General features: G+C 50.5%; 1 protein-coding gene across 1 annotated transcript; it reads left to right on the top strand.

Moving 5' to 3' along the window:
• The first annotated feature begins 48,793 nt into the window (after positions 1–48,793).
• On the top strand, positions 48,794–66,287 carry TMEM183A (transmembrane protein 183A). The gene is given in 9 exon segments (XM_077839340.1): positions 48,794–48,838; positions 48,840–48,924; positions 49,751–49,840; positions 52,923–53,078; positions 58,131–58,290; positions 59,521–59,701; positions 63,877–63,957; positions 64,942–65,097; positions 65,823–66,287. Coding segments are annotated over 9 exon segments (1,125 nt in total). The 5' UTR covers positions 48,794–48,808; the 3' UTR covers positions 66,009–66,287.
• The last annotated feature ends 5,397 nt before the right edge of the window (positions 66,288–71,684 follow it).

Below are 71,684 nucleotides of genomic sequence, written 5' to 3'. Positions count from 1 at the left end.
GGACTCTTTCCAATTTGTCCACATCCCTTCTAAAGTGTGGGGCCCAAAACTGGACGCAATACTCCAGGTGTGGCCTCACCAGTGCTGAATAGAGGGGAAGAATCACTTCCCTTGATCTGCTGGCAATGCTCCTACTAATACAGCCCAATATGCCATTGGCCTTCTTGGCAACTAGGGCACACTGTTGACTCTCATCCAGCTTCTCATCCACGGTAATCCCCAGGTCCTCTTCTGCAGAATTGCTTCTTAGCCAGTCGGTCCCCAGCCTGTAGCAGTGCATGGGATTCTTCCGTCCTAAGTGCAGGACTCTGCACTTGTCCTTGTTGAATCTCATCAGATTTCTTTTGGCCCAATCTTCCAATTTGTCTCGGTCACTCTGTATCCTATCCCTACCCTCCGACATATCTACCATGCTGACTGTTCCTGATCACCTTCCTCTCCTCCAAGTGCTTCAAAATGGATTCCTTGAGGACCTCCTCCATGATTTTGCTGGGGACTGAAGTGAGGCTGACCAGTCTGTAGTTCCCCAGGTTCTCCTTCTTCCCTTTTTTAAAGATGGGCACTGTATTTGCCTTTTTTGCCTCCCCCGATCGCCGCAAATTTTCAAAGATAATGGCCAATGGCTCTGCATCAGCCAGCTCCCTCAGCACCCTCGGATGCATTAGTTCTGGACCCATAGACTTGTGCATGTCCAGCTTTTCTAAATAGTCCTTAACCTGCTCTTTCACCACTGAGGGCTGCTCACCTACTCTGCATGCTGTGTTGCCCAGTGCACAAGCCGTGCTGGTTAGACACTATCATATCATCATCTTCCAGGTGTCTACTTTGTAATCATAATTTCTACCCATTTACCGGCATGGTTTCTGGATCAGAATCACACTAGCTCCACTGCCAGCCTCCTTCCATGGCTGTAGAGGCAAGGGCAGGATCTGCCCTTCGTGCCCATGCTCCCACAGAAGTCCAGAAGAGGCTGGGGTGTGGTAGGAAAGTAGGGTCAGGCCCAGTGTGACTTTGCTTGGTTATTTACAGAGTCTGTCCCTCCCCACTGTGGCTACATTCCTACAGATCACAGTGTTAGTAAGCTACACTCAAATCTATTCCATTTTAGCATGCTAGGTAGGGTGACCAGATAGAAAGTGTGAAAAATCGGGACGGGGGGCAGGGGGAAATAGGCACCTACATAAGTCCAAATATTGGGACTGTCCCTATAAAATCGGGACATCTGGTCACCCTAATGGTAGGTCTGCAAAGAGACTTGACTGATGGAACAGAGGTCATGCCAGGCCAGATCTTCAAGGGCTCAGCACACTGGTCTCAGAGCTCTCTGGAAGATCTGGCCTTTGAGGAGAGGGTGCTGGAAGAGTGGTTAGCTAGTGCTGTATGGTCTGGGCACAGAATATTGCGGGTGGGGAGTCAGAAACATTCAATTAAGAAGGGTACTGACTGAGTTAGAAGTAGGGAGTCACAGAGATGGGAAACGGGGATAGTGAGAAGGGAAATAGGGTGAGACCAGAACTGGAATGATCTTCCCCTTCCCTGTTTATGCTTATCTCCTTCCCTGTCAGCTGCCTGGCTGCTTCTGGAGGCTCCTCACCTGAAAATCCAGCAGGTTGGGTCATTCCTAGCAAGCAGGTGAACCAGGCCCACCTGGGAACCAAACCCACTGGCTTAGCCACTGCCGCAGAGGCAAAGGAAACAAGGCTTCCTTCCAGGGCTCAGCTTGGTGGAGGTGGTGCTGTCTCTCCCCCTCGCCCCAGGACAATACACCCCATAGCAATAATCCTATGCAAAGTGTGATGGCTAGATGGACGTATAAGAGGGGCTAATTGGCTAGAGAATACGAAGTGTGAGTGTCTGTTTGGGGTGGGTGGAGGTGTCCAGAAGAGGCAGAGAACCATGGGCCAGTGGCTAGAGCACTTGGAGACTGGGTTCAATACCCTGCTCTGCCACAGACTTCCTGTGTGACCTTGGGGAAATCCCTTAGTCTCTGTGCCTCAGTTTCCCAATGCGTACAAGGCGATAGCATGCCCTACTGCACTGGGGTATATGAGGATAAATCCAGCGTATGAAGCACTCTGCTATTACAGTAACAGTCCTAATGGTTATTACTCAGTACTTAAGACAGACAGGTACCATAGCACCCCCGTCTCCCTCTCTTTGGTAGATGCAGTGTCTGCTAGAATGTCAGGTCTGGGGACTGTCATTTTTAATGACTGTGCTTCTGCCAGAGGAGCTGGTCAGACAATGGAGCGAATACAGTCATGGAATATCCCCGCCCACCCACACACCCACACTTACTTTCCTGTGGATACTTTTTTCAAACCTGCTCTAGTTTCAGGACACAGCAGTAGTGGCAAGAGATACGACGACGATTCTGCATGGACGCCAAATTCAAGATTTGGACACCTCTCACTCCGGGGGGAAGCCAGCAGAGCTGGGTTTGCTCGGCAAAGTGACGATCCTGTGACTGGCAAGGTTTTCCTGACGTTTTCTAATTTAACAAACATTTTAAAAATTGGCTCTGTTTTTTTAAATCATTTCTCACGGAAACAGCTTTGACATTTCACAGTTTCAGAGATTAGTTTATCCTGAAATTGCAGGGGGCCTGGATTTCAGGGACGCAAAGTTACGCAGAACCAAATGATACAAAATGCAGACACACGCGTTCAGAGTACAGGCTGCCATAGCTAGACTGGCATAACCACATAACACAGATGCATTCACGGGGGGAGGGATAGCTCAGTGGTTTGAGCCTTGGCCTACTAAACTCAGGGTTGTGAGCTCAATCCTTGAGGGGGCCATTTAGGGGTCTGGGGCAAAAATTGGGGATTGGTCCTGCTTTGAGCAGGGGGTTGGACTAGATGACCTCCTGAGGTCCCCTCCAACCCTGATATTCTATGATTCTCAGCAACCGAAGGAGTTTTTCCATCACCCTAGGAACACCACCTTCCCCAGCAACAGTAGCTAGGTGGATAGAAGTATTCTTCCGGAAGCCCAGCTGTGTCTACGCCAGGGACTAGGTCGGCATATGGTGCTCAGGGCTGTGAAAAAAAGGTCCACGTTTTACGTGCACACCAGCCCCCTCGGGTTGCACATGTGCACTGCTAGGGGGAGCTGGAAAGGCCCCAGCCTCCCACCCTCTTGATTAGGGTGACCCGATGTCCCGTTTTTAAAGGCACAGTCCCGGTTTTGGGGACTTTTTCTTTTATAGGCACCTATTACACTCCACCCCCTGTCCTGTTTTTTCACAGTTGCTATCAGGTCACCCTACTCTTGATGCATCCCCCTCTCCACAAGTGGCCTGCTCTGGAGAGCGGGATGTGAATGCCCCACCCCTCCGGCGTTTTCATCTCAGCGTGCACCAGCCAGCTCACCCTTGCAGCCCCAGCACCTCTGTTGTCCAGTCCCACACACCGCAGCCCAAATGTCACTCTAAAGTCAAATTCTCATCCGGGCCCCTGCTGGACTGGGGACTGGCACAGCCTCGACGTGCTCTGCCACATGCAAATATCAGGAAATGGAAAGTCAGAGCAAACAGAATACGAGATACTACAAAGAACTAGACAGGGGTAAAGGAAACCATTGCAGTTGCTGTGGTTACCAGAGTTTAAGTGCACACAAGTCAGGAAATTGGAATCCGCTCCCGGAGCATTGTACTGACAGATGATGCGGAGCTAAAAGAGACCATGTAGCAGCATCGTGAGCCATTGTCTCACATCCATGGCGTTTCTGCCATTTATTATACCGACACTAGTCATATTAAAGCTCATCATGATCCACATGGCATTACATCACCTCATGGGGGTTACAGCCAGGCCGCTTCCCTGTCTATTCTCTACGCCCCTCCTCCTACCGAGGATCTGAGCACCTCACCATCAGATTTATCCACATCGCAAAGGGTGGGAGGAAAACTACCTGGGAACAGCCAACTCATCCTAGTCAGAAGGGAGACCAGCCAGCAGAGCGCTAGGCTTGTGTGTCAGCAAACTCCACCTCTCCAGAGCAGGCCTTGGGATAGAGCCAGGCTGCGGTATGAATCCTGCCCCGCTCGCTCGGCTGCATGGCACAAGCTTTTGGATGTACAGCAGGTACTTCCTTATTGGAAGTAAAAAGCCCTCAGGCCTGTGCTGCAAAGCTAAGTCCTGCTTTGCTTAGAGAGAGATCCAGGCCCTTTGATTTCTCTTGACACCTGACATCCGCTTTCCCTTCTAGGGGCACTGGAGAGATTCTCTGCTCTTTAAATAACTGCAACATGCAGAGGACACTGGGTGTTCTGATGGCCGTAGGCATGTTACTATTCCCGCTCCACATGGGAGAAAGCAGAGCGTTTCTAATCTTTAGAAAGCTGGGGTTATTGAGGCCAGCACCCTGCCCCACTGCTCTCCAATCTAAGACCTGCCACCAGGGCAAATTCCACAAGAGAGGAGCGATCCCCGGCCTGCTGGCTACTTCTCACTGGGGCAGCAGCTCTTACACAGGGCTAACTAATGACGTGGAAAAGGAGCAGAGAGATGCGGAGGTGGCAGGACAGCAGATGGGCTCGATGCGGCATGCTCCGCTTTCAGTGGGACAAGAGGAGAAGGGCCAGGAACCCCTCAGGCCTGTCTGCACCTAGCCCACGGTCCATGCTGCGTCGAGATCATGGGTCTTCGGTCTGCTCCCAGCAATGGGACTGCTCAGAGAGCACTGGAAACGAGCAGGGCACAAGCTGCCCCTCTCTCATGCCATTTATTTGAGACACTCATCAGAGCGGCGGTTGTCCAAGTGATGCAAAGGGTACACAATGGACTTGATACTTCCTTCACGTAGCAGAGAAATGGGGTTAAAGCAGAGGATTCAAAGAGTCACTGGAGTGAAGCGGTCCTGAGACACGCCTGTTAGCACCCACCCAGAGCTCACCTGGGAGAGCCCAAAGTGCATGCAGAACACCCATTCCTCGGCAGCTTGCTGCAGATTGATGCAGGGTATGAGCTGGAAATTAACCTTGAGATGCGTTCCCTTCATATGAAATTACACATGAGAGCCAGCCTGCGGCAGCATGTTGATCATGACATACTCTGCAAACAGATGTTAGTCTCGGGGGGGACACGTCATAGCTTGGGCAGGCCAAGCTCACTGCACTCACCCGGGGCTCCTTGCATCCCTCCATTCCATCCTACGAGTTTCCTGAATGCCACCCTCCCAGCCCGCTCCCTTTCAGGGGCTCCCGGCAACCCCTCCCCTATACTGGGGCTCTGTAACCCCCAGTTCCCCCTCCACTACATGCCAGTGGTTCTGTAGGTCCTTCATTCTCCTCCTCCATGACTGGGACTCTGGGTGCTCCCCTGTTCCCCCATACCAAGGTCCCCCCAACCAGGGGTTCTGGGTCCTCCTGCCCTTTCATGCTTGGGGCTCTATACGCTCCCCCTTCCTACTTCCCCCATACTAGAGTCCCCAAATCTCCCCCCACCAGGAGCTGTGTGCTCCCAATTCCTATCTAGGAGATCATTCTACCGGATGACAGCACAGGGGTGTTGTCCTGGAAGGTGTTAATGGCACCATTAGCTGGTTCTTTGATCTACAGACAATGACAGAGCCTAGACGCTTGGCTCTGCCCACCAAAGGAAAGGGGCTCTTTGGGTCCCCCATTTTTCCTGTTCCAATTTTCCATCTGTAACCAAAATCCACAGGGTTCTGCCTTTCGAGGCCGAGAGCATTCCCTGGAATCAATCGGATGCAGCATCTAAACATTATCGTGTTACAGACACACCGAGCAATGCCATCGAGCTGAATGCAGGGCTGTGCAAATGCAGGCAAAAAATTACTCACTTGGCTTCAGCAGCCCTAGCTCCCCCAGCCTTCAAGTACAGTAGAGGAATGGACCACAGCGTACATGTGCGAGGCTGGATTAAGGCGTAGATACTATAGGCCATGCCTAGAGCACCAGCTCTTAGAATCACGTGATCACAATCTCAATTTTAATGGAAGTGTCTGCAGCCTGAAGAAAAGCTAAAAAAAAGTGACTGGAGCAGCCAGCCTGGTCGGGTGTGCCGTGAGAGTGATGGCCCCCGTCATCTTAATGGGGTGTTCATCCTGAGGCCCACCATCCAGAGCAGTCCCAGCAGAGGGACTGCGTGCGGCAGGAAGAGAAACCTGCAGCAGACCCAGCCCGGCACCCAAGTTAATAACGTTGCCCCCCCAAGTACTTACACTGGCTTCTGGGGTGCCTGCCGCCACCCATGCTGGGGGAGAAGGACCCCTGCTAGTGTTCCTGAAGACCAGCACCGTCACTGCAAGCAGGGCCATGGTGAAGGCTGGAGCCATAGGGCCCTCAAGCCATAGTGTAGCTAGAGCCTGAGACACCGGCTTCGAAGAGGTGAGGAGAGACCTGGATTCATTCAGATGGGACATGTGTGGAAATCATCCCACGCATGGCTCTGGTGCAATGCTCATTCCTGAGGGTCTGTACCAATGCGAAGTCATAGCTCGTTAATACCACACTAACGAAGTTACCCCTAGGATCCTGCAGAACCTGAGCTGCTGCCGTCCTCGCTGCTCTGAAACAGCGGGCGACTGACAAACTTTCCAGCCTCTGTCGTAATGTTGGCCAAGGAGCCGAGGCAGCTGCCACTCAGGTGCCAGAGCAAAGCCCAGTGACTATCATAGAATCAGAGAATCTCAGGGTTGGAAGGGACCTCAGGAGGTCATCTAGTCCCACCCCCTGCTCAAAGCAGAACCAACCCCAACTAAATCATCCCAGCCAGGGCTTTTCAAGCTGGGCCTTAAAAACCTCTAAGGATGGAGATTCCACCACCTCCCTAGGGAACCCATTCCAGTGCTTCACCACCCTCCTAGTGAAACAGTGTTTCCTAATATCCAATCTAGACCTCCCCCACTGCAACTTGAGACCATTTTTCCTTGTTCTGTCATCTGCCACCACTGAGACCAGCCGAGCTCCATCCTCTTTGGAATCCCCTTCAGGTAGTTAAAGGCTGCTAGCCGCTCTTCTCTTTTTGAAGTCTAGTTTGAGGATTCCTTGGCAAACATTTGCCATTCGCCTACAAGACAGGAAGGCCTCTCATACCTTCCCAGTGCCACGCCAGGGACTTGTCTAAAGAGCAGCCAGTAATTCCCAGCCCGGTTCAGGGAAACTTGCCAACTCAGAGCCTGAGGCAGTCCCTGCTTTTTCTACTCGCTCTGACATAGACCGCTTCTGCTCTGCCTAAGTCAGACACTGACAACAAGACGCATGTGCTAATTTATTCAGTAAAATTGGAAGAGAGTTGCCAGCACCGAAGGGGGCTGCTGAAGTCTGTGCCAATGACACACTAAAGCCTTGACAAGAGAAATAATTATGCCTCCTCCCAACTGCTCGCTAGCTTCCGTGCCTCGCTCCCCCTGCCTTGGCACTTGAGTCACAATAAGCTACAATCTCACACAGGCAGAGAAACGAAGGAAGGAATCGGCCACCCAGCCATTCTGGCAAGTGGACAGTGGGGAGCGGAGATGCCCCCACACTGGCTCTGCATGGCCCCACAGCGATCCCAGCTGCACTGCCCTTAGACTCATAGCAGAGACGGTTATATTCCCAGTTGAACAGGGAAGAACAAAAACAGACAATAGATTACAAGGTGCAAAGCCTCGGTCCAGCAGCCAGCATTCTTAAATACAACTCTGCGCTCTCACTAGCTTCCATTGTCCGTAATCCCAATTCCCTGTGCCCACTGCCTCTCCCCTCCCCTGCAATTTGCCCCTCAGCACCTCCAGAACACAGCCCAAGGGCCAGGTTTTCAGGACCGCTCAGCGCACACTGGGTGCTGAGTATTCAGAACAGCCAGCCATGTGCCCACCACTGCCCCTGCACCTCCTCCTCTGCCATAAGCATCCACTACATCAAGAGGAGCAGGGAGCGTCCTCAGGCCATGGAGGGGAGATCAGCTAAGAGACACTCATGGCAGGTTTCTTGTGCATAGGGCCCATGGAGACAGAAGGGGCCACAGGCTGCAAGAAAACATCTTGGCAGGTCGCATGCTGATGGTGGACTGCACAACAAGGCTGCACGGTGAAGTGATTTTGCATAGCTAGGCTCCTACCCACGATTCGTGCCTTCTCTCATGCCATCCCCCATGCCTGGGACAGACTCACCTACCAAGTGCTCTCTCCCGCTGTCTTGGAGAAGAAACCTGCATACAATCCCTGCTCAGCATTAATAACCCACAGACTCTGCGGCACTTCTCTTGTCCGTATTGCAGGAGCGCCGATGCTCTAGGCCCTCATGCTCTGTAGCAAGCTGGACCTAAGGGAGGCAGCGTGGCCTAGTCAGTACAGCACTGGCCAGAGATGCAGGAGACGTGAGTTCTACTCCTGGCTCTGTCACTGGCCTGCAGGGCAACCTGGAGTAAGTGACTCTCCCCAGCAGTCAAATGATTCTTACTTCCTTTGTCAGGTGCTCCCCGAGATTGACTCATGTGAGAGGCTAGATAAGATCTAGGCCTGGGTTCTGAGCCACTCTGAGAAACAGGCTGGAAATCCCTCAAGCCTCATTTAAATTCAGAACTGGAAATTCTTCTATGAACTCGAGTCAAGTAACACCCGGTACAGCATCCCTCCCGGGGCATTTGTTTTGATATCTAGTTCCATTTAACTTTGGCCCCGTGACAGATATTGCAATCACAATATGGTCCCCAAAGATACTGCATGTATTAAATTTATGAACGCTTTCTGTAAGACTGTGTTCTACTCCATGCAGGAAGGGTTAGCACAGCTCCTCCAGGAACTACACACAGTGGGAGTGATTAAGGTGAGTCACTGAGACTAAACACCTCTGGAGAGGTGCCACCCCCGGGGTAGTTTGCATGTGCTGGTCCACGCCAAGCTCTCCAGAGATGAGGAGACAAAGAAAGAGCTGTTGGTACAATGGATGAGCTTGAAGGGAGACAGAACCTCCTATCTGATCCAGCAAATGGACAGAACTTTCTGTCCAGGGGCCCCACTCTTGTGGAAGAGTTGGAAAGACTGAACTGCTCAGGTCCCGTAAGACGGACGGGTGACTCCTGGTTTGTTTAGTGTGTTTCACTCTTCTTTATACGTTTTCACTGGAATGCCATTGCTTTACAAATAAAGGTGCTTGCTGCGGAAGAGCTGGGTAGTAACAACTGCTGGCAAGACACTGTTCATAGCCCTTGGAGAGAAAGCAACACAGGGCCATTAGGCAGACTGGCTTGCTGGGGATAACACAGTGTAAGGCTGGGAACTGTACAGCTGTAACCCCCCAAGTCAGAAGGGAGTGAGATGAGACTCCCAGCCCAGACACAGGTGATAGAAGGAGACCTGACTAGAAATCCTGGAGTGGACCACGGAGAAGGGAATACAGGTGCAGATACCCTGAAAACCTGTGAGAGCCCCACACAGGTTTAGTGGACCATAGATTTTCACATTGACAGTGAGTAACTGTACCACAGAAGGTGCCTGGAGCGGAAGCGGGGGAGTTGGGGGCTTTGGCAGCTGGGTAAGGGGCAATCAGGGCTTTTGGCACCAGATACCATTTGGAACTACTGGCTAAGAACTTTGAGTCTTTCTTTTAAAGTGAGCAGAAATGGAAGTGATCAACAATGTTGACATGTACAGTGTCATCATTAAGTTTCAGAGTTAACACTCCATTGAGATAAATGGGGTCATTCACACCTCTCAGAGGTGTAGTTTCAAGCTGTTTGCAGATTCAGGAAGACATTACATTACAGATTCAGGAAGACTTTCACTTTAAATAAGCAGTCCAGAAGCTCTAGAGCACAATTCCACAGCTGTGGACACCACAGGGCCCCAACTGTGCTCCTCAATGCAGAGAGCACATCTTACCCATCAGATTTTAAAGCACTGTGCATGCATCATTCTAATACTATGTGCAGCACCTATTTCCCAGCCCAAGGGTACCACTACACCTGCACAGGCTGAAGGCTGAGATAAATCCACTTTAATTAGGCAGACTGTGCTTTCAACATGAGGAGGAGGAGGAGATGCTGATGAAGAAGGTACAGTCAGTTTCCAGTCCTGGGAGCAGAAAGCCACCGCTGCCTCCCAAGGAGGATTTATTCAGATGCACAAAGAATTTAACGTCTCAATGTCATTGAAAGATTTCACAGCCAAGACGGATGGGGTCCCCTAGCAACAGAACTGTGATCACGTGAGCAGTGATAATAGGCCGTGGAGGCAGTTCGGAGCCTACGATGCACATACTGCCCTCAGTGTAAGGTCTGGCCCGCTCAGGGACTACCCCAGTTCCCAGGGCTCTTCCTGCCCAGAGCACAAAGCCTGGGCAGATATTTACTGAGATGTCAGCAGAAGGAAATTTCACAAATGCAGGAGGAGGACACAGGGAGGAAGCTAACTCTGAAAAGGAGAGACTACTTGCCCCAAAGAGATCACAGGAGGGGAATTGCCAGCCAAGTGCCAACAGCATCAGGAAATATCCCTGCCCTGTAGAGATTTTAATTGGGGATCACTTGTTGGCTGCTAAAAGCCTTCCAGCCCAGTGAGTCCTCCTGCCCTGCCGGCTAAGCATCATATAATCTAGTGAGTAACCAACAGCTGCATTTCTACAATGGAAGAAGGGAACTGGCATTCTACTGCATTTCCTTCTCTTAAAAAAAAAAAAATTGTTTTCTCAAAGAAGGAAATCAGGGTAGTGTGGCACAATCTACCTTTGGTACATTTAAGGATCTGTTGTACTGTTGGCCATATTCATAAATGATCTGGAAAAGGGGGTGAACAGTGGAGGTGGCAAAGTTTGCAGATACAAAATTACTCAAGATAGTCAAGTCCAAAGCTGAGTGCAAAGAGTTGCAAAGGGACCTCACTAAACTGGCAGATGAAATTCAACGTTGATAAGAGCAAAATAATTGACGTTGGAGAAAATAATCCTATGACGGGGGTCTAAATTAGCTGTTATCACTCAAGAGATCTTGGAGTTATTGTGGATAGTTCTCTGGAAACATCCACTCAATGTTCAACGGCCGTCAAACAAGCGAACAGAAAGTGAGAACCATTAGGAAAGGGATAGATAATAAGACCGAAAATATCATAATGCCTCTATATAAATCCATTGTCTGCCCACCCCTTGAATACTGCGTGCAGTTCTGGTCCCCCCATTTCAACAAAGAAATATTAGAATTGGAAAAGCTGCAGAGACAGGCCACAAAGACGATTAGGTGTATGGAACGGCTGCCGCATGAGGGAAGATTAGAAAGACCGGGACTGTTCAACTTAGAAAAGAGATGACTAAGTGGGGATATGATACGGGTCTATAAAATTGTGGATGGTGTGGAGAAAGTGACTAGGGAAGTGTTATGTGAAAGGGTAAACACAAGAATCAGGGGTCACCCAACGAAATGAATAGGCAGTATGTTGAAAACAAACATATGGAAGAACTTCACACAACGCACAGTCAACTGCGGGAAACTTGTTGCCAGAGGATGGCGTGAAAGCCAAAAGTATAACAGGGTTCAAAGAAGAATTAGACAAATTCACAGAGGACAGGTCCATCAATGGCTATTAGTCAAGGTGATCAGGGATGTAACCCCATGCTCTGGGTGTCCCTAAACCTTTGACTGCGGGGACTGAACAATGGGAGATGGATCACTTGACGATTGCCCTGTTCTGTTCATTCTCTCTGAAATATCTGGCACCGGCCACTGTCAGAAGACCGGATACTGAGCTAGATGGACCATTGGTCTGACCCAGTATGGCTGTTCTTACATTCTAAGAATGTGTATTATTGTGAGTAGGGATTGCATGTAATCTCTCTAGGGATGAGATGTGATGTGAAGCCTGGGAATGCAAAGGACTAGCCCAGTGGTCAGCAACCTGCGGCACGCGAGCCAATTTTTAATGGCACGCTGCTGGCAGCCGGGGTCCCAGCCGCCGGCCCCACTCAGCCCGCTGCCTGCCTGGGTGAACGGAACCCCTGGCCGGCAGCAGACTGAGCGGGGCTGGCAGCCAGGACCCCGGCTGGCACGAGCCGGTGGACGGAATCCCAGACCGGCAGCAGGCTGAGCCGCTCAGCCTGCCGCCGGTCTGGGGTTCTGTCCGCCTGCCCCACTCAGCCCGCCGACGGTCTGGAGTTCCGGCCGCCGGCCCCTTGCCAGCTGGGATCTCGGCCGCCAGCCCCCTGCCGGCCGGAGTAACGGAACCCCCGGCTGGCAGCAGGCTGAGGGGGGCCGGCGGCCAGGACCCCGGCTGGCAGGAGCCGGCAAAACCCCAGACTGGCAGCGGGTAAGCTGCTGCCGGTCTGGGGTTCTGTCTGCCACCCAGCTCAGCCCGCTCACAGTCTGGGGTTCCAGCCGCCGACCCCTTGCCAGCCAGGGTCCCAGCCATCTGATGAAAGAAAGTAGTTCTATTTATGTGCCTGTGCTTAATTTGTGTTTTCGATGATTTACCTTCTAAAAAAAATCTCGCATGTCTTGCACCCCCAGAAAGGGCATCTCGCACCCCCAGGGGGTGCGTGCACCCCAGGTTAAGAACCACTGCACTAAACTGATAAGATCTGCATTTTAATTTAATTTTAAATGAAGCTTCTTAAACATTTTAGAGACCTTGTTTACTTTACATACAACAATAGTTTAGTTCCATAATATAGACTTATAGAGAGAGACCCTCTAAAAACATTAAAATGTATTACCGGCACGCGAAACCTTAAATTAGGGTCAATAAATGAAGACTCGGCACACCACTTCTGAAAGGTTGCTGACCCCTGGACTCTACTGACAGTGTGCTAGACAAGAATGGACTTTTGGGACAATAAGCATGCGGTGGAAATCTTTTTAGCATGCTTGTAGGTTCTCTCATTGTTTTTAATTTTTTTTTTTTTTGCATTAAGAATAAACGTACTTGCTCAGAAAGAGCCGTGCGGCAACATATAGCTGCTGGCAATACACAGGGCATAGCCTCTGGAGAGAAAGCAAAGGGCAGAACCTAGCTGTTTAGGCAGCCTGGGGATATCACAGGGAGCTGTACAGCTTTAACACCCTAGTCGGGGGGGGGGGGGGGGAAAGGGATGCGGGTCTCTGCCCAAGAGAGGTGATGGCTGAGAAGCCTGGAGAGACCACGGGGCCAATAGAGGTGCTGATCTGCGACAGCAGGAGAAGAGCAGATACCTGGTCTCAGCGAGCGTAATGCTCTGCTGAAGAGGACAGAGAGTGGGGCCAGTATCACCACATGCCAAGCGGACAAAGGGCAATGATGGAGAGAAATACCAGGCATGACCCCAACTGCCCTGATAACCAAGCAGGAGCAATTCTGTGCTGTCGCTTCCTGCGAACGTCCAGCGGTGCCAGCAGGCTTATCAGACAGGGAGGAGATTCCAGTCAGCTGGGTGCCAGGTCTAGTTATCCCAGCTCAGCGGCTGATGACAAGTGGCACAGCGAGCGAGCAGCCATAAAGGGACTTCTTAGGAATGTGACATTTCAAGAGGTACCTGGGGGCAAGGAACAGACACTAGCTCTCCACACCAGAGTCACCCTGCGTGGCTCTACGGCCCCTCGGCCTTCAGCCCACTAGCCTGCCTCACTCGTGAGCCAGATTAGACTATTGACCCTGTCTGCTCTGGTACATTGCCTCAGCCAGCTACTATTTTGGCTGCTTCAAAAAAAGCTAGGAGATCACCACACTGCCCTCAGCCAGGTGTGCAACCCTGGGTATGGAGGAAAATGGCCCCCTGACTGACCCCCCTGGGGATCAGTGAATCAGGGAGCCCATTTCCCCAATTTTACAGGCAAATTCCCAGTTTGAGGGCTGTTTGTGGCCATTTGGCAGAATTCATAGACTCCAAGACCAGAAGGGGCCATTATGATCATCTAGTCTGACCTTCTGTATAAAACAGGCCAGAGAACTGCCCCCAAGTAATCCCCAGAGCCCACCTTTGAGGAAAAATAACATCCCATCTGGATTCTAAAATGGCCAGTGATGGAGAATCCGCCACAAGCCTTGGTAAACTGTTCCAATGGCTAATTACTGTCACCGTTAAAGATGTTCGCTTTATTTCCAGTCTGAACTTGTCTGGCTTCAACTTCCAGCCACTGGGTCATGTTATACTTTTGTTAGACTGAAGAGCCCATTATTGAATATTCATTCCCCATGTAGGTACTCACAGGCGAATCAAGCCACCCCTTAACCGTCTCTTTGTTAAGCTAAATAGATTGAGCTACTTGAGTCTATCACTAAAAGGCCGGTTTTCTAATAGCAATAGACTCAAAGAGCTGATCTCACACTTGCACAAGATGGAACTCAGATTCTTTAAAGGGCTGATGACACACTTTTAAAAGCTTCTATAGAGATGTGTCAAAGAGGTTAGCAAAGCAAGATCTAATCCATCATAATACCCAAACCCACTACCATCAGATTCAGGACCTACAGCAGAGAAAACAACAAAATACATAGTTCAGAGACAGGAAAGAACACAAGTCGGTCCCACCTCCTGCTTCTTGCCCTTTCTGTGATAACAGATCTAGGAACTGGACATCAGGAAGCACACAGATGGTGGAATATCATTCAAACTGACATTCAAATCATTTGTGCCTTTATGAGAGAGTGAATTGCTCGGTGTTTACCACTTCAGACAAACAAAGAAGGTAATTTCCCTGCATGGAATTTGACACAGAATCTACTCTTTGCCAGAGGATTGTGCCCCAATGGAAGCTTTCACTAAAAGGGTCCCAGGGTTGAGGAGAAACCTTTTAAATGCAAACGAAAGGCAGCACATGTGAACTGAGAGGTGTGAACTGCCCCATTCAGCTCCAGGAGGTGAGAGAGGATACAAATTTTTGCATCAACATTGGTAATTATTTCACTGCTGATCATTTTAGCATCCAGCTCACATGCTGATCCCACATGGCCAGGCAGCCTCCCACGCTTTTGCAGACATGAGAAACCACAACTGTCCCCTACCCAGCCACCAATCCTCCATCTCTCCCCCACACCCCCAACCATCTACTGTACACAAAACCAGGCATTTTCAACACAAAATTCTGAAGCAGGCTGAAAGGCTGCAGTGCAGGCAGAGCATGAAACAAGGGGAGAATACTCCCCTTCACTCTCTTCGGCAATTCATGAGAAACCACGCCCAATCTCTGTTGCACTGGAGTGTCACAAAATGCACGAAGCTTGGGACAGAGTTCAGAGTGTGATGGTTCTCAGGGCACCCAGGACTGAGAGTCACCTTGGTTACCCCTCCTCCCCCCACCCACCTCCGGCAAGAGGGAGTCTTGCTCATGCTCATTTGGGTGTCAGCTCCCTGATGCCACCAGCCTGTTAGCCACTCATACACTCCCCTCTGGGCTAGGCCAGCCTTTACTTTGTCTTGCAGGTTAACAACAGGTGCACCCCAGTTCCCGAGCCCCTTTGGAGCAATCCCCTGTAGTGTCCAGCCCTTTATCCACCGAACACTCACAGAAATAGCAGGTCTACTGTCCCCAAGGGAACAGTGCCCACCCCAGCTCGTCTGATTCAATTCACGATCAGCACCTTGCTCAACGTCACAGCACTGAGATACACTGATAGTCAAAACAAGGATGCATGCATTACCAAAGACTCAAGAGAAAGTGAGCACAGATACCGGAAACAAACAGTTTCAGATAAAACAAAATCATCACATGCTTTTGCGATGCTGGCTCATGCCAAAGCCCCAGGCCACTTGACTTGTGTATTAGTTTAGATAAAAGTGATTGTTCAATGTATAAGAGTATATTTGGTATTTAAACTTCATGAAAACTAATGGGATGTTACTGGCATTGTTTTCACTTACCTATATAATGTAATGGCAAACATTTCCATTGTGTGTACACCAAAGTAACTAAATAACCCACCAGATGAAAAAGAAGCCTTGTGGAAGGCAACTGAAGAAGTTTAATAGAAAAGTGCTAATTTCAAAGCAAATGATTATTCTGTGTGATGATCGGAGGTCAAAGACTCCAAGTGCATTCCTCACTCTCTGTCATCAGAGGAAGAGCCCACGTGGGTAGTGACCCTGTCGGCTTGTTTTCTCTGAGAAGCAGCTATGAGAATGAATTCAGGGAAAGAGCCTTCATCTCTGGACTGTCTGGATTCTTACAGGGCAGAATAACTGAATGAGAAAGAGTTATTCTGGGTAGCCCTGAGAGACTTTTGAGAAGCTGGCAGATGACTACATCTCTGCTACCATTTGGAATTATAGACTGACTCACCTGTGTATATATTTTACCTGCTTTAACCTCCCAGTAACTCATTTCCTTTTCTTAGCTAATAAACCTTTAGTTAGTTTACTATAGAACTGGCTACCAGTGTTGTTTTTGGTGTAAGATCTCAAGTTTCAGTTGATCTGGGGGTAAGTGACTGGTCTCTTGGGACTTGAAGCAACCTGAATGTGGTGGGATTTTTGGTATAAGTGACCATTTCACCAAAAAGTCCAGTTTGTCTGGGTGGCAAGACAGGCTGGAGAGTCTAAGGGGACCGTCTGTGACTCCATGGTAAGACTGGTATAGTGATCCAGGAGTTCAGATTTGTTACTGGTTTGGTGAAATCTGATTATAGAGCACACCACCAGTTTGGGGTGTCTGCCTGTTTCCTGAGAGTCTGCCCTGAGATAGACACTTAGTGTTGTGAGCTACACCCCCAGAGTGTGACAGCTTTCTGGACACTAAACAAACAAGTTAGCTTTCTGTCTAAAGAAGTCTTCGTTCACCAAAAATCTTCTGCAGAGTTTCCAGCCAAGGCTGGCTGTGATCCTGTTTTCATGAATGCAAACATGCTTTCCGTTTACTTCCTAGGTGCAGGGGTGTCGTCTTCTTTGCCTTTTACTTATGCTCACCGAAGTTCACCCTCTGTACTCAGACAGGATAGCCCCCCATGGCTTCTTTTCCTGTGTGCTGATTCCCTGCTGGCTTCACATCTCTTTCCGCTGCCTCCGCACGTAAGTGGGTATCCATTGTGTTCGCTTATGATGCTTAGTTTGCATTCTGAAAGAGACTGGCGAATAAACATCTCTGACACCACCTCTGCTGTGACACAGACATGAAGGTACTTTCGGTATACGTACATCATTCCTCACATAGCATCTGTACACAGTTCAGGAGACCTCACATGACAGTCTGTGGTGAACCAGGATGTACATATCAGAATCGAGATATTCCTGCAACCCACTTGCCAGTTGGCATGAAGGGGGTCTGGGGTCACACGGAGCCCTGCTACTAGCAGGCTGTCACCACACACTCACACGCACACACACACACCATTGCCATGGCACTGCTGACTGCAGGCACACAGGCCATGCTCACAATATTTCCCAAAAGAGAGGAGTTTTTTGCACTGCATTTTAACTTCCAAGTGTCCCAGCCCCAAGAACAGCAGCCCAGCTCCACTGGGATTTCCAATAGTTATAATTCTGTAACAGGCATCATGGGTGCCTTCTCCGAATCCAAAGGAGTGAACTGGTAGCCAGCCAGTGAAGGGAGCTCTCTCTTAAGTCATGACAGCTTTATGATGCTTTCCCCGCTATCTTCCCTCCGGCCGATGTACCACATCCACAAGAACTCACAGACCCAGAACGGGGTCACTAGGATCCATGCAGTGCTCTTCTCCCCCCCGCCACCCAACTTCCACTGACCCATAGGGCTGAAGGGGGCAAAAATTCCAGGGAGGAGCAAGGCCCAGAGAAAATCTCTCAAGCTGGCAGACACCGAAGCAGCCTCGACAGATTCTGCAGCAACTCCAGACACGGGGGATAATCTAGAGCTGGGCAGAGAAGTTTCGACAGAACCATAGTCCGTTGGACTACGTGGGTCCATCGAATCAGACACCACGGAAACTCTCAGACCCTACGTAAGAGCGTTCCTCAATCTGGCTTCTGAAATGCTGTTTTTTGTCGTCCATTGGCCCCTTTTGGGTCACAGAATGGAGACAGGCACTTGTTGCCATCAGCCACAAGTGAGGGAAAAAACAGCCCCAGGAGGCACTGGTCATCCCATGTTGGTGCCTTTTCCAAAGGCTGTTCAGACAGCCAGACCCTAGCTCAAAACCAGACCTGTTCCAGCATGCTGCACCCATGGGCAGCTGCTTCACACACCAACAACCCAGTAAAGAGTCAAGAATAGATCGGTATCTGGGCTAGGCGGGAGTGGCAACTCCCCCCACTACACGCCCGTATCCTTACAGGAGATGCAGCACTGACTGCAGAAAGTAGCTTTCCAGCACAGGGATTTAGCTGCATTAGCCGACGGCATGAACAGGAACCAACACCAGGTGCTGCCTAAGGCATTGGAGAGGTGAACCGTCTACAGACAGCACTGCCTTCACACACGCCTTCTGGTCTTCAAGAGGCAGCCAGGTACAGAAGACAGAATGACTTCTCCCTCCAAGCCCTTAACCACCAGCTTGCTGGAGAATTTACTCCTCAGCACGAACGCATACCCAGCACCCCTCCTCAACCCTCGTGCCGGGGGCAGGGCCACGCTTCCTAGCCAGGCTTCCTCTGAGACAACCAGCCTTTGGATAAGAGCCCTGTGATCGGGACACAGAATTGCCACTGGGGCAGGAGGAGACAACTGAAGAGTGATTTAATTGGGGATCGGTCCTGCTTTGAGCAGGGGGTGGGACAAGATGACCTCCTGAGGTCCCTTCCAACCCTGATATTCTATGATTCTAAGAGATGTTCACTCTTGTCTGCAGCCACATGACACGAACGCTTCGTTCGTTCGGCAGGCTTAGAAGCTGCCTCTGTAGATCCACCCTCTTGGAAAGCACCTGCTTGTCATCAAAAGAAATTCAACCTGGATATCTGGAGCATGCATTCTGCCATTCTGAGCTGCAGCCATTACCTCCTTTGTGGAGGGCTTGGAGGTCTGTGGCTGAAAAGCACTAGGTGATATTGGCATCACTGCCAGCTGTGCCATACACAAAAGAAGGCTGGCTAAAAAGGCATCAAGGCCTGGGGACAAGCAGGAGACCCAACAGAGGAGGGGAAACAGCACCAGTAGCCACACTGCAATTTACAGGATGCCCCTGTATCGCTTGCCCAAACAATGTCCTAGAGATGCAACCGATAAAAGCTTTTAAGTAAACAGCAGCGTGTACGTGTATCTAACTGACTTCCACAGAGCCTGCCTGGAATACATATTGATGCTAGACACACACGGAGTGCCCAAGATTGCGGGAGAAACTCCCCTCATCAATCGAGAAATTGTAAGCATGTCATTAAAGCCTGCAGGGTGATGCATAGTGCACAGGGCAGAGTTAAGGATGCAACTTTAGCCTCATTGATTCCCGGCTTGAGCATGTAGCTGGGCAAGCTGAATATCGCCTTCTCATTGTGTTTTGCATGGGTTCCCTTGAACGGGCACGTGAAGCCAGAGGAAGCGGAGCAGAGGGAGAGGGGAGCAGCGCAAGCAGCTCATGGGAATGCTGCGATTTGGCATCGTTTCCCTATTTTTAGGGAGGATTTGAGGCACCAGGATTTGAAAGAGCAGCGCTGACCTTCAGCGAGATGAAGGGGGTCAACTTGAAAACACTCCAAAAATCTGAAGAGCAGCACGGTTTGCAGCCGTGCTGCCGAGATTCAAAGGAGGCCCCTTCCCTTTCCCAGGAGGAGCGCGATTCAGAGCTGTTCGTACCACAAAAGGCAGCGCTGGCTATTAGCTCAGCTCAATTTCCATTCAGCTCCCTCCTAAAATGTCAGCTCCACAGAGCTAAACTAATTCAGTGAGTTCTGCAGCCTGGCCGTGATCTCCCAAGCCCAGCGCTCCCCAGGGGTCAGCCCTGAGCAGATCCTCTAGCCAGTCATCCAGAGTCCACATCACTCCCCAGCTAAAAAGCCCTTAGAGGCTGGCTCTATCTGGAGGCACCAGAGCGGCTGTGCCCTGGTCCATGCTATACTACCCATCGGCTCAGCTCTGCCTGTCGGTCTGCCTACAGAGGACAGCTCAGAATAGCTTCAACATTACCATGCCCCTCCCACGCCAAACTCCAAGGGCAGGGACCCCATCACTCCAGCCCCATCCAGCAACACACAATGTCACCAGCCAGCAGGACGGCTGCAGCTTTCATACCCTTCCACTTCAGATTGTCTCATTCCCCTGCCACGTCCATCCCTGACTCCCTATGCCATGGGCCAGTGCAGAGCTCCTTCAGGCACCTGTCTGCAGTCACAAGTGGCATTGTGAGGTTGGGCTCTTCCTTGATGGGTTCTGTATGGAGACTCACAGAATCCTAGAAACACAGATGTGGGGCTGCAAGGGACCCTGAGAGGTCATCAAGTCCAGCCCCCTGCACTGAGGCAGGGCCAAGTAAACCTAGACCAGCCCTGACAGAGGTTTGTCCAGGCTGGTCTTAAAAAACTCCAGTGCTGGGGATTTCACGACCTCCCTAGGTCACCTCTTCCAGCACTGAACTACCTTGGGAGTTTGAAAGCTTTTCTGAAAATCCTATCTAACTAGCCTTTGCTGCAAGCTAAGCTAATTCCTTCTTGTCCTGCCCTCAGTGGCCACGAACAATAGATCACTGTCCTTTTTATAACAACCTTTCACATAGTTGAAGAAATATGTTCCCCTTCAGCCTTCTCGTCTCAGGACTAAACATGCCCAGTCCCGTCAGCCTGTCATCATAGGTCACATTTTCCAAACCTCTGATAATTTTTGTTGCTCTCCTCTGGACTCTCTCCAATTTGTTAACCTCTTTCTAATCACATCTGGACACAGTACTCCAGCTGGGGCCTCACCAGTGACAAGTGGAGCAGCACGGTTACCTCCTGCGTCCCACATACAACACTCCTATTAACACATCCCGGAATTACATTTGCCTTTTCCGCAACAGCATCGCACTGGTGACCCGTTCAATTTGTGAGCCATGGCAACCCCCAGCTCCTTTTCACTAGTACTAGCCAGTTATTCCCCATGTTGTATTTGTGTAGTTGATTTTTTCCTTCCAAAGTGAAGTACTTTACACTTTTCTTTATTGAATTTCATCTTGTTGATTTCAGACCAATTCTCCAATTTGTTGAGGCCGTTCTGAATTCTAACCCTGTCCTCCAAATTGCTTGCAGCCCCTCTCCCCACCAGCTTGGTGTCATCGTCTAGAACAGCAGAAGATATTGGGACCACAAGAACATCCCAGTCAGAACCATGAGGTTCTAAGAAGCCAGGTGGTCCCCAGCTGCCTCAGCTCCTGCCATTGAAGCCCCAATTCCTATCAAAGCAGGACTCCAAGCAGAAGGGAAGACTGGTGGGGAGTGAGACGACACAGAGGCAAGAGACAATGCTCTAAGTGTGCCATAGTTAAGGTGGGCAACCCCTCTCCACAGTGGTATCTGCATGCCCCCACTTCCGGGATTCTAGCAGGAACAGAACCCCCAGGAAGGTGCACCGAAGAGTTCAGAGTAGACCAAGGTGGCAGAACTGCTGTCCTAAAGCGAGCATCAGGTCTAGATGCCAAATCAAGACTGTCGTGCTGCACAGACTAGTGAAGACAACTGCAGACTTTGGAGAAGGAAACACTGCAGAGGCAGCCGGGGCTGCAGTTAGTCCTAGGAGAACCCATTGGTGGGTGTGTTACAAGGTCCCCTTCTGCGCCCGACACACAAAGCGTGAGTGGTTATAGCCCCCGGATAGAGCACTTCGGCTCTGTAGCTCAAGCTGTAGCCACTCTTGCTTTCAGCTGTGGACATCCCTGTTCGATCCCTCGTGGGTCAGCAATGAGTCACCTGGACTATCTGCATCTACCAAAGCTAACAAGCAACGGATCACTGGGGTCAAAACCCCAAGGAAAAGCTCTCCAGGCACATAGTCCTGACACCCCTAGAAAGAAACTCGGGTGGCGGGGGACCAGTGACTCTGGGGGTGCGGGGCTGTGGCAGGGATTGGGGCAGCTCCTCCGGGCAGCCAGAGCTCAGGGCAGCTCCCCCAGGCAGGTGGGCCGGTGCATGGGCTTGGGGTGGCTCCTCTGGCCGTGGTGGGGGGGCTCAGGCTTCCTCTGGCCCCTGTGGGGGCGGAGCTTCAGGCAGAAGGGACGGGGCAGGGGGGTAGCCTCCCTGAACGGGATGGGGGAGGTTGTAACACAGACGCGGGCACAGCCATTACGCTAGGGGCTGCCAACCCCTGGTGCTGTGACAGCAGGATGTACCAGGGTGGTCTCCATCACGGCCGTGCTCGTTAGGCACCGGTGACACGGCAGGCTCCACTCAGCCTCTGCTGAGGTGGTGGAGGTATTAGATTTCCATCAGTCAGCCAGGGTGCACAGTGCCCACCCTCCCCAGCTCTTCTTCCCCCAGATTAATGCCATCCCCCTCAGTACAGCACCAATGCCATCCAGTGCTTTGCTCCAAGGGCAGCAAGCGAGAGGGACGTCTACCTAGGGAGTGCGACAGCCACCACCACCGTAGTGAGCAAGCACCTGGGCGTCTTTGGTGTAGATACCCGTGAGCCAGGGCAGGGCTGCTCCCCTCCTTTCACAGATGGGGCACAGAGGCACAGGCCGGATTCAATGACTTGCCCAAGGGCCTGTGACTAAGTCAGGAATTGAAACCACGTCTCTCGCGTCACGGACCAGCAGCCTACCCACTATACCACCTTTCCTGCCCGTTCCCATCCAGCCACCCTGAGCACCGGCCGGCCAGGGCTGCACTGCAAGAGCGGACGTGCAAGTAGGAGACAAACAAGAGAAACGCGACTTGGGATCATTTTGTGGGCCTGCACCATGCGAAGCTCTTTCCCAAGAGAACACAGTCTCCCTGCACGCCCTGAGAGCCCATGCACACAGCGCTCGTTATACCTCATTCTGTGACAGGCAATGGCTCTCCCCAGCGTGTAACTCCCCGACAGACACAGGGTATGTCTACCCTGTGGGGACTCTCCCAGATTCACGATGCCAGCCTACACTGGTGGAAGGGGTTTTTCCATTGCTGTGGGAACACCGCGCCCCAAATGACGGTAGCTACATCGAGGGAAGCATTCTTCCATCAACACAGCTGCATCTACGCTAGGGGCTAGACCGTCACACCCCTCACTGATGTAGCTGTGCCATCCTAACTTAAGCGTAGGCCAAGCCCCATACACGGGTCTGGAGAAGACCAGAAAGCAAAGCTCCAAGTATACCCTAAATGGCAGAACACAGAGTCCACATTTTTCAGAAGCAGCCAGGTGCGTTTGGGAGCCTCTGGGGTTTTTTTGGAGCCCACCCTGGGCACCTTAAGGTGTCTCCAGAATCGGGCACCCAAAGCCAGTGGTGATGAAGATTGGGCTCTATGCTCATGCAGAAAAAGGTTCTTCAGACTCGTGATCCAGGAGGTGTTGTCCTGACCAAGGAAGGTCCACCTTGGCTTCCAGCCATCGTGAGAACTCAATGCAAGTGTGAGTAACGGAGAAGCTTGGCTCCAAGGTCTGCAGCTACTTGTACAGCTGTGGTCCCATGCCTGACTGTGCAGAGTTCAAGGGGATCAGACTTCAGGAAATGTCATCGGCGAGTCAGGTGCAATGGGAAGAAGACGAACAATCCTCCAGTAGAGGAAAGGCCCAGGGAAATCCCATGACATGGGCTGGGTCTCAATTAGGGCACAATGAGAATTCTAATAGAGAACAAGCAGCAGCGAACAGCCCTGGCTATACAGGGAAAATGCATCACGTAACTAAAACATGTAATGTGTACGGAGGATGGCAGATGTATTGCTGAAACACAGCCACCGATCCACGATCAGCTGGCACATTTCAAAACACACCATGTCTGTCACAGTCCAGGATCCAAAAAAACGACTGCATTTAGCTTGGTGGGAGGGAACACAGTTGAGGCAGTGTGGCCTAGTAGAAAGAACATTGACCTAGTACTCAGAAGATCTGGTTTCTATTCCCAGCTCTGCTACAGGCCTGCTGGGTGAAACTGGGCAAATCACTGCCCTATCAGTGCCTCAGTTTTGCCATATGTAGAATGAGGATGAGGATATGGACCTTCTTTGTAAAGTGCTTTGAGATCTACGGATGAAAAGCACCTAGAGAGCTAGGTAATATTACTAGGAACAGCAGCCACATAATGCATTTTCCTTAGTATAGACAGACCAGCCTGGTGTGGCTTCATGATTCGTCCTCAAAGACACAAGGTTCTTAAAAAAAAAAAAAAAAAAAACCCTGGCAATTAAAACACAAGGGTGAGACAATCAGACAAGGACCATCATTAAGTATTTCATCCCTGCAGACTGAATTAAGGCAGCCGAAAAAGAAAACTTTTGGGCCTTTTCGCTAAGTGACAAGAAGATATGAAGGAAAGGATACCACAAGGGAGAAAACTGGACCATTAATAAATGCGGAGGGGGGAGAACATGGCTGGGCCACTGAACTCCTTCAAACTAGTCTTCTTCTAGAGATAACTTTTCTTAAACCCTACTTGTCCAGACTATCTAAAAATAGCAAGTGATGAGAGGATACAACTGGGAAGCTCAGAACATCTAAAGTCAGCCACACTGGATAATGCCCATCCGAAAACTGACAAGCTGGCTGACAAGCCTGTTGAAGTGCTAACAAGACGACAGGAAATCAGCAACTGTAGTACTGATCTTCGGAAAAAGAAAAGAGTGATACTGACTATTACAGTCTTAACATCTAGAGGACAAAGGAAACCATGCTAAACACAGTGTTGGTGGTTGAGAGCTATGAAGCCCCAAATGGTATGCATTCCAGCGGTTCACATGCCACTTCTCTCCAAATCTACCACCACAACGGTCCATATAAACCAGAGAGCATTTGCTAACAGTCTTCACATTTGACTGGGTACTTTGTGAAGGGCCCTCAGCCCTGTTCTCCCATCCGTCTCAGTCTTTGACTTTCATGGCATGATATAAGGCCCACCTGTTTTATCCGGTCACTTAGGGAGACAAGAATGGAGGGATTTTTGCTTTACCTGGGGCATTTAAAGTAGACACCCTTCAGCAGGACCGCAGATTTGTTTAAGTGTGCAAAGGGCAGACTTCAGAAACTTATATCACTGGATTCATCCCATCTTTTCCCACCAAATTGGAGCATGTTAGTGGATGCATGAGTTGCAGTGAGGACAGCTAATGTACACCTCTCAGCTAATGTACACCAGCGTGACTCTCCAATCTCGGGAAGTCTGTAGGGCTGGCAACTAGACTCTGTGTGTGCGTGTCTCTCTCTCTTAGTGGGTAACGGCTACACTGCAAGTGAAGGTGTGATTGAAGCACGGGTAGCCATACCCGTGCCGGCTCTCCTCTACTTAGCACAGGTAACAACGGGAGTGTAGCTATGGTAAGATGGGCTTCAGCATGGACTAGCAACTAGAGTTTATATCCAGGGTCCCTGGCAGGCTTGGACTCTGGTTGCTAGCCCATGTCACCTTATCTAGATTAAAGCTTGCACGGGTATGCTTATCTGTACTATGATCACACCTTCACGAGCTGCATAGACATACCCAGGGAGAGAGACAAGACCCTGAGGAGGCCCGTTATACGGTCACTTTTCAGGGAAGAATTGCCCTTTAAGACTTGTGTGTGGAGACAGTAGCAGAGCTGGGAAGAGACCCCCAACCACGACAAGCTCCTGACTAACCCCCCCACCCCCCCCGGCCATGGTCCCTCCCTGTAACGTGATTTGCAGAGAAACAGAGACAGTACGTTTGTCTGTGAATCCACAGGCACAAAGGAAAGACAGTTTGCCACAACCCTGCAGCCCAGCTGATGCTGTGAAATCTGACCTGGCCCTGGCAAGCAGCATGCTGTACAGCAGGTGCCCACACCGGAGGGAGGAGTTCTCACAGACCACCCTCATTCCAGCTCCTACCCAGCAGACAAACAAACAGAGAGACATTATTAGACCCTGGCTAATTTACTCTCCCATTTTACGCATTCTTACCAAGAAACCCTCCTGTTTTTCTTACTAAATCTGATGATTCCCCCCCCACACACACACACCCAGCTCCGCCCAAGCTGCAAACAGTGGCTACACACAGCAACAGCTTAGATTTCCCATCGCCGGCTCCCTTCCCCGTTGCATCTCCATCACCACTTCCCCAGATGCTCACAAGCTGCATTTGTGGATACAATTCTCAGCCTGGGAGACTTGAAGGGATTTCATAAAAACACACACACCCCACAACCCCTCCCTCTCCTCCCATCAGCTCAGCACTGGAGGCAGACACAGCCTGTGGGGTTGCCTCATTGTTCAAACTCTCAGAGCACGCCCCGGGTTCAGACCATCTTGCTCTGTACTGTATCCGACAATACGAGCTTTTTTTTTTTTTTTACAGATCTCGACAAGCGCGAGGTGAAGGCAGCCGGAGCAACCCTGCGATGAGAGACGCAGCTGCACAGTGGCAGGGCTCTTTATAACCCACTTCACCATCTTACAGTGTTAAAATGTACAAAGGAAAACAAACCAGCCAAAGCCACAGCGGTACCCAGAGCCGACTTCCCGTCCGCAGCACCTCGCTGGAAGCTCCTCCGTGGCTCACAGGACTCTCCCCTTCAGCGGAGGCAGGCAAAGTGAACCCAGCCCCGCAAAGACGCAGGCAGGTCCCCATGCAGAGAAGGAGCCCTTCCCTCAGTCAGGAAGAGCACTCGCCACTATCCCCGTTGGCAGGGATGCCCCGAGCACGGAGCCCCTTTGGCAAGCTAGCAGCTGAGCCGCGGCTCTGCCATGCCCTTTAGAACCCAGAACCGACTGCCTGCCTGCTTCCATCACAGCGCAGCGAGCCGCAGCCACCTGCACGGACGTGCCCCCTCGTTCTCCTTCCCCAGCCCCCCCCCATTTCTCACCCCTCTCCTCCCTGGCTCGCAGTCCATGCTAGCTGTTAGCCAGATTCATACCAGCCAGAAACTGCAGCTAGCAAATCCACCCCCTCGACACACCCAGCATACACTCACAGGGAAAGATCTGGCACACCACAGATCCGCAGGACTGGCTGCCGGATGCTCTCCCCCCAACAGCCTCCCTTAAGGAGAGTCTAGCATTCATCCAAATCTGTGGAGGATCTGTAGGAGCGGAGGGATTTTCTAACCTCTCCCCTATGATTTGCTCTGAAAGCTCAGACCCCGGTCACCAAGGCCAATGGGGTCAAACAGACCACGCCGGACCCTTTAGGAAGCCAGTCACGACCCCTGGGCAAACTCCCAGTTTGCCTTGAAGAGAGGCCCAGCAGGCCAAGGGCGGAGGCAGTGAGTGACAATTGGGTCCCAGTCGCCTCTGTGGGGCTAGTGGTGCAGGACCATGGCAGGAGAAGCAGGGTACGGAGACCTCAAGGGGCAGGAAGGGAAGCTGCTCGAGGAAACGGCAGTGCGACGAGACCAAGCTCCACAGGCAACTGCCTTTTTCTTCTGTGTTTGTACAGCGCCTGGCACAGCAGAGCCCAGGTCCGTGACTGGGATCCCGGGTACTATCAGCAATGCAAATAATGGGGCGGGGGGCAGAGACAAGGAGAAGGAAGTGGTTGGGCAGAGCCACCCCAGAGACCATGTAGGAGCCCTCCAAGCTCCTATGTTTAAATACTGCCGTGACAAACCAAGCCAGAGAGCGAGCCACACAGGGAGGCTAGGGGAAGGGTGCTGCTGGAGAACAAGGCGCTGGTGCCAGGGGAGAGAGGCTACTGGGTGCAGCAGGGGGACAGGCTGCCTGGCAGCTGCAACAGGAGCCTGTCCAAAGGGAAGCAGTAGGTGCTGGAACTAAGGGGGCTGCCGCACCCCTGGGCTTGACGTGGTTTCCATCCTATCCAGGGTTGACAGTCTGGTTCAATGGCTCGCAGCATCCCCCACCGTACACATTGTTCCAGAGCCCCTGGTAAGCCACGTCATTGCCCACACCCGAGAGCCAGCAGCCGAGGAAGACTGACACCAGGCCAGGTGGAGGGGATGGCCGCACGGCAGGGAAGGCTGGGAGGGGTGAAAAGGGTCCAAGTTACAGAAGAGTCTAGAGAAGCCACTGAGCAGGGAGCTGGCATCTGCAGCCCTGGGCACCAAGAGGTTGGGGGAAGCAGCCAGAGGGAATGTCTCATGTGAGCTAGCCCCAGGAGGGACTGGGGGAACAGACTCAGACCAGCCTCTTTACTAAGATATTGGTACCACCAAGGAACCTACTGTTCCTGGAAATTCAGGCCTCCACAAAGGAGGCCTTCTCCAAACTGATGCAGGACATCCGCCATGGAGGTGCTCAAGGCAGAGAGCAGTGCCGAGGGCCATAGTATATTGTGCATTGCTTGGGCAGAAGGATGGCCTAGTGGTTAGGGTGCTCGTCTGGGACTTGAGACCCAGGTTAGATTCTCTGCTTTGCCACAGACTTCCTCTGTGCCCTTGAGTGAGTCACTTACCCCCTCTGTGGCACAGTTCCCCACCTGTAAAGTGGGAATAACATCACAGCCCGACCGCACAGATGTGCTGGGTGGATAAATACAGTAAGGGCTGCGAGCTGCTCAGATACTACGGTAACAGGGGGCAGATAAGCACCTAAGTGAGATAAAAGCCCTTGTCAGCTCATTCTGTAGAGTCAAGGAAAAAAGCTGCATGATACAATTATCGCAGTGAGCCTCACCTTCCTAATCACGTCCGCTTCCTCCACCAGAGCTATTTTGGGTGGCCACGAGTCGTCTGAACTCATTCAGAGCTATTTAGCATTCCAGGGAGTATCTGAGTCCTGCCGGATGCAACAGCCACCCAGTGAAACCCTCAGACAGGTTTCACACTCCTCTTTGCAGCCTCATTTGTGATCAAAGTTGGAATGAGGAGGGCTCCATACCTATTCAGGCTTTTCTGTCCCCCAGCCCACTACTGTCCATGCAGGCCAACGAACCCCAGAAGAGGCCAGGGAGTGGGGCAAATGCTCATTATTTCTAGCAAGCTTGTCTCTCTGCCAACATAGGACCCCTATAAATTAAGGCCCAAAAGGGACTTTGTGATCATCTGGTCTGGCCACCTGCATAACACAGGCCAGAGAATTCCTCCCATGGATTCCCGCATCAAGCCTTCAATTGTGGCTGAGCACGAGCAGAGCATTTGGAAGACATCCAGTCTCAGTTCCAGGTGCCCAACTCATGGAGAATCCGTGGTAACTTGTACCAACGGTTTGTCACCCTCGCTGCACCTTAGTCGCTGTTTGAGTGTGTCTAGCTTCAATTTCCAGCCACTGGATCCTCTCCTTTCACAGGAGAATTGCTCCCAGATGGCAGGATCCAGATCCCACCACGATAAGAACCTGCACACAGCAAGGGGTTACTGTGATGCCAGGTATGTTTCAGCCAGCTACCCACCGTTAAAGATTAAAAGATGAAGTACCCAGAGTTTCCTTGCCTCGTGGGGACTGTGTGGACTCCTTCAATCCCCAGGACCCAGGGTTTTCTCCAAGATCATGTCAGTTAAAGTTTGTGCCTCTTCTATTTGTGTTGTGGTAGCACCTATGAGCCCCATTCATGGCCCAGGCCCCCATTTTGCTAGGCGCTGTACAAACAGCAAAACCCTTTAAGGTTGATACTTGATAGTCAAGTTAAGATGAATGTTACCATTTTTAAACACCAAACATTTATCATTATGGAAACAAACAGAGAAACAGCCAAATATCCTCCCAGTTCATACAGTCTCTCAAATAACTGAACCCATCTGCAATATCATATGCATGTCATCTTAGCTTTGCCCCATATGCACACCCAGCTTTTAACATTGTCCAGAAACCTGCTCACTCCAGCCATCACATGTAGTTCCAATATGGGCTATGAATCCTCAAGTTATTACCCACCATACATGGCCCAGAGAGCATCCTCAAGTACACCCACTTGGCTTGGGCCACAGACCCCAGCACTTCTGTCACACGCCAGACTCTCAACCTGTCACCACAGCAAGCTGCTACAGCCAAGAACCCATCTAGTTCTCCACACATGGTCAAGGACAATATCCTTCTACTCATCCACCATTAGCTAAGAGACCCAATTCACTCATCCATCCTCCATTTGCCAACTGGAAACCTCAGTATACCATTCACCTTCCCCTCACATTGAGCACTGGAGACCAGCCATCCAGATACAACCACATATCCACCTTCATCCAATCCACAGACCTCAAGCCAGGCTAGCACATTACTTATTTACTATGGCGAGAAAGGTGTCAGACTACAATGGTATCACGCATGATACAATGGCCAGCTAGTCAATGCGTATAGAATGCGATACACGGCATTTTTAGTCCGTGACTTCCAAAGCTCAGACACAAGCGTATCCTCGTGCAACAGGTGGTGATGGTGGACAGGCAATGCCAGAGTCGAGGCTGGATGAGCTGTGAATATTTACCTTCTCTGAACTCTCCATGCACGTGGCTTAAAGGCATGGGATTTTGGTTGGGGTTTTTCAGTGCGATGTTCCTTGAACAACATTTTAAAGTGCGTGATGGTTTTGTCTGCTTATTCAAGAAAAGCCAGTTAGGAACTTGACCTTTACAAGACCCTCAGCTTTGCCCCACCACCACTCATCCCCCCGCAACCCAGGCCCTCGGGTAAACTCTTCCTCTCTCCCTGCCCTGATTTTCCCTGCCTTGCAGAGCTCAAGAGGGTTACAGCCTTTGCTCTTCCCACTGGATAGAGCTGGAGCCATGGAGCAGATTCTGTCCCCTGCTCCAACCCCTATGCAGTGCCCTCGCAGCACACGGGGGCTGGCACTAGGCTGCAGCTAGCCAAGGCAGAATTTCCAGACACAGCAGATGCCACTGCTCCTCACAAGCTCCGGCGTGGGGAACAAGCTCAGAGCATCACGCTGTGGGGATTCTGGACTGGGCCACAGCACAGGATGGATTACTGGGGGGCTGCTCTAAACTTAGGCCGGGGCCATACTGGCTCATGGTACAGCCCAGAAGGCACAAAGCGATCTTTTCCCCACTCCTGGTGGACTGAACCTCCTGGAGGCGCGGCACCAAATCAGACCCATGGGGCAGGGCCCGTCCGCTTGCTCCGTGTTTGTACAGCGCCTAGCACAATGGGATCGCGGGCCAGCACTGGGGCTCCTAGGTACTACGATCATACAAATAATAAACAGTTTGTGCTGATGGCTAGAGCTAGTGCATTATTGAAGTACTATATACAGAGAGCAGGATGTGGCCCAGGGGTGGGCAAACTACGGCCTCTCGGGGCTTTGGATCCGGCTCGTGGGATTGCCACCCCCATGGCGCCGCACTGCTCCGGGAAGCGACCACACCATGTCCCGGCAGCCCCTGGGAGTGGGGGGGCAGAGAGCTCCGCACACTGCTCCTGCCTGCGGGTACCTCCCCCAAAGCTCCCATTGGCCAGGAACAGGGTACCACAGCCAATGGGAGCTTCGGGGGAGGTACCCACAGGAGAGGGAAACACACAGAGCTCTGTGCCACCCCCCTTCCCCCCCAGGGGGCCACACAGGGACGTGGTGCCGGCTGCTCCCCGGAGTGGTGCGGCGCTGGGGCCGGGGCAGGCAGGGAGCCTGCCCTGGCCCTGGTGCACGCAGCTACCACCCCGGGGCCGCTCTAGGTCAGCAGCGCCGGGCCGGAGCCTGAACCCACCCTGCACCCCAACTCCCTGCCCTGAGCCCCCTGCCGCATCCTGCACCCCAACTCCCTGCCTTGAGCCCCCTGCCTGCACCCCACACCCCTCCTGCACCCCAACTCCCTGCCCTGAGCCCCCTGCCGCATCCTGCACCCCAACTCCCTGCCCTGAGCCCCCTGCCGCATCCTGCACCCCAACTCCCTGCCTTGAGCCCCCTGCCTGCACCCCACACCCCTCCTGTACCCCAACTCCCTGCCCTGAGCCCCCTGCCTGCACCCCACACCCCTCCTGCACCCCAACTCCCTGCCCTGAGCCCCCTGCCGCATCCTGCACCCCAACTCCCTGACCTGAGCCCCCTGCCTGCACCCCACACCCCTCCTGTACCCCAACTCCCTGCCCTGAGCCCCCTGCCTGCACCCCACACCCCTCCTGCACCCCAACTCCCTGCCCTGAGCCCCCTGCCACATCCTGCACCCCAACTCCCTGCCTTGAGCCCCCTGCCTGCACCCCACACCCCTCCTGCACCCCAACTCCCTGCCCTGAGCCCCCTGCTGCATCCTGCACCCCAACTCCCTGCCCTGAGCCCCCTGACTGCACCCCACACCCCTCCTGTACCCCAACTCCCTGCCCTGAGCCCCCTGCCGCATCCTGCACCCCAACTCCCTGCCTTGAGCCCCCTGCCTGCACCCCAACTCCCTGCCCTGAGCCCCCTGCCGCATCCTGCACCCCAACTCCCTGCCCTGAGCCCCCTGCCGCATCCTGCACCCCAACTCCCTGCCTTGAGCCCCCTGCCTGCACCCCAACTCCCTGCCCTGAGCCCCCTGCCGCATCCTGCACCCCAACTCCCTGCCCTGAGCCCCCTGCCTGCACCCTGCACACCTCCTGCACCTCAACTCCCTGCCCTGAGCCCCCGTCTGCACCCTGTGCCCCTCCTGCACCCCAACTCCCTGCCCTGAGCCCCCTCCTGCACCCCAACTCCCTGCCCTGAGCACCCTGCCACATCCCGCACCCCTCCTGCACCCCAACCCCCTGCCCTGAGCCCCCTGCCGCATCCCGCACCCCTCCTGTACCCCAACCCCCTGCCCTGAGCCCCCTCCTGTACCCCACACCCCTCCTGCACCTCAACCTCCTGCCCTGAGCCCCCTCCTACACCCCGCACCGCTCCTCTGCCCCAACCCCTTGCCCTGAGCCCCTTCCTACACACCGCACCCCCTCCCACACACCGCACTCCGCCCCCACGCCCCAATCCCCTGCCCCAGGCCTGCAAGCAATTTCCCCACCCAGACGTGGCCCTCAGGCCAAAAAGTTTGCCCACCCCTGACATGGCCCTTCACACGGTGGCAGATGTACCGTGCTAAGCTTCACGGCAACAGTAAAACACAAAATGGTGGCTGTGCAAGAGCCAAGTCATTTGATAATTAAAGTGCCGGTATTTTCAGGTTCGAGAGAGCGTGCGTGTGTGTGGAACAGGCTTCAGAGCGCATGCCTGGGCCACTCACTGCAGGGCTCTTAGAATTCAATTTATTGGCCATGTGCTGAAGAGATGCCAGCACCCGCAGAGAACATGAAAAGAACAGGAGGACTTGTGGCACCTTAGAGACTAACCAATTTATTTGAGCATGAGCTTTCGTGAGCCACAGCTCACTTCATCAGATACATGAAGTAACTGCGAACGCTAATACTTTTGATTGTTTTTTTAAGATTTAAAATTACTGTTGAGAGAAGGTGCAAAAAAAAAAATAAATAAATAAAGAGAGAGAGAGAGCCAAGTCATTTCTAAGCTACAAAGCACAAAAGACACACTTTGCTCTAAATCAGGTCATTTTTAAAACCCGGTGACTAAAGTTAAACAAAACCCAGTTGATCAAGTTATTTCCCCCAACACAGCCTGAGAGGAATCACAATAACAGAGAGCGAAATACTTTCTCTGTCCAAAGCTTTAAAGGTAAGAGGGGAAAGGCGACCATCACCCTCGAACACGTGAATCGACTGTCTCAGACCATGTCTATGGGGAGCAGGCAGGTTAAATAACCAAAGCAAGAGTTCGTTATAAGAGCAGTACTATGAAGAAGTCACAGGGGACTGGGGATAATCTCTGGGGCTGAGGCAAGGCAGGTTACTTTCCGCTTGGTTTATCAATGGCTATCAACAGCAGGGCAGCCAATGAAGTGAGCTGTAGCTCACAAAAGCTTATGCTCAAATAAATTCGTTAGTCTCGAAGGTGCCACAAGTCCTCCTGTTCTTTCAACAGCAGGGCTGTGACTCAACTTGCAGTTTGTCAGGAACACTAAAGATAGAAATATCGTTAGCACCTCTGTTATCATTAGCGGATAGTTGTCGGAAAGATTCCGGTGCCAGGGGATGGCAGGGCAGGAAATAGGAGAGGTGATGCCTTTTACTAAGCTAAAAAATCCCAAGGGAATCTTTTGCATTGGTAGGTAAAAAAAACTGGCATTTCTGGGCAAGCAGAAGGATGTAAGAATCTGATTCTCAGCACCATGAAGAGCAAGAATGCATTGCTCTCTAAGGTCCCCCTGACTGCAGGATCTGAGCACTTCACAGTCTTTAGCATATGTGCCCTCACGCACCCCTATGAGCAGGGCAGTGCTGTTTTACGGAGGCTAAGTGACGGGCCCACAAGTCCCACAAGGAGTCTGTGGCAGAGAAGGGAATTGCACCAGAGTCTCCTGAGCCGCAGGCTAGCATCTTAACCACTGGGTCATCCTGCCCCTGCGCAGTAGCAGCAGAGATGTAACAGGTTACTTGGCTGCGGCAAAACAACCATTATTATAAACAAGAGGAGAGAAGGTATTTTACAGCTACAGAAGAACAGGGAGACGCCGCACCCTGGAAGACTGAGTCCAGTTGGGGCACCTTGCCTTGCAGGAGGACACCTTCTGGAGGAAGTCCAGAGAAGAGCTTAGAGGTGGGAAGGGTCTGGTAATTTTTATGACTGACTAAAGAGCCAAAGTCTCTACATTTTGGAGAAGACAAGGCCCCAGGTTGATCAGGGCAGCTGGTTCATCTTGAAAGTCATAAACACAGCAGCCTACCTCCAAGGAGAAGATCTCAGAACTAAGCCACACCAGGGACTCCCTCACTCTGCAGCGAGTTCGTCGAGCTCAGGTGACATTTGCAGACTGACCGCCAACTGGGAGGCGAGAATGGAAGAGCCCTTTCAAAGCATGGAGTTCCCTGCCCCTGCCCCCACCCCTCCGAAGCCATACAGGCCAACTACACCTCCTCTCCAACGCTGATGACTCCTGAGGGGGGCGAGACAAGTACCACACGTGCATGGTGGACGATGGGCCCAGCTCCCTGGAAAGATCCAGGGTCGCTAGGATCAGCAGGGAAGTGGGAGCTTTGTTCTCTGCACATCTTCACTCTGAACACAAAACCACCACATTAAAAGCCAGACAATACCAGCAAGCACCTGGAACCACCCTTTGCAGCCCAGTCAAGGAGAGAGTATTGACGACAACTGTTTCTAAGCAGAAGGAACCTCCAGGACTTCTCCACAACCATTGTTTAATGCTGCAAGATCCTCTGAGACGGGAGAAGGCAGCTAAGCAACAGCGAAAATTCTGTTTAACACCATAGAGTCATTCAGGGGCTCAGGCATCACATCCCCTAGCCCTCCCCCACTTCAAGTCTTCCTTCCCAACTTCAGCTGGTCCCCATTTCACCCATCCCCTGTGCTATCCCCAGAGCCATACTGCAGATCAGAGCAGCACTTTGCCAACTGTAACTGTTCACAGAGCACCAGTACGTGGGGAAATCCAGTCTACTGCCAGCTTTATACCCGTGTTTCCAGCCACACATCTTGAGGTCCAAAATGAGCTCAGCAGGAGAGGATCATGTGTGCTGCAAAGCATCCTTCAGCCCTGCGTGCCCTCCCCTCCCGTCTGTCTGCAAAGCCTGGCTAGACGTGAGAGTCCTTCACCTTGCAAAGCTAAGTGTGCCAACTGCATCTCAACAAGAGGGCGAGGGAAGTGAGAAGCACAGATGGAGGGGCAGGCATTCAATCCCCTTTTGACTACAAGGGGTGCAATGGCAGTAGGCCATCTATTATTCTCCACTGGGTAGACAGTTGCCTTTGCAAGGCCTGGTCTACACAAGAAAATTAGGTCAGTGTAACTACATTGCTCAGGGCATAGTTAAGCCAACCTACGTCCCCACGTAGACAGTGCTAGGTTGACCGAAGAATTCTTCTATCGACCTAGCTACCGCCTCTTGGGGAGGTGGAGTACCTACAGCTATGCCACTGCAGAGTTTAAAGTGTAGACAAGCCTACGCCACGCCCCAGCTAACAAAATACCAAGATAAGCAAGTAAGCAGATACCAGAAGGCAGCAGCCATTTGACTGCATCATGTTAGGCCGCTCTGGGGCAGAGCCCTAACTGACACAGCAATGCCACCCTCAGGTGGGGGCAGGAAATGTTACTGACATGCACTGTGCACCCAGCCAAGAGAACTGCAAAGAACTGCACTGCAGTCAAGTCAGTCCACAGGAAGGTGACCAAGCTGGCCCCATCCAGGCAGCCTCACACACGGCACAGCTCCAGCAGATCTCCGGAGGAGGAGCACCAAAGGAAGGTGCTGAATTCAGCCTCTAGGCACCAGCGATCACCATTGCTGTTCATTCCACAACAGGTAGACTGCCAGCAACCGCTCCGCACCAGGGCTCCCCTGACGGAACCAAGCCCATGGTAGCAACTGTGGGAAGTTTCAGGGGAAAGAAATTCTAGCAGCAACGCAGCCGGAGAGAAAAGCAAGATCTGTCCGTGTGGCTCTCACACTTAACACTTCCCTTTCCCCGAGGGGTAGGAGAACTGAAAGGGAGTGAAGGCAGCTCATCGGAGATGGTACCAAAAACGACTTCACAGCATTGCATGCGGGGAGGCGGGGGGGGGGATCAAAATCCAACAAGGCGACAAGATATTCAGCATCACCTCAGCTACACCATCTCCTGCAAGGTAGCCGACCAAAACCAGCAGCAGAGTGTGCAGGGGCTGGGAAGAGAAGGTTGTGCAGGGCCTGAGAGGAGTGCAAAGAAATCTTTGGAAGATACACAAAGACAGGTGCTCAAGAAAAGCAGGAAGGGGCCCCAACTGCAGCAGCAAGGAGAAGAGAGGGTGGCTAGGGAGAGCCAAGAGCCTCCATCCGCACCCATCACCAGTGCTAGGGCAATTAGGACAGGGTGGGAAGAGGTGCACTGAGGCAGTTCTTGAAATGGTCCTGCCTCAAAGAAGGAGCATTGGGGCTGGAAGGGGGAAAGTGATGCCCTGTGCTTCCCGCCCCGCCTTGCTGATGGATGTTGCCGTTCCCGTGCCGTCTGCTCCTCGAACGTAGTGCTCTTTAGTGGGCTCTTCCCTGACTGAGGACATGGGGAGGGCTAGCTACTCTCCCCACCTGAAGGTCTAGCACACCCAAGCATGGACCCTTTTCTGAAGCAAGCCACTTGCCTCATAGAATCATAGAAGATTAGGGTTGGAAGAGACCTCAGGAGGCCATCTAGTCTAGCTCAAAGCAGGACCAACCCCAACTAAATCATCCCAGCCAGGGCTTTGTCAAGCCAGGCCTTAAAAACCTCTAAGGATGGAGATTCCACCACCTCTCTAGGGAACCCATTCCAGTGCTTCACCACCCTCCTTGTGAAATAGTGTTTCCTAATACCCAACCTAGACCTCCCCCACTGCAACTTGAGACCACTGCTCCTTGTTCTGTCATCTGCCACCACTGAGAACAGCCCAGCTCCATCCTGTTTGGACCCCCCTTCAGGTAGTTGAAGGCTGCTATCAAATCCCCTCTCACTCTTTTCTTCTGCAGACTGAAGAAGCCCAGTTCCTTCAGCCTCTCCTCGTAAGTCATGTGCCCCAGCCCCCTAATCATTTTTGTTGCCCTCCACTGGACTCTCTCCAATTTGTCCACATCCTTTCTGTAGTGGGGGGGACCAAATCTAGACACAGTACTCACCAGTGCTGAATAGAGGGGAAGAATCACTTCCCTTGATCTGCTGGCAATGCTCCTACTAATACAGCCCAATATGCTGTTGGCCTTCTTGGGCACACTGCTGATTCATATCCAGCTTCTCATCCACTGTAATCCCCAGGTCCTTTCTCATGGCACCTCAATGCCCCACAACGAGGCTGCCTGAACCCATCTCACTATTCTGCAGGAAGCTGGTCCTGCAGCATGTGACGCCTTCTCCACCCTCCAGGGAATCCCTAACCCAGGCAGAGGTAGTGTGGAGTTGGACCAACATCATGCTAACCCCCCCCCCCACACACACACACACAAGTTTCACCTCACTTAAAAACTACTTGCTTACAAAATCAGACATACAAATACAAAAGTGTAACAGCCACTGTTACTGAAAAATTGCTTCCTTTCTCATTTTTACCATACAAGTATAAAATAAATCAACTGGAATATAAATAGTGTGCTTACATTTCAGTGTATCATACATAGAGCAGTATAAACAAGTCGTTATCTGTGTGAAACTTTAGTTTGTAACATTATAACATTTTAAAAACAGTAGGAGAACACTTCAATCTCTTTGGTCGCTCGATTACAGACCTAAAAGTGGCAATTCCTCAATAAAAAAACTTCAAAAACAGACTCCAAGGAGAGACTGCTGAACTGGAATTAATTTGCAAACTGGATACAATTAACTTAGGCTTGAATAGAGACTGGGAGTGGATGGGTCATTACACAAAGTAAAACTATTTCCCCTTGTTTATCCTCCCCTCCTCCCAACTGTTCCTCTGACGTTCTTGTCAACTGCTAGAAATGGCCCACCTTGATTATCACTCCAAAAGGTTCCCCCCCCACCCACCCCCTTTCGCCTGCTAGTAATAGTTCACCTTACCTGATCACTCTGGTTACAGTGTGTATGGTAACACCCATTGTTTCATGTTCTCTGTGTATATAAATTTCCCCACTGTATTTTCCACTGAATGCATCCGATGAAGTGAGCTGTAGCTCACGAAAGCTTATGCTCAAATAAATTGGTTAGTCTCTAAGGTGCCACAAGTACTCCTTTTCTTTTTTTAGTTTGTACTGACTTCACTAGTGCTGTTTATGTCACCTGTTGTAAAACTAGGCAAATCTCTAGATGAGTTGATGCATACCCCTGGCTGAGAACCACTGGCCTGAACAGCTCAGGAAAAGCAAGTCGCTCCCTCTTAGATCTAAATCAGCAGGCGGCTTGAACCAGCCGCAGCCAAGAAAGCTCGGGTGCCTTTTCTGACTCTTCACAGGGGAGAGAAGCAGCAGGAGGTACTAAACAGAGAGCTCTTACGGATGCCAAGCACTGGGCTATAGAAAAGACTGATGCATTACTTGGATTGTCAGCTCTTTGGAGCAGGGGCGGTCTTTGATCTGTGCCTGTAAAGCACTAGCACAAGGGGGGCCTGGTCCATGCCTGGGGCTTCTGGGCATTAGGACAACAGTAAGAAGAATGGGGAGTCAGACTAGGGCCTGGTTTGGAAATTCAGGTACCTCCGGGGGAGCTCTCGCGATGCTCATTCCCCAGCAATACTACAAGCTCTTTCCCTGATTTACGAAGGAAGAGCCCGGACAAGGGGATGCTGTTCCCTGATGCAGAAAACTAACCGACAGGTAGAAATCTGTGTCCGTGCCCACACAGCAGATGGGATCTGACTAGCAACTTCCGGACAGGAAAAGCCACTGCCTGCCAAGATTCGCCGATGGGGCACAGCGGGCTCAAAGCAGCAGCTAGGGCTCAGTGTATCTGATGCCCAAGCACGTCCCCCCGGCCATGAAGAGGACTCCTCTTTAAGTGAGCGTATCTCTCGGATGTGTTACGGGGTACAGAAATCCCATGGGTATAACAGGGACGTCAAGGCCCCAGCAGATCAGATTTGCCCCGTCCCCATGTATTAGCCATGTCTTGAGTTATGCTTCGGGGTGGGGAAAGAAGTCTGGGCTTTGCTCACTGCAAGCCAAGAATGAAAGCAGAGCCCTCTCTCCGCACAGCACCAGGCTGGCGGGCGGCAGTTCTGAACAGAGGTCGGCTTCTCTTACAGAGCTGCGCAACGTGAGCCCCGCCAAGGCGATTGACCCTTTCCATCATGGGAAACTGGAGCACACAATCCCAGCAGCAGCCTCGCCTCCTCCCCAGCAACGCAGCAGAGGGCTTGCTATTTCAGGACGTCAGACAGAGGCAGTTATCTGCTCAGGGCACAAGATCACCTCCCCCAGAGAGAGCTGGGTGCACAGTTTGGCATTTCCTGCCCTGAAATTGCACTCACCTGGGGGCAGCCAAGCGCTCCACCAATGCAGCAATCAATGTCACCCACCGGCGCTCGCTCAGGGGAGCCACTTCCCAACCAGCCACTGCAGGGGCACAGAGCATTACACAGCAGCACTTGGGGTAGCATCACGATCGCAGTCAGCTAGCGGCTTCGGCAGCACCCCGCAGATGAGAGCACACAGGAGCCAGCCCCGCTCTCGCATCTTGTCACCCTGCCACAGCGCATGCCCATCAGCCAGCCCTGCTCTCGCATCTTGTCACCACACCCATCAGCACATGCCCATCAGCCAGCCCTCCTCTCCCATCTTGTCACCCTGCCACAGCACATGCCCATCAGCTGGCCCTGCGTTGGGCCGATGACAGCGGCCTGTCCAATTACCGCGCTCAACTCAAAGTGACCCCTTGCTGGAGCTGGTCTGCGCGTGGCAGGGTTGGTAACAGCACCACCCGGCCTCTCATAATGATGTATCTGAGCACCTCACGATCTGCAATATATTCCATGTCCCGCATCACCATAAATACGATGGGTTAGATAGCGAGAGGGGTGTGTGACGGGGGAGGAGGATGGACAAATAGAACTGGTCCACACACAACATTGCACTGAAATAACGAGTGTGAATGAAAACCCATTTCGCTATTTCTGTGTATAGCCTCACAGGCACTAGTTAAACCAACATCAGAGAGTACACACAAGGGTTTGCACCTGTTTGGCTCAAGCTACATTTTAAACCAGTTTTTGTTCTACCAGTGCAACTTCCGTGTTCAGACAAGGCCTCCGTTCTCTGTAGCTACTTTTATTCCACGAATACCCACACAGCTTGCACCAAAATAACTACATCTGTTTTAACTCATGCCATTAGTCACCTCAGCGCAAGCCTGTGCACGCAGCAGTCCCCAGACCATTTAAACCCTGATTCTGTTCACACATTTAGCTCAAACACTTGAAGGAAAAGCTCTGCTGAGGATTCAACATGCCACCCCTTCAATTAATGGCTCAGAGATTTCCCAGTCCATGTTTGCAAGTTATCTGAGGAGGTGGCAGGGGAGAGAAGATCAGATATTCCAAAGTAGAAAACCCCTTCTTTTAGAAGACAAGATTTGAGGCTCTCACTGTGTGCTGAAGAATCTAATATTTCTTCTCTGGAGAAGATTAAACCAGAACTTTACCAGGGTAAATTGTGCCAGATGATGACAGTGGTGCCAGACATTTGTTCATAATTTTTTTTTTAAACACATCTCCTCCTGCCCCATCTCCAACAGCTGCAGTACCTGCATCAAAGTCCCCATGCACTAGACACCTGGGTTAGGTGGCCTTAAAACAGGATCACGGGCTCCAGGGCTCGATCTCTGTTCCTCTCCTCCCAAAATTCCCATCTCTGCGGCTGGACTCTGGCAAGGAAGCCAATCTCTTTTGCAGTATGCCGTGGTGACATGAGCCACCAGGGACCTTATAACCCACGAACCCGCCCCCGCTCTCCCCAGGACTTATCCTCTCTTCCTCAACTTCCCCCCCGCACAGCCATTGTGTACTCAGGCACATCCACACTCCTCCAGAGCGCTGTACCAGCAAGGGGCCAGGAGGTTCACTGAAACCCAGGCTTCTGACAGATTGCAGAAGGACAAAGCCTGAGAACAACACACCAAGCCAACCCTGTTCCCTCCTCCCCCAGTAGACAGAGGCAAATATCCCAGCAAGGGACCAAGGGCAGACACTTTCTCCAGACCCCTCCCGAGACTATCCTGTCTGATCTCTGTGGCAAAACGGGATCAGCAGCCTGATTCTCAGGAACAAGCAAAGCAAGACAAGTTCAATGAATAAAAGCAGCAGCATCCACAGGAAACACACAGCTTAGCCTGTATCACACCGAGACCTGGCGGGAAACCACCACCAGTACAGGACCAGAGCAGCTCAGTCCAGGGGCTGCTCAATGAGATGAGGAGATGATATGGCCTCCTCTCACACCACACGGAGGCACCCCACCAAGGAGGTAGAGCCATCTGAGCCTACACGCCTGCTAAGCGAGTGGCAATAGGACCATCCCAAGAAGTTCACTGGCTTCCTTAGCAGAACAATAAGAACTGCTGTCCAGTCTGGCACTGGAGTCTCCAATAATACCCATGCAGATAACAAGATCTCACGTCCATCATGAAAACCTTAAAGTTCTCTCATGTGGTCTTTGGTGCCACCTGAGACTCCATGTCCAGCCTAGGCAGACTCATCAGAGGCATAGCAACCTTGCTGCTATCATCTCCACCCCCTCAACTTCCTCCCCTCTGGAAAATGGGATTAGTGAAGACCGTCTCAGTTAAGATGTCCTGGGCCCAGTAAGTTCCCAGGACACCATCCAACTGTGGAACCTGTGCAAATCTTAGCAAATTTCAGCCAACTACCATCTACACCTTGATAAACTAGCCCCAAACACTCTGAGAACAAACCAGGGCAGCCGCTGCCCCAGAATCCATTTCTTGGTGCGAACAATCTTGTCAGCTTCCTGCCTTGAACAGTCCCTTTAAAAGACCCATTACTGAGAAACTGGTGGCACATCAGTGGCACCTGGTCTCTTCCAATCCTCTAGCCCCCACCCAATTTAGACTCAAAACCAGAATAAGGTACAGAGGCAGATCAGATAGGAGACATCCTCGTAGACACAAAAGCTGAAAATCTCCCAGGATTGTTGGATCTGTTGCTAACATTAGACACTGTTGACCATGAAGCCCTGAGGGCTCACCTACAGAGATGAATGGAGTTACGGTAAGCTGGCTTCACTCATTCTTCTCAGATAAAGCCCAAAGATTTGAGAGAGGTATCCACAGCAAGCCCACCTGGTTCCTAGCCCTACTGTCACTACGAGACACTAAGGGCTTTGATGAGGGATCACCTCTGACTACTATGGTCTTACAGCTTCCTCAGAAGCATCTGATGTGGGATCACTGCTAGAGACGGGACTTTGGACAAGATGGACCTTGGGTCTGACCTAGAATGGCAATGCCTCTGTTCCTACGCAGATGACCCTGGCTCTCAGTTTCATTTCCATCAAATAGAAAAGAAGGACTTGTGGCACCTTAGAGACTAACAAATTTGAGCATAAGCTTTCGTGAGCTACAGCTCACTTCATTGGAATGCATCCAGTGAAGTGAGCTGTAGCTCACGAAAGCTTATGCTCTAATAAATTTGCAAAAAGAAAAGGAGGACTTGTGGCACCTTAGAGACTAACCAATTTAGGACAGTGGGGTGGGAGGAGGTATTGTTTCATGATCTCTGTGTGTATATAATGTCTGCTGCAGTTTCCACGGTATGCATCCGATGAAGTGAGCTGTAGCTCACGAAAGCTGATGCTCAAATAAATTGGTTAGTCTCTAAGGTGCCACAAGTCCTCCTTTTCTTTTTGCGAATACAGACTAACGCGGCTGCGACTCTGAAACATTGCCATCAAATGCGGACAATGCCCCAGCGGAGATGCCCCAGTGCCCGAGGGGACAGGGGTTAAAAGCACCCAAATCAAGTCTAAGGGACAGTGTCACTTGAAGAGTCACACTGCCGCCTGAAAGCAGTTCACCTCCATGGTTTCATGTTGTATTTAATGCCACCTGGGATAAGGTGGGGAATAATTTTTCCCCTTCTAGTCTTGTGTTATCGCCTGCCTTCGCCAGCACTGCATGTCCAGTCAGTTTCACCCTCGTGGGGGTGCAGCTAGCCTGGCTCCCTGTTTGCCCCTGTGAGCGTTTCACACAGCAACGTGGGAGAGAGCCCACTTGAACTCGGTACAGGAAAAGAGGGTGGAAAAAGCCTCCAAAACTGGCAGGAAAATTCAGGGCCAGATGGAGCCTCCACACCGCTGCTCACTCACTGCAGAGAGGGGCTGTATTCCCCTGGGCTCCCGGCAGCAGGAAGGCTAGTAGGAATGGGGGCATGATGAGGACATGACAGGACATCCCAGTGCGGAAAGCACTGGAGCAGTGTGCCGCCCCAGAGAAAAGCCCCCGTCCCCCCCGGTAAGAGGGAGCCCCCCGGCTCTGAGACCCCCCAGGACAATGTGTCCTTCCACCCAACAGAAAGGGGCCCCCCCAGAGCAGTGTTCCCCCCGAAAGCACGGGGGGGGCCCGGCTCGGAGATCCCTGGAGCACTGAGCCCCCCGAGAGAAAGGGTCCCCCAGGGCAGTCTGCCCCCTCCCCCGATAAGAGGGGGCCCGGGCTCAGAGACCCTTTTCTTCCCTCGGAGCCGTGTGCCCCCCAAAAGGGTCCCCCAGGGCAGTCTGCCCCCCGCCTCCGACAAGAGGGGGCCCCCGGCTCAGAGATCGCGGGGGTCGGGGCGGTGCCCCCCGAGAGAAGGGGTCCCCCGCCCGCGATCACTCACCGGCTCCCGGAGATGCGGCGGACGCAGGAGCCAGCTGAGCAGCTCCCCGCCTGCCTCCGCCTCGCCGCAGCGCCGGCCGAGCCGAGCCCCGCCCCCTCGGCCTCTAGCCACGCCCCCTGCCTGACTCCCCTCCGCCCCACCCTGCTCCCCAAGCCCCGCCCCCTGCATTTCATCAAGGCGTAGCCCCGCCCCTGCCCCAGCCCCTCTGCCTTCCAGGTCCCATAGAGGCTTTGTGTACTAGCCCCCCTTCTTGACAGCACAGGGCCCCAGCCAGTGAGGGGCAGGGTAGGTCCCTGGCTCCCTCCCAGCCTTCAAGCCCCAGCCGGAGGACTTGTCCCAAGTGTGCCTCAAGTCAGGGAAGGGCAGGCCCTGATCCACTCCTGTTAACAAGCCTTCTATGCCCCATGTGGCCATCCCCTTTGTGACCCGCCATTCCTCTATCCGGGGTTGGGGGGGCAGGGTTATGGATTGTGGACCCAACCTGTTGGTGATTTTTTAAACTCATATTTAAAAATTCACACAGTATCTCCTGATTTCTCAGCCCCCCCCCCTCCCCCCCCCCTCACTTCCCTACCAGCTAGCAGGCTACTGGGGCTGTGGGGGATGGCAGCCCCATGGAGAGGGACAGGCAAAGTCCAGAGGAGGAGTGGTCACCTACTTCCCCTTTGCAAGGGCCAGTGTGGGGGGCCAGGAGCTCCACCAGAAGTCTAAGTGGGAGCTTGAGTCTTGCCCCTCCCCAGGAGGGGAAGCAAAGACCTTACCTGTTCCCTTCCAAGGGAACAAAGCAGTGAAGGCCAGAGGTGACCTATGGCCCACCCAGTCTCCACCACACCCACGGCAGATGAGAGCCACTGAGGGGGCTGATGGGGAGGGTGTTTCCTCCCTCTGTACTGCACTCTTCACCTGCTAAAGGGAAGCCTGGCTGAATGTGCAGCCTGCTGGGTCATTTCAATCCTCCTCCTCCCAGTGCGTGTGGCCTGACCCCAGGAAGGGGAGGACCACCACCACCACCACAGCAGCATATTAGCTCTTTAGGGATGGAGGATCAGGCCGTCAGTCACGGGTAAAATGCCAATGTCTGGGCCTAGATCGATGGGTCTGGGCTGTGCCCTTCCCAAAGTATGATACCCCCGGCTGACACGCTTGCAGGCTCCTCTCCAAGTGTCTGTCAGGGTTGAAATGTAATTTGCAAACACCCAGACACGCCCTTTCCCTGCACATTCATATTCATCCACAATATGTTACATAAATACCCTAGTTCTAATGTGCCACGTTTTGCTGGGAGACCTAGCAACAAGGGACACTGAATCCCCAGGAACTGTCTATCTTGGGTACTTAGCTGGCCTCCATTACCGTAATATCTGAGCACGTCACAAACTTCAATGCATTAAAGTGTGTGGCAGGGAAGGGCTGTTATTCCCACTGCTGGATGCACTGTTGTAGCCATGTTAGTCCCGGGATATTAAAAAGACAAGGTGGGTGAAGTAAAACCTTTCATTAGATCAACTTCTGCTGGTGAGAGAGACAAGCTTTCAAGCTACACAGAGTTCTGTTTCAGAAAGAGCCTCTTGCCTCTCTCACCAACAGAAGCTGGTCCAATAAAAGAGATTACTTCACCCACCTTGTCTCTCTATTATTCCCATTGTACAGCTGGGAAACACAGGGAGGCTAAATTACTTACCCAGGGTCACACAGAAAGTCTGTGGTGGAGCAGGGAACTGAATTCAAGTCTTTCAAGTACTAGAGCAGTGCCCTAACCACTGGGCCATACTGCTTCTCTAAGCATGGCACCTCCTTCCTTCCCCAGCTCTGCCAATAGCTCCTGTTGAGTCTCTCTCTCCTTTGCAGGTAACAACATACTAGACAATCACAAAGAAACCATCCTGAGAAACAGGGGCAGAAAAGAAATCATATGGAACACAGTGGTTTACAGAGAAAGCCTGGTCGTTCTCCCTCCCCGCTCTTTTTTACCTTGTACATATCAGGACTGTCAAGTCTTCTGTTCCCTAATTCTGCTAGAGCAGTGCTACTCAAAGTGGTGGTCCGCAGACTGGTGCCGGTCCGCGAGCCATCAGCTGCCGGTCTGCGCGCACGTTGGGAAAAAAAACTGCCAGTCCCCCGCATCAGATAGCTTGAGAAGCACTGGGCTAAAGGACTTCTTGGCGTCTCAGAGGCTATGTATTGTGTGCTCCCACGCTTCAACTGGGGTGGGGGAGAGGTGTCGAATAGCCTTTCTCCAAAATGGCCATTGGACACTGGTGTCACCAAAACCATACAAGACAACAGGATTTGAACAATATGACTAAAATACGCCTTTCCCTCTCAGTTGCTCAGACTTCCGCCTTTTGTCTACTTTCACTAGTTCTCACTTGCCAGAGTATTCCAGGGTAGACAAGACCTGCATTTCATATGTAAGAAAAACAGAAACACCAACCTGTCACACCTTATTATTGTTACCTATTATTTGTATTACCATAGCACTGAGGAGCCCTTGTCATGGACCAGGACTCCACTGTGCAGACACCTACCACAAGGGGATCCTGAACCTGAGAATGGTTTGGTACTACTGGAAACGGCAAAGTCCGAGGGCAAAAAATTGTCAACAACACCGAAGACACTTAGCAGCGTAAGTCCCATTTGAAAAAGTGACTTCGGCAGGTAGGACCAGAAGCGCCTCTTGAAGCCAGTGGGGCTCAGGCTATTTGGGTCCTTTCGAAAATGTTATCCCTAACCTTTCTTTTCCTTTGCCCGTCACCTTTAAAATACAAGTTTTAATAATTTGCTCACCACAAGGTGGCACCGTTTCTTTGGTTGTCACACGAAAGCACCCAGCATCGGACTCAATCCTAAAACAAATAGCCGGGATAGTTTAGTATCAGCCTAAACTGGGTCTATCTGTTTAGCTTGCACCATTTAAACCAATCTAAGGCTACATCCACACTAGAAACACTAGAGAGGCAGCACTGGAGTGGAGACTCTACAGCAACAGAAAGGAGTCTTCTGTCAGAGTAGTAAATCACAGACCCCATAGGCTACGGTGACACTACAGCCGGGGTGGGCAAACTTTTTGGCCTGAGGGCCACACTGGGGTTCCGAAACTGTATGGAGGGCCTGTTTGCTCAGTGTAGACAGCTCACATCGCATCTTCCCTGCTGACCAAGGTGGCTCCCCACCCTCTCCCCGCATGCCAGGGGCTCTGTGTCCCCCCCCCGACCTTTCCCCATGCCAGGGGCTCCATCCCCCTCCCCCAGGCCAGGGGCTCTGTCCCCGCGCCCCCCCCCCCCCGCCAGGGGATCTGTGTCCCCCGCATGCCAGGGGCTCTGTGTCCCCCCCCACACCTTTCCCCATGCCAGGGGCTCCGTCCCCGCGCCCCCCCCCCGCCCCCCGCCAGGGGATCTGTGTCCCCCGCATGCCAGGGGCTCTGTGTGTCCCCCCCAGACCTTTCCCCATGCCAGGGGCTCCATCCCCCTCCCCCAGGCCAGGGGCTCTGTCCCCGCGCCCCCCCCCCCCCGCCAGGGGATCTGTGTCCCCTGCATGCCAGGGGCTCTGTGTCCCCCCAGACCTTTCCCCATGCCAGGGGCTCCATCCCCCTCCCCCAGGCCAGGGGCTCTGTCCCCGCGCCCCCCCCCCCCCGCCAGGGGATCTGTGTCCCCTGCATGCCAGGGGCTCTGTGTCCCCCCAGACCTTTCCCCATGCCAGGGGCTCCATCCCCCTCCCCCAGGCCAGGGGCTCTGTCCCCGCCCCCCCCCCCCCGCCAGGGGATCTGTGTCCCCCGCATGCCAGGAGCTCTGTGTCCCCCCAGACCTTTCCCCATGCCAGGGGCTCCGTCCCCGCACCCCCCCCCCCCGCCAGGGGATCTGTGTCCCCCCCAAACCTTCTCCCATGCCAGGGGCTCTGTGTCTCCCCCCCCATGCCAGGGGCTCCGTGTCCCCCCCCCGCGTGCCAGGGGCTCTGTGCTCCCCCCCCCCGTGCTCTCCACGGTACAGTTGTTTTTTTTGAAGCAGAAAAGAATTTTATTTGTGTAACACTTACAACGAATCACCAAAGAGGATAAAGCAAAACTATGCAACAAAACAAAAGCAAACAGAAGGTATGACACAGCAGCCTTCAGGAGGGAGAAGTGTTCAGCCTAGCCTGGGCCCAGAGCCCGGGGGGGGGGGGGTGGGGGGGGTGGGGGACGACAGCCTCCTGGAGACTCCAGGTCTTCCACCCCCTGGAGTGTCCTAGTGCCACGCCCAGAGTCACCGATTAGCCCTCTCCTGAGAGCGCCCGGCAAGATGGGCGCGGCTGCGGGGTGGGCGGTTTGGGGTGGGCGGGGGGTTACACCCACGTGTGATAGGACCCCTCCCAGGTGACAGTGATGATGGTACCCACAGCGCCAAGGGCTCGGCTGGGGTCTCTCGCTCTTCCCCTCAATCAGAGGGTCAGGCGGAGGGAACCGGTCGGGGTCACCGAGCAGAGACTCCAGGCTACAGTTGCCCCGTCTCTCCATGAGGGGGAGCGGGCGCGGGAGCAGGGCCCAGCCCGCACCGGCGGGCGGGGCGGAGAGGGGGCGGGGCTAAGCGGTGCCACGCCCCCGGGGGCCGGAGGACGTCAGAGCGCGCGGAGGGCCGGGCCGCTCTCGCGAGAGGGGCTGGAGCAGGCCGCGGCGCGGAGCCGGGCGCAGGGGGGTGCGGAGCGCGCGGCCCCGCTCCCGCCCGGGACATGGCCCCGCGGAGCCGCCCCGCAGCGACCCCCCGCGCCGCGCGCCGCCGACATGCGCAGGAGAGGGGCCCGCAAGCGCCCCCAGTTCCGGGCCGATGACGTCTGCTCCGAGCGGGGTGAGGGGCCCCGGACCCCCCCCCCCCTCGGCAGCCGGCCCCCTGCCCCCCCGAGCCACCTGTCCCGGCCCCCGACTGACCCCCCCTTCCCCTGTCCTGGGGGGGGGACGGCGCCCGACTTCCGGCCCTCCCCGGTCCCCGACTGACCCCCCCCCCACCCTTTCCCTATCCGGGGGGGGAGCCCGGCCACCGACTGACCCCTCCACCCTTCTCCTGTTCCGGGGGGGGGGCTCCTGACTTCTGCCCCCGACTGAGCCCCCCCTTCCCTTGTCCGGGGGGGGATGCCTGGCCCCTGACTGACCCCCCCCCACCCTTTCCCTGTCCGGGGGGGGACGCCCGGCCCCCGACTGACCCCCTCACCCTTCTCCTGTTCCGGGGGGGGCTCCTGACTTCTGGCCCCGACTGAGCCCCCCCCTTCCCTTGTCCGGGGGGGGATGCCTGGCCCCTGACTGACCCCCCCCACCCTTTCCCTGTCCGGGGGGGGAGCCCGGCCCCCGACTGACCCCTCCACCCTTCTCCTGTTCCGGGGGCGGGGCTCCTGACTTCTGGCCCCGACTGAGCCCCCCCTTCCCTTGTCTGTGGGGGGACGCCTGGCCCCTGACTGACCCCCCCCACCCTTTCCCTGTCCCGGGGGGGGCACCCGGACCTTGACAGGCCCAGCAGGGGGTGTGCACATTCACTGGGTCAAGCCCCCTCCCTCGCTACCCCCGTCAGGCCCCTTTCCCCGTGTGGTGTTCAAAGCCCCGTCTCTGGGGACCCCTCACCCCAGCTGCCAGGCAGCCCCCTCCCGTTCCCTGACACCTCTCCTTTCTCTCACCCCCGCTAGTGACCGTGGCGGATTACGCCAACTCCGACCCTGCCATCGTCAAATCCGGACGCATGAAAAAAGCGGTGGCCAACGCGGTGCTGCAGGAAGGTGAGTCTGTCCAGAGATCCCGCCACCTGGGCTGTGCACTGCTCCCTCCTCTGGCTCCCGCTGGCCAGTCAAACGCCTGCACCGTGCGGGTTGTGGGGGCGGCACCTGCAGCCCTCTGAAAATCTGGATACTTATTTTGGTGCCTCAATGGGAGCTGAGCTTCTTTGGAAAATCTGGTCCTGAGTTTTGTAGTATTTGTGTTGCGGTAAAGCCTCGGCGGCCCAGGCATGGAGCACGGCCCCCTTGTGCTAAGTGCTGTACAAACATAGAACAAAAAGACAGCCCCTGCCCCACACAGCTGGCGATGTAAAGCCTTGTCTACACTGTCGCTCTACAGCTATGTCACTGCAGCATAGACGCCACCTGTGCCAAAGGGCGGGCTTCTGTCGGCATAGGTGATCCACCTTCCTGAGAGGCCGTAGCTAGCTCAACGGAAACATTCTTCTGTTGACACAGCATTGTCTATACTGGGGTTAGGTTGGCTTAACTACGCTGCTCAGGGATGTGGGTTTTTCATACCCCTGAGCGGTGTAGTTAAGCTAACTTAATTTTGTAGTGTAGACCAGGTCTAAGTAATTTACCCAAGAGGTTGCACAGGAAATCTGTGACAGAGTTGGAAATAAAACCTAGATCTACAGATTCCTTAGACAGGAAGGAACATCTTGTGTCTGGTGTTGGAAGAACTCTACTTCTCTCTTAACTGAAGCTGAGAATATAGTTTTAAGAAATCTCTAATGCTTTGCCAGTTTACATCAAATTTTATAGTGAAAAATCCTGGGTGGGGTGTGGGTGTTTAAGCTAATGCTGCTGAAATTCCTTTTCCAAGTTACAGGTGATGTCTTACTTTTTTGAGGGTGTGTTTTGATGTCTTTTTGATTGCTGAATCTGTTTGTCTAGCTAGGCAGTTTCTCAGAGGGCTGTTGCAATCAATAGTCTATGCTGCCAACATCTGCTCTTTGTTTTCATTGCTCAGAGTAGCTGAAAACATGTCTGAGTCAACCTCCCATTCTTAAATGTAAATGGTCACATATGTAGAGTGAGACTATTTATTGACACTAATAACAAAAACTAAGGACTTGTTCACATGGGGAAATTTACCGATATAATTATACCACTGTAGTTATAGCTTCCACTGTGACATAAGCTAAATCACAAAAATGCACTTTTATTCTGTAATAAGTGTCCACACAGGGAGCTATTCTGATATAGTAATGAGGAAATTTTTTCAGCATGTAGATAAGCCCTAAGAGACATGGAGCAGATATCAAAATAAAGAGATGCAGGAACATTAAAACATAGACTACAGACAAGAAAACGTGAAAGCTGACAGCACGGGGATGCATTAAATGTAAACTTCCACTCTTAAAAGAGAGTTCTGTGTAGTTCATGTGGGCTAGACCCTGCCCCCCAAGTCCCCAGCAATCACATTTATCTTTTTTATATATAGCTTTTTTTCCCTCTCCCTGTTGCTGTGAAAGATCCACACGTAGTCAGAATAATTTCCCCCTCTACAGAAGAAACCATGGCACTGTCTGCATCCAAAGTGCTGTCAAATGTACAAAATAAATTGAAAAAAGGAGAGCTGTTTTCTTTCTTTTTTTTCAGTTAGAGTAACTTTGTGCTACAAATACCTCTACAAACAAACATTTCAGAAAGAAATGTGACTACTTTTTTTTTTTAAAAGTTACTGGCATCCTACTAAATACACTGCAAGGTAAATCTTTTTACAACTGTCATAATTTCATGGTAACTGTAAGGAACAACCACAGAAGTTTCAAGTCTCTAGTCTTCACCTGTCTATGGACTGGGACCCACATCCCTCTCCTCCTAACTGGGGGGTAGGCTGCTGTCCCTGTGCACTCACTGGGTATTTCTACACAGCTCATAGAAGTGAGCCCCGCAGCCTGGGTCAACAGACTTGGGCTAGAGGTGAGCTTACAGTCTATAAATAGCTGTGTGGACAGGGCTTTGAAGTTGAGGCTTGGGCTGGAGCTCTGGCTCTGAAGCCTAGGGGCAGGTTTGTTAGTTTGTAGAGGAGTTGTGGTAACCTTCTTCCTATGAAGTTGAATGGAATCCCTGGCCCACAATGATAGATAGAACATTCGTAAATTTAATACAATATGGTCTTCAAAGATGTTGCATCTGGTTGCAGTATCTGTCACAACCACTGTCCAAACAGCTGAGGAAGTAAACACAAATGTATTATCAGGTAATTTGTTCCTCCAACCAGTCCCTTTTTATATTTGAGAGACTCTCCTCTTCCAACCCCAAGGGATCCCTTCTAAAAACTCCCTCTTTGAGTGACAGCTCCCCAGGCCTGATCCGTCTCACTTGCACATCCTTTGTGCTGTAAGACAGCACAATCTCCTTTCTCTCTGTCTCCCCTTCCTGTTAGGATTTAAACAGCATCCCTTACTTGGGTCCTGGTGGATTACTCTGACAGTTCCATATCATCTTAATTCTTTAGACTGTCCCAGTCTTGCAGGTATTGATCCCCCTTACTGAAGAGTGAGCCTTCCATGGGTTACGTACTCTGATTATGGGCATGGGTTATAATAATGGGTTTCTGTACTGGTGAAAGAAACCTGGTGGGATTAAATTGCTGATAAATTACAAGAGCTTTAATACAGTTTATACCATCACAATCTCTCCTGCATCTTTAGCCATGCACACTCCTTTGTTTTCTTAGTGGCAGTACATCCTGTCTGTTGTCATATAGGAAAACAGAACATGAATTCAGGCATTTTAGAGATGATGTATGGTCCTTGCAAAACTGAAAATGGCAGAAAGGGGTCCACAGGACAGGAAAGTCTGTCATATGCGGAAGATCAGTTAGATCTGTCAGAGGAGCTGGTGGATTCATTCATAACTCCCCATTACTTTAGGTATGCCATTGGGATCGTTACTAAGCATCCACTCTTACAGCATCAGAAGAAATATCCTTTCTAGTGTATTAGCAAAAATTGCTCGTGTAGATGCCTCTCAGACAACTGCAGCCAGCCCTCGTAGACCCTAATCAGCTCATGTTACTTCTCATAGTGTGTGTGTGTGTGTGTGTAAAATCTATTTCTTCTGGTTCTAGTAAAATCCCTCTGTGGTTTGGAAGCCTCATGTGTTCCTGCTGAGGAGGTGCTCTCCGTGACTGGGGAATCCTGTGACAGTAGTGATGAAATGGATGTTAAGGAAAGCACCAACGAGAGAACTGCCTCTAGAAAAAAGAAAAGCAAGAGGCACAAAGGTAGGTCTCCTTCACTCACCCAGTCAGCTCTGCAGGGTCCTTCCTGGGATCATCTTCTGCATTTGCCAAGCTATTTACAGATCAGCAATGTGTCTCTTCGAAGAGTTCAGTGGAGTGTGTTTGGGTATGTGTGCATGCATGCAGTCATTTGCACAAAAGCTTAACCAAAGGAATGCTAGGTAGGAGATGTGGTTCCACAATCCTGAGTGTCATCTCCCCTTTCTTACTGAAGGTGGACTGTTGCAGTTGATTGAATCATGCCTAACTGGTTGATTTTAACCATGTATGTGCTGCAGATACAAACTCTCCTGAAACGCTATATAAAATCCCACAGTTATGCCACATGAAAGGAGACCTGCAAAGAGAAAAACATTGTACCTTATTTATTATTTTGATGTCTCAGGAGAGCACCCCCCCCCCTTTTTTTTCTAAAGAAAAATAAAGGGTGGCGATTGGTGAATTGTTTGTATAAAGTGTGTTACCTGTTCTTGTGAGAGGATTCCTTGAATGACTAGAGAACAGGAGTGAGAGCTCTGACAGCTGGTATAGGGTGTTGTATCTTTCACACAGAGCTTATCTTTCAGTTTATTAGGAATGTAAGTTAAATAGTCTGTTAACAAAAACAGACTTAAACAGTCGGGCTAAAAATTGCTGCCCTTGTCACTTGCACAGATTCCATTCTCATGTTTCTTGGGATGTTCTCCTAGCTCTGAGCAGTATTCCAGGAGACTGCGTCCTGCTAATGTACAAAGCAAGCCAAAACCGCTTATCCCTTGGTGGAAGAATTGGGTGCTTTTATATCACGAAGCACAAGCCCAATGTCTTCCCTGTTTGGATATCACCCGTCATGTTGTAAACGCGAAAGCATTCCAGAAATGCAAAAGAGAGGGGTTCCATTAGCAACATTAACTCTGCAACTTTTGTTCTTGAGCTACATATTTAGCAGTTTAAGCAATGATTGAAATCTATAAATGGGCATTGTGGAGAGATTAATGTTCATATTAAGAACATAAGAACGGCCATACCGGGTCTGACCAAAGGTCCATCTAGCCCAGTATCCTGTCTTCCGACTGTGGCCAATACCAGGTGCCCCAGGGGGAATGAACAGAAGAGTTAATCATCAAATGATCCATTCCCTGTCATTCATTACCAGCTTCTGGCAAAGAGAGGCTAGGGACACCATCCTTGCAAGTGCAGTTATAGCCAGAAAAGTGACTGTAAACTGACGCTACCTTCCAGCAGGCTAGCTCCAGTGTGTATTGGAATTAGTCATGTTGATTTGCCGCTAAAGTTATATTTTAACTTTTTTTTTTTTTAGTTTTTGTTAGCCTTACAGAATTAACACAGCTCAGGCTCGTTCATCTTCAGCAGAGCTATCAACTAAGTTTGATTATCAGGTCCAACTTCATTGTCTTCAAATTACAATTTCAATTACATCTGTGCAACCCCATGGAAGACACAGAATTGTATATCTGTAACTGAGAGCAGCATTTGCTCTGCATAATCCTTATTGCTGGCAACAATGCACTAGCTTGAAAGAACCCAGCTTGACTCTCAGATCCGAGCCTGAGTTTGCGAGGTTAGCAGTTCATTAAAAGATGTTAGGATGATTTTTTTTGAGGGTCAACTGAGCAAATTTGGAGCAAAGGACCCAGTTTTTTTTTTTAAACAGTCACTTCTGAGTAAAGCAGTGCTTCAGCAATTCTATTTTATGCAGCTCGGTAGGATATAAGTTGCACCACAGCGTAGATAAGCTATATAGCTGCAATGCTGTGGATGCAGGATTATGCAACTTCACAGTGCAATGGGTCATATCCTAGCTGAAATTCAATCAGAATTTAATTGCATACAATTGTGAGGAAAATTGTAAGTTTTTATAAAATAACATAGTTAATTTTAAAGAAATTGACTTATGTCGCTCTTTCCATCTGAGAATCTGAAAGCGTTTTACAAATAATAATGAATTTAGCTTCACAGCACTCCGGTAACCTAAGAAACAGTTCCCAGTTTTAGAGATGACAAAATTAAAGCCAAGAGACCAGCCACTCCACGTCATGCTTGCCTTGGGAGCCAAGCGGGGCAGCCAGTGTATTTATGTGCTGCTGCCCTGCTTTGGAAGGTAGGCTGCATGCCTTGGGAAAAGGTGCTGGCAATATTCCAGATAGGTAACTGCAACTTTAACAAAGTATGGCCGCAACTTTTGAACCAAAAAATGCAAACAGCTTTCTCACGGCCTTAACGATGGGAATAGTCGCACCTCCCTGTGTCACCAGGGGTGAGTGAGGATAAATATCTTAATGACTGTGGGGCGCTCAGTATTTTAGCCTACAGAGGACCTGAACTTCTAAGGTAAAAAAAGCAGCTTTTTTTTACTATGCTCCTTTACCATCATAAAGAAGAAAAAACATGCTGAAGCCCAAAGTGACATAAGTCAATGGAAGAGCCAAGATTGCCTGGATTTTCAGACATGAGTTTGAATTTCAAGGCTGTCATTCTTCCCCAACTTCTACCCCTCCTTGAGGATTAGCCACAGATTAGGTCTGAAATCTTTGGGCCCTATACAGCCCCAACCTAACGGGGCGTACATTACATCCAGGGTGGACAGATTTAAATAGTGATTTAAATCAACAAGCGGGAGAAGACTAGATTTTTTTATTTTTTTAATCATTGCTTTTAATCATGTTTTGCCTTTGTACTTTTTAGTTATTTTCCTAAAAAAAAGTTCATGCTTATTAGTTGATAAACATTAAAATAAGTTCATTTGCAACTAAGTATAGACTTTACACTAAATTTGGTGCTTTTTGCTTACTGGGAAGATGCACTATATACGCATTTTTTTTAACAAATATATAGCGTAACTTATATTTATTCTGATTCTTAATTTTTACATTTATCATGGTAGAAAATGGTGAATGATTAAAAAGGTTATCAAAACATTCTACATTTAAAACTCATTTATTAAACAAGGAAGTACAATGTAGTTAATGAATTGAACTGATTGTTTCTGGTCGTCATGTCCTTCAGGGTTTTAGAGCTAGTAGATCATACCCTCTCACATCTAGTTTTTTTTATTCCTAGAGGGGAAGTTTTTCAACTTTTTCAACTCCCAACCAGTGTCACAACTTTGAATGAACTAATAATTGAACTGAACTGGTTGAATAAACTGAAATGAAGAAAATACTCTCTCTGGACCTGCAATAAGGCACCTGCAATGTCAAAAGCTGGTTTAGCCTCTGTTTGCCAGAAGCTGGGAATGAGTGACAGGGGATGGATCACTTGATGATTACCTGTTCTGTTCATTTCCTCTGGGGCACCTGGCATTGGCCACTGTCGGAAGACAGGATACTGGGCTAGATGGACCTTTGGTCTGACCCAACATGGTCATTCTTATATTCTTCTGTTCTTATTTTAACAAACTTTGGTTCCAGGTGCTCAGCCAGTGACTTGACATTCTTTAAAACTTGGTAGCAAATATGTACAGCTTAATATTTTTGTTTAATTTAAATAATTTTGACATATTTTAAAAATTGTCTTAACATAGGTTGTCAATTTCAAATTTAATTTTAAATAGGATCTTTTAAAAAAAAAAAACAAAAACAAAAACCTGTATTTATTCCTTTTTTAAATCCCCAAATAGAATTTTTAAAATTAAATTAATCATCAGTTTTTACCTGCCCTTATTACATCCAAATGAAAGTTCTCTCCCACATTTCTCAATGCTGAGTAAGGCCTGTAGAATCTATTTGAGCTATCTGTGTCTGTGTCTTAACTTTTACAACTTGAGCAAAATCCATCAGCGTTGATAGTATTAGATTGTTGGAAAAATATATGTGCTTTGTGCACAGATATTTCTAGGTGCATTTGGAATTAAACAAGTATGTGAAACTTTAGTCCAGTGGAATAGTTTTGGGAGCACTGTGAGTGGAAATGGGTTGTTAATGAGTAGAGAAGCCTTCCTGGAAGCAGAGTAACAGCCGTGTTAGTCTGTATTCGCAAAAAGAAAAGGAGTACTTGTGGCACCTTAGAGACTGACCAATTTATTTGAGCATAAGCTTTCTTGAGCTACAGAAAGCTTATGCTCAAATAAATTGGTTAGTCTCTAAGGTGCCACAAGTACTCCTTTTCTTCTTCCTGGAAGCGTTTGCTTTCTTGGAAGTTGTAATTGAAATGTAGATAAAACAAAGCACCTTTTAAAGGTGGGTTACACAAGAGATAATGACTGTCAAAAAGGGAAACTTTAAACGAGGCTCCAGTAACGAATGCATTTCTTTCTCTTTCTACATTTTGTTTATGCTGACAGTGAAATCCCAAAGGTCCCCTGAAGCACCAGTGGGGCCTATGGGTGGGTCTACACTTAAAAAGCTTTTTAGTGAAGATGCTGCCAAGCTGATGGGAGAGCTTCTCCTGTCATCATAGGTACTCCAGGCCTGTGAGAAGTTCTCTCATCCATAGCGCTGTCTACACCAGGGGTTAGATTAGTATAACTGAGTCACTCGGGGGTGTGGATTTTTCATACCTCTGAACAACGTACTTATACCCTACATAGTGTAGAGTCTAGACCTGGCCTTAGTATGTAAAAATGGTCCATCCTCAAACACTTGTTTCCCAGTCGTTTGGGAAAGTTAACGTTGTATGAGATTTGCTGTAACAGATACCAATGCTCCATAATGCTGCTTTGATGCCTCTTAAAAACAAAGAACTGACCCAAGGGGAGCGGTAGTCTCCATGGGGTAACAATATCTTGGAAGTTCAGGTGCCTCTAACCTTAAGTTTCTTCATGATGAGCTACTGTAAACGAGCGGTTGCAATGAAAACGTACGGACTGAGCCCGTCTTTGGCTAACGTGGCCTCTGTGCTGTCCCAGAGCCATGTCATTTACAGTGTGTGTGTGTGTGTGTTCATTCGTGCTGCTCGCTAACTAGTGCAACTGGCAGGTCGTGGCGCACTTGCAGAATAGTGCCAAACAGAGAGGAGCCAATCAGCTCAATTTGCTTGCCTTAAGGTTCATAATGCCTGAGCTATGTTACACTAATGTGTGTTTGTTACGCTTAGAAAACCCTGATGAGGCTGTTGGAGAGGATTATCCCATTGACATCTGGCTGTTGCTGGCCGCCTACATACGTCCAGAAGATACAGTGACATTTTCTCTGATTTGCAGAAAAGCCTGGACTGTCACTTGCACTGCTGCCTTTTGGACCAGACTCTACAGAAGGTGCGACCACGAAGAGTTTGTAAACATACTCTATGGTGTTTGTGCATGTCCAGCAGTGTCTGGGCAGAATTTGCTACAGAGTTATTAATAGGGATCTATCTCCTCATTGGGTCAGTCATGCTAGACATTGGAACATAGTTCTTTTTGAAGGTGGCTGCGGCATGTTTACCTCTGAAATCTTTGCCATTCTATAACAGGTGGTGATTGGCATCCTATATCCTCGTCTGGGCTGTTTCTATTAAATGTTGCTGTTTGGAGAACTTTAAATAGTATTTCTTAAGAGATTTGCTCTCTAGCCGGTCTGTTTCGCAGTCTGAAAATAACGACTATTTTGTAATCTTCCTCTATGTCTAATCCAAGGTTTAAAAATATGGTGAGCTCGAATTGTCAAGGCCTAAACACTCAAAAGAATGTCATGCCCATAAGAGCACATCTTGGGTGCAAAGCTCTCACAATGCATACAGGAAAGTGATGGCATTGCGTGATTTTGAAGGGTTAATTTTTTGGGTGGTGTTTTGCCTCTTGGTCTCAGGCATTAGTTGCAGTGATCTGCCCATAAATTAACAAGGAGCAGGACTTAATGAAAATAAAGGCATTGTATCTGACTGAACCGGGTTTTAGGGGCAGCCAGAAAGATGGTAGAAGTGGGAGATGGTACAGAAGGAGGAGAAGGGAATGGATGGAGAGCATATAGGTGTCCGCTCACGATGCAGAAGTTCAAGCTCCTTCCTCCATTCACATCCTTGACTCTCCTTTTTCACTGGGAAGATTGACATTTATTCCTGTTACTAAGCATGTTATTTGTCAGACAAAATCAGCGTTCTTTCCCTATTTGTACTCTTCCTTGTTTTCTGTGCTTGCTTCTCAACCTCTTTGTTCTCTGTGCCACACAGTAAAGATACTAGAGACCTTGGTAAGTCTCACTCTGCAGCCTTGGCACATCATGGTGCGAAGTCACCTTTTGGGGCTGACAGCCATCTAATGCAGAAACAGTATGGTGCCCTTGCAGAATCTGAAGATGGCTGCAGGTGCTCTGGACACCAGCTGTATGTGAAGGGGCAGTGTGACAGCCAAGAGATGTCAGGGGGTGATGTGGTATAAAAGCAGAGTTTGACCCCTTTGTTCAGTCACCTTCTTTAACACTTATTTTGTTGCGCCCCGAGATTTACTTGAAATCCAGTATAGTTATGGCTTTTCAAGGGGTGTTGGGTTTGTCCCTGTTCCCTTTAGGCACTACACTCTGGATGCGTACCTGCCTCTCCGATTACGGCCAGAATCGATGGAAAGGCTGCACTGCCTCCGTGCATGTGTCATCCGTTCGTTATACCACATGTATGAACCTTTTGCTTCTCGTGTCTCCAAGAATCCGGCTATTCCAGAGACTACCCCCAGCACTTTAAAGAATTCCAAAGTAAGTAGCAGCGTTTGGGGTAGTGAACTAAACTGTGTTCAGCTGGTACACTCTCTCTGCTTTTGTTGTTCCCCTTTCAGAGAAATAAATCTCATTCAGTTGGACCCTAGTGAAATACATGCACTGGATCAGTGACATACATAGGAAGCTAGGAAGAGTCTGACTTCTGAAGCTTTATCAATTACATGTGTTTGTACAGCCCCTAGCACAATGGGGTCCTGGTGTGTTACTCGGGCTCCTAAGCACTCCAGTAATACAAATTAGGAAAATGTCATTTTACACTGATGGAAGCCCTGTCACTGACACAATCCACAATTGTCCCCTTCCCGCCTGTACACGACCCAGGCTGCAAAAGGAGTTTGAGCTAGGTAGGCATTTTTGTCTACTACTTGCTCTGTTGTAACTATTTTGTAATTATTTTGGAATGTTTCTTCTGGGGCAGTGGCAGAGCATCACAAGTGCCTCTGACAGCCTCTAAAAGGAGAGTCCTTTCACACCGCACTCCTGCGGACCATTGTCCTCGGTTTCTCTGAAGGGGGAAGTGTTGTGAGATGGAGAGTTAGTCTGAGAAGCAAGTGCCTGCTTTGGGGTGTGGCTGTGCAGTGGGCAGGGAAGCTGGGGAGGAATTGTCTGCTGTGTCTTTGGGCAAAACCACACTGCAGTCCTTGCTTGGAGCATTTGTGTATCTTTAGTCACTGTTTATCATGAACCCCTCATTCTGTCTGTTTCTAGCCTGGCTTTAATTTACTATTGGCTGACACGTGGTTTTCGGTCTCAAAGGGTGGAGTTTCAGTTGGACGCTTTATACCAGGGATACTCAGACTGGGGCTTGGAAGCCAAGCTACGGGTGGTTCTTTAATGTGTCTCTTGCCGTACATGATGTTAAAACTCTGTATCATTTAATTATTAACCAATCAGGATGCTTTTCCTATGTTAACAAACTGTAGAATACCCGCAGTCATTTTGCTGTGGGAGTAAATAGTAAATGAAATAACGAATTCACACGGTGGTGGCTCTTTTGGGTAATGTTGATGGGTAATTTGGCTCCTGAACCCTTGAGGTCTGAGTATCACTTCTCTATGTAAAATACAACAAATCCATTTCTTTGCTTTGTGACATCCCTGCTGCTTCTGTCCCTCCCCACATGAAGACACTGCCAAAGTGGCAAGTTGCCCTGAGATAAGACTGAGAACAGCCAGAAGCAACAGGTAGGTCGTGCTGCAGGTCAGGGTTAAGGAGCGTTTGCAGCCTTTTGTGCACAAGTCCTCTGCACCTGTTTGCTCCCTGAACTATTAGTTCTTTGCCTGAATGGGATATTCGGGCAATGTCTTCCTTAAAAAGAAGGAAAAAACCCTGCAGTTCCACTAACCTCCTGGTCTAGTCTCAGTCCTTCTGAATCTAACCACCTGTCATCCCATCCATCTATAGGTCTGATTAGGAGACCCCCCTCCGCCCCCAGTGGAAGGATCTGTGTCTGGTATTCATTCACGTTCACATCATAACGGCTTTGGTGCCCACTCTTGGTGCTTCTACCATACTAATAGTTTTGTAAAGATTCCTTGCATGTAATACTTTTTTATTACCATTCACTTAAAAAAGGAAATTAAATGGTGATAAGCCTTTGTTAGAATAACAGTAGAGGTCTGACTTCAATCCATCAAAGCATAAAAATGGCCTTGTACGTCTGGTCTCCAAGACTCCAGACTGTGTCCTCTTTGTTCCATGTGCTGCAATGCCTAGGCACAATGGTGTACATTGAATGGGACCTTACGTTTCCTCTGTGATTCCTTGCTTTCATGGGTTTTGGTTAGACCCTTAGGGGTCTGTTGACACTGATGGGTGATGCTCGTGTAAACTGTGCATGCAGTGAAGGGAGAATCAGACCCCTATATTACTGAATCCAGCTTTTCCTCTTTAATTTCCTTTCTTCTTTCCCTAGTGTAGCTTGTGTGGGACACTGGAGCCGTTGTGGTGTCAGCAGAAGTGTTTGCCCTTTAAAGACACCCCCATTATTTTTGGTGGAGCGGCAGGCCATACGTTGCACATCTGAAGGGCAGGACGGCTGACACGTGGATGACATCCTCTGCCCCTTAGGAGGTACTTACTGTTTTGTGCTTAACTACTTGCCATGATCACATGAGCTGTTAGTTGAAGCTGTGTCTGTAAGGGCACGCGCTGGCTCTGGGTCTCTAGACGTACACACACTGGCTCTGATCAAACTAGCAGGCTAAAATAGCAGAGTGGTTGTGTTGTCATGTGGCAGGAGGGGCTAACCCCCTGAGTGTAACCCAGTCAGAGGTGGTAGGTAGGTACCTGGACAGCTAGCCTAAGCTGCCACCATGGCCACGCTGTTGTTTTCAGCATACTAGCTTAACTCCAGCAAGCGTATGTAGGTCTGCCCACCCTGGGAATTACTTCTCTCGCTGCAGTGTAGATGTACTCAGAAGGCGAACGGCAAACTCCGCTGTGAATGGAATTAAGGCCAGCTGTATCTGCTGCCTGCCCCCTGCTAAGCATGATCCAGGGAGCAGTCAGTCTTGTAATTGGTTAGAACTGTTTGCTGCTGCCCGGGTTGGGAGATCATTCAGCCCGTGCTCCTGAGCTTAACTGCTCTGCAGCTTGGTGCTTCACCTCTCGGGGATTCACCACTGCAGAGATCTTTCTCGCACTCCTGCCCCCTGTGAATATGATCTAGCAGTGAAGTGAAAGGCCTTGTCTCACTGCAAAGCCACACAGTAGGAGTGACCCAGGCTTGGTGCCAAGAGGGGTCAGATGAGTCCCTCACCCCAACTAGAATTAAATTGCCTTAAAATGGTGCAGATTGCATCAGCCCTTGTTTTTTTTTGTCCATGAAAGCAATTCGTGCTGGTGCGGCCTCTCAGATTTGACAGTGTTAGTGACTGCAGCTAGCAGGTACAGCATTGGCAGAGAGGTTTCCCCACATTGACCCAGAAGAGGCCTTAACTCTGACCCAGAAAGACCATCTCTGAGTGAGAGGGCAGTTTTCTCCATGACTCATGCCATTCTTTCCCTTCCTTCTGAGGCTGTTAGCAGGCCCACTTAAGGTCAGTTGTTATGGAAGGTATCTTTTGTGACTTGGACACTTGCTTTCTGGCAACTGGACTGAGATTTGTCAGGCTGTCTCCTTACTGGCTACTGAATGGCTGTCAGATGACTGCAGCTTCCAGTCACTGACCGCTTATAGATATTGGGCTCTATTCAACCTCCCCCTCACTTGAATACAGTAGTTCTGCTAAGACTCTCCTATTTCTTGGAGCATTGCATGCCGGGACATAGAATCCCACAGCTCTACGGCTGTATAAAGGTGTGACAGTCAGAGATTACACTATAGAATACCTGAGATACTTTTGCCAGGAGATCCAGGCTTTGGTTGCCTCTGGCATAGAGGCAATGAGGCATCGGACCCCATGTATTCATCCGCCTTTAGAAAAGAAGCAGTGTTCTGGGCCACTGGTTGAACTGCACAGCCAAAGCTTTGCTTTGTGTTTTTGAAATACTAATACATTGCCCTAATGGAGGGGAGTATGACCGCTGGGTGCTACAGATGCACATCTCCATAGGATGTGCCCTCTCCCCCGCGCCCTGCTTTGTCAGCTCTGTCCAGTCGCTTTTAACATTTGCCTCTTTGCTTTCTCCTTCCCCAGTCTGCTGTTTGCTCTTCCTCACTCCTGCTCTATTCCGAATGAGCTGAATGCATACATTGACCTGAGATGTTATCCGTTCAATTTGGCTGTTCCATGTAGTATGTAGAGGAGCAAAGTCCATTCTGTTTTTCTCTTCTATATGGAATGGGTGAGCGGAACAGGAAGTACTGCTCATCTGGCAAGAGCCCAAGTGCTGGGTCACCCTGTGGTAGAGTGAGGTTGCCACCTTCTGACTGGCAAATGGAAAATGCCAGGTTTGCAGTGTAGTTGTAGCTGTGTTGGTCCCAGGATCTTAGAGAGAAGGTGGGTGGTCCAGTAAAAGATATTACTTCACCCACCTTGTCTCTCAGGTATGCGTTAATGTAGGTAATGGGACCAGATTGCTCCTATCTCTTCAGCTGCTCCTGTGGTCTGTAGTTTGAGCTCTTTGCCTATGTTGAAATTCACTAAAAAATGGAATAATTAACTCTAAGGGTCTCATAACCTGCTGTATTTTTTTTTCCATATCAGTGTGTGCTTTTCTGGTGCAGAAAGATTGAAGGGAACAGACGAGAACCTATGTGGGAATTTAACTTCAAATTCAAAAAGCAGGTATGAAAGCTAACCACTTGCCATTGAAATGTCAGGGCGGCCAGGTTTTGAAGCTGTAATGCTTTTTCGTCTGAAGTTATTGTTGATGGGTGCAGTAGATCAAGGAATATCCGATCTCACTGTAAAAGAAATACATATTGCCAAATGCAGAGGTGGTCAGGTAAGGCGCTTGTGGAGCTGCTGAGTAGGAAACCCGGAGCAGGAGGCAATTCTTACCACTTTAAAACAGGCCGTCATTTTCAGTCTTGAGTGTCTAAAGGATTCAATCCCTGCGTCCATATTTAGGCTGTTGATTTGCCTTCCCCTGACCCAAGTTGCTGAGTATCTGCAGCTCCAGATACTTTCAGTGGGGGGGTTGTGATGACCCCAGCCCCTTTTGATTTAGTGGCCTGCATTTAGGGATCCAAGTTTTAAATGTTTTGCATAAATGTCTTTCGTCTCTTCACACGGAAAGCCTTTCTGAAGCTAACAAAACCAACCCTTTTTAATTTCCTTGGATATTAGGAAAAACTTTTTCACTAGGAGGTGGTGAAGCACTGGAATGGGTTACCTAGGGGGGAGTTGGAATCTCCTTCCTTAGAGGTTTTTAACACCCAGCTTGACAAAGCCCTGGCTGGGATGATTTAGTTGGGGTTGGTCCTGCTTTGAGCAGTGGGTTGGACTAGATACCTCCTGAGGTTCCTTCCAACCCTGATATTCTATGATCAGGAGGTGACAGTAATCTTTGTGAAACCCTCCTTTAGCCAGACTCAGGATAAACGTATAATACTGAGCACCCTATCAGGACCTCTGAAGTTTGTCTTCAAAGAGACAGTCTTGCAAACCCTCCATCCCAGGGTTTTCATTGAACATGGAACCCTTTTGCCCGAACAGGTGGGCGTTAGGCAGGAATCCGCTGCTGAGCCAGGATGGTCTCTAGGCATGAAGTGAAATTTCTGGTTGGCTTCAGTTTAGTTGAATGAACTGGTCTCTCTTTCTGTCAAGCCTCCCCGATTGAAGAGTAACTGTTGCAGACGTCTTCAGCCACCTGTTCAGTATGAGGATGTTCACACAAATCCTGATCAGGACTGCTGTCTGCTGCAGATCACCACCCTCAACTTCATCTTCCTGCCAGTAGTCATGGGTATGATATTTACCTTGGTAAGTGTTAAGAAATCTGCACGTAAGCGCCATAGAAATGTGCTAAGAAAATGGTCTGGTCATTACTGCTTGTCCGTAAATCTTGCTGCACCAACAGACTGACTAATATGCATTTCCGTAGTGCATTGAGGCCATCACTCAAGGATTTCTTCAGTTTAGTTTCTGCAAGTCACTAAATTCTCTCATGGTTGGTGTAGACTCATGGCACCAGCCCTCAAGGCCCAACTAGAAGGGACTGTTTGACAACTGTGTTCAACAAAATGTGCTCCATTCCTGGGGGAAGGAAGGATGAGGATTTGTATTACCATGGTGCCTAGGAGTCTTAATCAGCAGCACCTAAAACATCCTAGATGACTTATGGGTATTCAAGGTAGAATTGGAGAATAGTGTCCAAGTTCTCTCGCCTTTGCACTTCCATAAGATCAAAGCTCCAAATAACATTTATTTTAACTTTAGAAGAGAGTTGGTTGATCTTTCAGTTTTTAACAATGTCTTTCTGGTATCTTTTTGTAAAAAGCATGCTTTTTGGAGGCTCTCAATTAAAAAAAAAAAAGTATTTGAAAATATAAAGTTTAAATGTAAAACACCACAAAGAAAATGTTTGTCCAATAAGAATCAGGGATCAGCATTCACAGTAGTAGATAGTATTTGAAGGGAAACTAGGCATTTTCTGGAAGTAGTGCATAGATGTCTAATAAGGAAATTGCCAATTTTCTTCCCTGCAGTTCACAATAAATGTGAGCACTGACATGAGACATCACAGAGTGAGGATGGTGTTCCAGGATTCTCCTGTCTGGAATGGCAAGAAGCCCCGACTTGACCAAGGAGTACAAGTTGTCCTGGACCCTGTGCACAGTGTCCGTCTCTTGGATTGGTGGCATCCGCAGTACCCCTTTTCCCTGAAAGCTTAGCATGCTCCTACTGCATCTGTGAGTAGCCATGACAGGCAGAAGAGAATGTCTAGGAACTGAGAAATCCTGTTTTTATTTCCTGAATAAATTCTCCAATCTCCTTACAAATGAGTGAAGCTCCAATGCCAGTCTCTGTATATAATTTTCAGCCAGTAATGAGCAGAATCGAGTGTAAATGGAAATGATTTGTAAACACATTTTTATGTAAAGTTCACATTTTATGATTTGAAAGGAGCACCATGAAACTGTTCATTTAAAATCCTTTTGATGTTAATGAAAGTCGTCCTGTGTTCTGTTGCGCAAAGGAAGCGGAAAGCTTGCTTCCAGATCCAGTGTGGTCAGAGATTTTCAGACCAAGTGTCAATGAAATCAGTGTTTGTCTTACTGTAGCGTGATCAAACTCAAATGCAGCAGCATTATGCTATACTGATGCAGCAAGGAAAATAGCAGTGACCATCATGCTTCACTCTTTAATCTGCTTGAGCACAATAAAGGCATAAATGATCAAACAAAGAGATTGCCTTTACAGCTTGCATTTAAATTAAGTGTGTGTGGTGATAAGGCAAAGAAACACTTACAAAAGTTCGAATCCTGATGCTCTCTTTAAGAAAGAGAATCTAAAACGCACATAATGGAAAGGCTCTCATAGCATGTGGGCATGAAACAAAAACTAACCGCATCAGTTAGTAAGTGCTCAGACTTCGGGCATCAGAAGAATAAGATTGTCTGTGAGCTAAGTGAACAGTGTTTGGAGCTAGTGACTGTGGGAAAGCTATTAGCAGCAAAGAGGAAGTATCCAGTTCCCAGCAGACAAATTAACTACCTGGGAAAAATAAACCCAACCCTTCCGGCTCGACTTGGTGGTGTGAGAGGGCTAAGCAGGATACTGTGTCTACTTCAGTGTATCTGGAGTTGCAGCACCACAATACCCAAAATGGATGGGGGTGTGAGTTTTATGCAGAACTGTGGGCAAGTGCAGTAACTCCTCAATTAACATAGTTTTGTTCCTGAAAAATGTGACTTTAAGTGAAACAATGTTAAGCGAATCCAATTTCCCGTAAGAATGTATGTAAAGGGGAGGTTAGGTTCCAGGGAAATAGGTTTTTTTGCCGAACAGTACAGTACTATAGTTGGGAGGTGCCCCCACCTTACCCCATGCAGGCCCAGCCCCTGGCACTGGGGACTGTGAGGCAGGCAAGGAGGCTGAAGGTGCTGTGGGCTGGGAGAAGCATGTTGTGCACAAGCAGCGGCAGCTTCCCCTACTCTGCAAGCACCAGGGGTGGGGGACTCAACCCTCAGCCCGCCCACTCCACCCCTTCCCCCAAGCCCCCACCCTTCACCTGCCTCTTCTTCCCCCCTCCTCCCCCTTTACTCTGCACGCCTCGCTCCTCCCCCCTCCCTACCCTGCCTCCTGCCCGCAGCAATCGGCTGGTTTGCAGCATTTGGGAGGCAGGAGAGGGAGCCTGCATGCTGAGTCCTCACTCCTCCCCATTCCCTCCTGAACGCCACAAGCCAACTGATTGCTGTGGGCGGGAGGAGGGGGAGGGCACTGATCCACGGGGTCTGCTGGCGGGCGGGAGGCACTGTCGAGGGGAGGGCATCAGGGAGCTGATGGGGGGCTGCCAGCTATGGACAAAGAAGGCAGCCAAACGATGTTATAGCGAAGCATTGCAGAACTTTCAATGGAGCATGTTCTGTAATTGAGCAGGGACGTAAGATGGAAACAACGTTAAGCGAGAGGACGTTAAGTGGTGAGTTACTGTATCATGCATCTTATGACAAGAAGAAGAGCTTCATAATTCCACCTACGATCCTCTGATTTTAAGCCTGAAGGGATTTGAGATAATAGCTTCCCTGGCCCTGCAGACCATAGGGACAGTTCTGTCTCAGTGCAAAGTACACCTGCATAAGTGTGTGTGATGGGGGCTGGGTGCAGGGTGAGCTGATGGCCTGAAGTAACTACTGATGGGAACCGGGTATTCTGCTTTGTAGCTTATCAGTGGAGGTGAGCCCAGTTAATTTATCTGTCCTATTTCAAACCAAATCTTGTGTTGTGCAGGGTAGAGGCAAGAAGTACTTCTCTATGTGATCCACAGTGAATGCAACAGCCTGTCCTTGAAGGAGGCTGCTGGGATAGATCAAATGGGATAGGTTGGGTCGGGACGGGGGAAGAATGGGGATTATCCCTTCCCAACTTGAATCCAGTATGTAAATGCCCAAACGGGTGCATGTGTCCTATGTAACTGTACCAGTGCTGGAGTTTCTTTCGCTTGTTTCTGTAAGTCACTTAAATCACCACAGATTAGCTTATCTGTCCCAAGTACCTTTCTGTGCCAGATTCACTCTGGTATTGCATCCCCTATTTGATTCTATTCATGGCAAAACCTCAGACGTTCCCTCTTCACCTTTCCTGTGTGTCTATAATTAAGAGGATAATGGGCAAAGTTGTTTTCAAACCAAAATGCTCTGCTCAGTATTTTGGTTCCACCCTAGTTGGACAATCTACCCTGTTCATTTGTAGTTTAAACTGTTGGTTCATGAAATGTACCATGATGGCCAGTTGCATTCCAATGGCCCTGGCTCTAAGCTTTACCTCAGTAGTTTTTCTTCAGCTGATTGCACGTGTGCACTCCACTCTTGGTGCGTGTGTGCCCTGTGCACACTCACGTTTCCCTCAGTCGTACTCGTTGGGGAAGCTTAAGAGCCCTTTGCTCTCACACGCCACTGTGAGCTGGTATAAAGGACCCAGCAGCCCCAAAGCCCCATTCAGTTCCTTCTTACCATCCATGAGAGTCACTGGAATTCCTTGGCTTGCCTTAGCAGGTACTCTGTGTACAGCTCTTTGTAAATTTCTTGTAAATAGTTAGCCAGTTTTATAGTTACTTAGTATCTAGTAACTAATCCATCTGTAGCACTTTCCTTTTTCAGGTCCCAGATCTGGGGTTTCTGGTTTTCAGTACGAGGGACATCTCCGTCGCCGGGCTTCAAGCCCTGCGTTTCTTTTCTAGGCTGATGCCCTCGAGCAACCCACCCTCACACTGCTTGAAGGGTTTGGGGAAAGCTCGTATTTGGGATCGTTGCTAATATTGCAAAGACTCTAAGCCAAGGACTAAAAAAAGATTGAAGCCAGGCTGAAGCTTTTGCTTATGGATGCAACCCTGAGACTTTCTTAAGAACGCAGTCATCCTGACTCAGCGCTAAGGGCTTCAGTTAGGCGTGCACCTCCTCTGCTGCCTAAGACCCAGCGCGGCTCACCCTCTCCAGTGCCCCGAGGGAGGAAGATCACCAACACCGAAATCTAATAAGCATGTGGATTCCAAAATGCAAGCACTCCTCTTCTCAGGTGGCGCCACGATGGGCACCATTCACTGCAGCGCTGAGGTAGGTGCCGTCAAGTCCAGGGCCCAAAGCTTGCACCTTCTACATCTGCAGTAGTGCAGCAACCCAAGGTTGTCTTGCACCAGGGTTGTTGATGCAGTACTTGGTGCTGTGACAACCTCTTGTGCTTCAGACTTCGTGCCCATCAGCCCTGTTGAAGGGGAAGCCTGCCAAGTTGGCTGCTCTACACGCTTCGCCGACTCGGCGCTGTTCTCAGACACCCCCTTGGTGTGCACAGGGTGACTCATCCACCTCCGAATTGGAGATTGGCTCCCCAATTCCCAGCATCGGAGCCAGTCATACCACTCTTCCGCACCCCCCCCTTTGCGCCCCGTCAAGTAGCAGGGAGGGAAAATTTCCAATAAGTGTACACAGGGCACCTGCCCGCTCAGAGTGGACTGCACATGTGCAGCATGTCTCCAAGACCAACTCTCCAAAGGCTAGTAACTGGGACAATGGAACCTCGCTCTGACCCATCATAAAATGTCATCTAGGCTTGGCAGAATTGGATTCTTTTTTTTTTTAAATGTTGGCAATTTAATATAGATTTTTAAGCTTTTTTCCTGTTTTTAACTACTTAATTTTCACAGTCGTGGGAAATTAATAGGGCCTTGAATTAGGGCAGTCGCCACAGCGGGCTCCCTGCCACACCGAGGGGCCCAAGATACACAGGCGCAGGGTGGAAGGGAGGCTGCGGGCCTGGCCTGGTGGAGCAGAGACCTCCGGTCAGGGCCACCAGGAGGAGGATGGGCCCCCAGCTGAGAGGGAGGCTAGCCACTGCTGAATGGTTCCCACCCAGGGATGGCCATCACACTCCCGGTCGGTGGGTGAGTGGGGCATGACAGTGGAGCTGCGGAGGGCTCCCCGTGCAGCCCCGGGTCCAGTGACAGCGGCTCACTACAGGTGCTACGTACGGGGCAGACAACGCTTGCCAGCTGTTATTACTGGATAGCTTTTCATCAATTTCTGTGTGTCGGAGAAACTGAGGTTTACCAGGGATTAAAAATTTAAATTGAATCCTTAAACTTACCCTGTGTTCTCTCCTAAGGGGAGTGTCCCTGTTTTATCATTCTGAGAGCTCTCTGGATAATGCTTCCTGTTTCTCTATTAGTGCTGCCCAAAGCCATGAGACTTGTCCAAGATGTTACTTACTGGAAGGCTATTAGCTGTCAGCTCCTTTATTGTATCCCCTGAGAGCTGGCACCAGACCAGCCGTGTACAAATCGCAACTTCCCAGATGGAGAGAGCCCTGGGTGCGTGCTGATTGATGAGATGTTTCCTGCTGACCGAAGCTCTGCACTCGAAATAGAAAGCTCTCTCGTTAAGTTGGGGATGCATCCCCATCTAACGCAGGCTGGGGGCTGTTGCGAGACAAATAGGAAGTAGGTTACAAAGTGGCAGTGTGCTGCTGGGTAGTTGAAGAGGGTTCAGTTGTTGAACCAAAAAAATCTCATAGACACAAACCCCCAATTAGTTTGGGGTTGACCTAAAATGGGAACGTTACGTTTTTCTCACAAAAAAAGGAAAACTAGTATCGTTGTGTGACTGCTGCAACGGGAAGAGGTGCAGGGGGGAGCAGTGGCTGGTCCAGCACCTATTGTCCTTTGGACCGGTTACCGGAGGAGGATGTGTAATGGATCGCCCATAGTTTCTGTGTGTGCGCACAGCCGAGTCCTCGGATGGGGCAGGTTCTTTAGGAGGGACAGCGGGGCTGAGATTTGATCTAGGTTCAGTTCCCAGCTTGCGCACGGGGATAGTCCATACGGATTGTGAAGAGCACAGAAGTATCAGCAGTGCGTGCAGCTGCCCCAGTTTTTAAGCTGAAGTGCTAGGGTAGAACAGCAGGGGGCAGAGTCTGGAGTCTAGCCTGCCCCCTCCGCCAGCCAGGACTGCATTAGGGGGACAATCAAACCCACCACTCCCCTCCCCGGCAGGCACAGCTGGGCAGCAGCATTTGGGGCTTTTCTCTGCACTCACCCACCCACAATGCGATCATGCAGCATTTGTTGGTGACCTTGAGCCATTTGCTGCTGCAGAGAGTAGATCCCTCAGTGCTGGGAGCCGTTGCCCTTCCTGTCGTTCTGGGGGAGACACCACCCCATGCGTCAGGGAGCGGAGAGGTGTTGAGACCCCAAAGGCAGTAATGGTGCTGGCCTGCAGAGGTCAGTGCATGCCAGAGAACTGGCCGCTGGGGAGAAGGAGCCCTAGGCAAGCTTGTGCTGAGCAGCTTGTTGGAGCAGAACTGGGGGCTTGGATTGTGAGCACTCAGGCAGGGCTGTCCTCTGAGTGCATGAACCT

This window comes from Eretmochelys imbricata, chromosome 21 (genome assembly GCF_965152235.1).
Source record: "Eretmochelys imbricata isolate rEreImb1 chromosome 21, rEreImb1.hap1, whole genome shotgun sequence".
NCBI lineage: Eukaryota > Metazoa > Chordata > Testudines > Cheloniidae > Eretmochelys > Eretmochelys imbricata.
The sequence above is the reverse complement of the archived record's forward strand: the minus strand, read 5'-3'. Positions and strand labels throughout refer to the sequence as shown.